Here is a 72,089-nt window from a genome sequence, read left to right as displayed (position 1 = left end):
TGGTGAGATATATTCCATACTGGGCATGCATATTCAGCAGCAGAGTAGCAAAGCACAAGGGCAGATATCTTCACTGCGTCTGGTTGTGATCCCCAGGTTGTGCATGTAAGCTTTAGTTTGATATTATTTCTAGCACCCACTTTTTGCTTGATAGTCAAGCAATGCTTCTTATAAGTCAGAGCATTGTCCAGGGTAATTCTCAGGTATTTGGGTGGGCTGCAATGCTCCTGTAGGATTCCTTCCCAGGTCATCTGCAGAGCTCAAGATGCTTGTCTGTTCTCAAGATGAAAAGCACACATCTGCATTTTAGATGGATCAGGAATCAGTTGGTCTTCCCTGTAGTAGGCAGTAAGAGCCCCTAAAGCTTCGGAGAGCTTCTGTTCAACCATTTCCAAGTTACTTACTTGAGCGGTGATGGCACGATCATCAGCATAGATGAAACTCTCTGTCCCTTCTGTTTGTGTAAATGTTAAACATTGATGGAGCAAGTACACTTCGCTGAAGCAGGCCATTCTTCTGGTTTTACCATCTGCTTCTCTGGCCCTGGAAGTAGCAGCCAGTAATGAGAAGACCAAGGGATTGACATCTCCGACCCATCCTCTTTTTGGATATGAGCTAGCACGCTAATGCCTTAAATCAAGAAACAACTTCCTAAGATCTACAAAGATACTTACAGGAACTTCTCAGCAAACAAGAGTCCAAAAATGGCAGGTTAAAACCTGGAATTTCAATCAGTGGCTGACGCCAGATGAGAAACTTTTTCCTGGGCACACAGAAGGCTGGGTGCTTTGGAAGGCACTTAATAGGCTGCATTCTGGCACCACAAGAGGCAAGGCTAATCTTAAGAAATGGGGCTACAAAGAGGTTTCCACAACATGTGACTGCTGAGAAGAACAAACCACAGACCACCTACTACAATGCAGCCTGAGCCCTGCCACATGCACAATGGAGGACCTTCTCACAGCGACACCAGAGGCACTCCAAGTGGCCAGCTTCTGGTCAAAGAAAATTTAGTATAATGCCAAGTTTTTAACTTTGAGGGTTTTTAAAAATACATTATAACTGTATTCCCAGTTTGTTTCTGACACAATAAATAAGTAAATCATGCTTTCCCCAAGTTTGGGACTCAAAGACAGACCTCTGAGGATGCTTGCCATAGATGCAGGCGAAACATCAGGAGAAATGCCTCTAGAACATGGTCCTATAGCCCGAAAAAACCTAGTGATTCCAGCCATGAAAGCCTTCGACAATAGATCTTATTTTCATAAACACTTTTTCCATGGCATAAAATCCACTCCAAGTTATCCCCATTGTTCTCTTCCTTTGCCTTTCTGTTTCGTATGTGTCCTGGGGCAGGGGTTTGTTAGCTTGCTTGCGCTGGTCCCATCACTAATGAAATTACAGTCTTAAAATAATGTCATTCCATGGAAATATTATATGTGTTCATAACATCTTAATGAATGTTCCAATGTGTGCCCCCAAATGATGGCTGCGACAGCATCTCTCCCTCCCTTGCCCCCAGTTGCAGCTTCGACATCCCATTATAGCGGAATGCCATTTTCTCCTTGTTAATGATCAAAGTTTGCATAGCAAGGCATCCTTTTCTCTCTCCCCTGCCCCCAACCCTGCTTAAAAAAGGATCACGAAATAGTGGTCTTCTGGTAATGTTGATTACTTTTGAATTGCTTGTCCTGTGTCGCTTGGTTTTGATTGATGTCATCGTCGGGTTTCAGCATTCATAACATATCAAATACATTTGTTCTACTTTGAACATGAAAGAGGAAGTAAAACACAGATCATTTGAGAAGCCAGGGATGGAGGGTGGTAGCAGCGGTGGTGGCAGATGATTGGGAGGAGGGCAGCGGAAGGAAAAATGATACACGACTGTCTGGCTGCTTGGGAAGCCCATGCAACCATGAGATTGGCCCATGCAACCAAATGAAAGAGGAAAATGTCATCAGGCAGGATCTGGAGATCACTTCACTCCAAGATTTGATACAAAACTCCTTCTCAGAAACCTTCTTAGAGGTTCAGCTTTCCTAGTTCATGGGCATTGGCCTTGAACCCACCTATTTCGCTTGGCTCACGCAAACAGCAAATCAAATATTGTAGGCTTGGCCACTTCGACATACTGATACAAAAGTCCTTCACCAAATGTGTGAGAGGTTGTAGATAGGTATGGCTCAATCCTAGCATCTTGCAGCAGGATTGGGAAGGATGTCTGACCGAAAACCTGAGAAACTACTACCAGCCAATGGAGACAATGCAAAGTGAGATGTATCAAAACTCTTAATGGGTAGAATGCAGCTTATCATCTTCTGCAGGCACAAGATATGATCCAGTTTCATGGTATATAGAATCATAGAATCATAGAATCAAAGAGTTGGAAGAGACCTCATGGGCCATCCAGTCCAACCCCCTGCCAAGAAGTAGGAATATTGCATTCAAATCACCCCTGACAGATGGCCATCCAGCCTCTGTTTAAAAGCTTCCAAAGAAGGAGCCTCCACCACACTCCAGGGCAGAGAGTTCCACTGCTTAACAGCTCTCACAGTCAGGAAGTTCTTCCTCATGTTCAGATGGAATCTCCTCTCTTATAGTTTGAAGCCATTGTTCTGCATCCTAGTCTCCAGGGAAGCAGAAAACAAGCTTGCTCCCTCCTCCCCGTGCCTTCCTCTCACATATTTATACATGGCTATCATATCTTCTCTTAGCCTTCTCTTCTTCAGGCTAAACATGCCCAGCTCTTTAAGCCGCTTGTCATAGGGCTTGTTCTCCAGACCCTTGATCATTTTAGTCGCCCTCCTCTGGACACATTCCAGCTTGTCAATATCTCTCTTCAATTGTGGTGCCCAGAATTGGACACAATATTCCAGGTGTGGTCTAACCAAAGCGGAAAAGAGGGGTAGCATGACTTCCCTGGATCTAGACACTATGCTCCTCTTGATGCAGGCCAAAATCCCATTGGCTTTTTTTGCCGCCACATCACATTGTTGGCTCATGTTTAACTTGTTGTCCCCAAGGACTCCAAGATCTTTTTCACATGTACTGCTCTCAAGCCAGGCATTGTCCCCCATTCTGTATCTTTGCATTTCGTTTTTCCTGCCAAAGTGAAGTATCTTGCATTTGTTCCTCTTGAGCTTCATTTTGTTAGTTTTGGCCCATCTCTCTAATCTGTTAATATCATTTTGAATCCTGCTCCTGTCCTCTGGAGTATTGGCTATCCCTCCCAATTTGGAGTCATCTGCAAACTTGACGATCCTGCCTTCCAGCCCTTCATCTAAGTCATAAATAAATATGTTGAACAGGACCGGGCCCAGGACGGAACCCTGCAGCACTGCACTCATCACTTCTTTCCAGGATGAAGAGAAAGGATTGGTGAGCACTCTCTGGGTTCGTCCACTTAACCAATTACAGATGCACCTCACGGTAGTTTTGCCTAGCCCACATTGGACTAGTTTCCTTGCCAGAAGGTCGTGGGGGACCTTGTCGAAGGCCTTACTGAAATCCAGGTACGCCACATCCATGGCATTCCCAGCATCTACCCAGCCTGTAACTCATTCTTTGCCATAGGGCTCCTTGCCTTCACAAACTACATTTCCCAGAATTCTGTGCTTTCTCAGTCTCTTACTCTTCTTTCTCCCTATTGCTTCCCTCTCCTAATGGTGACAGGCCATTAATTTAAAGAGGAAAGGCAGCCTTTTTGGCTTTGCTGTGCTTCCTTGTGCTAAAAATGAAACAGGCTTTGGGAGACTTCTGAGGTTTACAAAATGCAAACAAAGAGTACTGGGTAAGTTTCAATTCTTAAGTTTTTGGTGCGGGCAATGCCCACGTGTCAGATATTGCATCGTAAGTGCAAATTTAACTAATTTGATCTGACTTGCCATGACTAACAATAATTTTGCACAGCCCTGATGTTTACCACTATTCTTACTATCATCATCATCTCAGGTCTTCCTGCCCAGGATCTTATTGGCGACTTAGCCTCGTATAAACCCCAGTTGACCAGTGGAAGAACTTTTTGATTGTAGCTACTCTCTTCTTGTGTAGCATCTTTCTCTTACCTGCACAATGGCATCTGGATAACTCCTGGGAGCAGGTCAGTCCACTGACATTGTCTAGCTATTATGTGTCTGAGCTCATGTGCCTGAATATTGTATGGATGCTTGTTCATGGTTGGAGAAGATGGAGCATCTTTTACCTGTGGATCACCATCATAAGAACACTGGCCAAACTTTCCACTCCACCAGCAGCCTGATAGGATCATGTCATTATTTATTTATTTTTATTTATTTATTTCGGGGTTCTTTTACTCCGCCCTTCTCACCCCGAAGGGGACTCAGGACGGCTTACAGGAGCAAAGGCATAATTTGATGCCTGCAGCACAGAACAATCAAAACACAGAATTACATCAATTCAACAACGGTTCATGCATTATACCAATAAAATCAATAAAACCAATAAAACCAATACAAACCCAATTCCTCCTCTTACATGGTCAGCGTTCGCTAACTCATAGTTCTAGTTTTCAGTTCCACTTCATCAGTCCTGTTGGTCTTACTCGCCTGATTGTCTTATTTAATTGCCAGATTGCCCAAAGGCCTGGTCCCATAACCACGTCTTCACCCTCCTCCTGAAGGAGAGGAGGGATGATGATACCCTGATTTCCCCCGGGAGTGAGTTCCACAGGTGGGGGGCCACCACTGAGAAAGCCCTGCTCCTCGTCCCCACCAGCCTCACTTGTGACAGTGGTGGGGTCGAGAGCAGGGCCTCGCCAGATGATCTCAGACTCTGGGGTGGGACGTAGAGGGAGATGCGTTCGGACAGGTACGCTGGACCGGAACCGTATAGGGTTTCGTAGGTCAAAACCAGCACCGGAACTGAACCGGCAGCCAGTGGAGCTGACATTTTATTGCACATTTGGTGTTCATCCAGTTGTACAATATTCAATACTGAGATTGCACAGTATCATCACTGTTTCATATCTCCACATTAAGAGGTTTGGACCATGCAACCCTAATGTGGGATCTCAAATTATCTGAAATAATAACTAGGGGAGTAAAATGTCCCCTCCTTGAGAATGAGCTTGGAAAGAAAAAATGCTACCATGGCCACCCGTCCCATAAAGGGACATCAATTGCCGAGCCTTCCTTTAAAATATACACAGATGTAAGGATTTATCCTCCTTTGCAGGAGTCTTAGAAAAGTGGCCAGACCCAAGATATGAATCCTGACAGCTGCTTCATGCAGACAACATTATTGATGGGGAATTTGGGGGCAGAGATATGCATTTAATTCACTCCTGGAGTAGTTCTCCAAGAGACCCCATCGCACCGTGTGAGCAATGACCGAGCTAGCCTTTAGTATGCAGCAGGCATGACTCGGAGGCTTAAAGGGATCACAGGAGATATTGAAAATGGGTGGCAAGGATCCAGATTGCTAATCATACCCTAGCAGATCCGGTCAGCAATGTGCTTGGATTCCTAATAAACCACCAGAAATTGGCAAAAGATGCATCTTTTTTTCCCCCAGTTCATGCGAAAGAATTCCATGATCTTTCCATGAGCGAAGACAACGGGGGGAGATGTGCACGGAGGGGGAGACTTGTACATGTGGGCCAAGTGGAAAGGACAAGACCCTCTCAAATGTTGACACCGAGGGTTCCAGAAAGACCCGAGGTTTTAAGGAAGTAACAAGGATGTGGAATGAATTTTAACCGGATAGTTGACAAGCAACCGTGGTCTCCTAATTATAATTTTTATGAAGACAGTGGTGAAGCCAAGGTTTCTGAAAGAGGAGGGGGAAAAGAGAAATCTATTTGCAGGAGGAGGAAAAAAATATTATGCTTTTCATTTTGATAGGGGAAGTAATTATTGCGAGGAGACCCACAAAGATCTGGAAGCCTGTCACCCTTCCTTTAATAAGTCCTTGTGGCAGCTAAGTGGGGATCAGCAATATACTTTATCAGGTCTGCATTCAAGTAGCACTAAATATATGCAGGTAGGAATTAAATAGTATCTGAGTTTAATTAAAATGATATATGGGGGGGAAAAAACCCTGCGAAGAATGGCTGGGAGACGTCTCGGCCGCGTTTTAACCGGTAACCTCAGACCCTAATTAGAAATGCTTTTCGTATCTCTTCCATGCAAGGGCTTAATTTGAGGCGAGGCTGTGAGTGAGGGCTTGGGGAACAGTGTTAATTCTGCATTCGATCTGGGTTTGTATGGAAGCAGGCAACCGTTGATTGACCAAGCCACGGCACGGATCCCATGACCTTGCTGGGATTTTCATGTGAGGTGTTAATTGAGAGGGTGGGTTAATCTTTTGGCATCATTGTCCCTAAGCAATGGGCAAAGTTTGCGCTCTCTCTGTTTCCTTACTCCACTGAGCATTTGATCTCGCCTTCCTAATTCTCCAACTAGGACAGCCCTACAGGAGCGGGGAGGGAGAGAGAGAGAATGAGGAAAAGAAAAGGGGAGGAGAGCATTGCACCCATGGATTTATGCCTTGGCAGGAGGAGGCATCCCTGTGTGATCTTGCTTCTCGGAGACAGAGCTAATCGCCAACCTATTAGATGCAATTTATTCAGATGGCTTGCCCCTGCTTTCTTGAAAGCTCAAATCAGGTTATGCATTCTCTTTCCTATATTGGGAAAGGAGATGAAGAGAGAAGTGAGGAAATGATGGGAGGTATTTTCTAAAAGGACTCAAAACTCTATTTACAGTTTGGGGAGGCCGGGATTAAAATATTAAAACTAGAAGGCCCCAATGCTCTGATGGACATGCAACAGCTAATTGAGGACCCATGATACTTTAGAAAATGTCACTTGTGAATGTGAACAATGGATTGCAGACAGAAGGAAGAAAAACATGATATACATTTTAGTTAGAATCTTCTTGGTGTGGTGTCTTATGTGAAAGGAATGGCTTAGGGCAGTGTTTCTCAACCTTCCTAATGCCGCGACCCCTTGATACATTTCCTCATGTGGTGGTGACCCCCAACCATAACATTATTTTGCTACTTCATAATTGTAATTTTGCTCCTGTCACTAATTGTAATGCTGAGCCTGGAACCCCAGGTTTCGGCGGTGACCAGGGGAGCATTTGCACAGCTAAAGCTTGTCCGCCAGCTGCGCCCGTACCTTGGGAAGTCTGACTTGGCCACGGTAGTCCACGCTCTGGTTACATCCCGTTTAGACTACTGCAACGCTCTCTATGTGGGGTTGCCTTTGAAGACAGCTCGGAAGCTCCAACTAGTCCAACGCTCGGCAGCCATGATTTTAACAGGAGCGGAGCGCAGGGAGCATACAACCCTCCTGTTGCGCCAACTCCACTGGCTACCGATCTGCTACCAGGCTGAATTCAAAGTGCTGGCGTTGACCTTTAAAGCCCTAAACGGTTCTGGCCCAAGCTACCTATCTGACAGCATCTCTGCCTATGAACCCACCAGGACTTTGAGATCTTCCAGGGAGACCCTGCTCTCGATCCCGCCTGCTTCTCAAGCTCGGCTGGCGGGGACGAGAGATAGGGCCTTCTCGGTGGTGGCTCCTCGGCTGTGGAACGCCCTTCCTACAGACATTAGACTAGTACCATCTCTAATGGTATTCCGCAAAAAGGTGAAGACCTGGATGTTTGTGCAGGCGTTTGAGTAATTTAGTGCAATCTGGTAATGGAATATAGGAATGGAACAATGGACGACGAACCTGGACTACACTTGGATGATGAGAAGATTGGGTACGGTTGTTTTTCATAATAATTGTGCATTGTAATTGCTTATTGGTAATTTATGGATAATGTGTTAAGTCAATTGTTATATGTTGCATGGAACCACTGCTGTTTCTACTGTTTTTACTGTTTGTGAACTGCTGTGAGTTGCCTTCGGGCTTGAGATACAGCGGTATATAAGCAAAGTAAATAATAATAAATAATAATAATAATAATGCGATTATCTGATATGCAGGATGTATTTCCATTCACTGGACCAAATTTGGCACAAATACCCAATATGCCCAAATCTGAATACTGGTGGGACTGGTGGGGATTGATTTTGTTATTTGGGAGTTGTAGTTGCTGAGATTTAAACCGCATTGAGTTGCCTAATTGGGCTGAAAAATGCGGTATAGAAATAAAGCAAATAAATAAATAAATAATAGTTCACACACAATCAAAGAGCATTCTGAACTCCAGCCACGACGGAAGTGAACCAAACTTGGCAGACAAAACTACCATGGCCAACAGAAAACACGAGAAGGGTTTGGTGGGCATTGACCTTGAGGTTGGGAGTTGTAGTTCACCTACATCCAGAGAGCACTGTGGAATCAAACAATGATGGATCTGGACCAAACTTGACCTGAATACTCAATATGCCCAAATGTGAACTCTTGTGGAGTTTGGGGGAAAATAGACCTTGACATTTGGAAGTTGTAGTTGCTGGGATTTATAGTTCACCTACAATCAAAGAGCATTCAGAACCCTACCAATGATTGCATTGGGCCAAACTTCCCACACAGAACCTCCATGACCTACAGAAAATACTGTGTTTTCTGATGGTCTTTGGCGACCCCTCTGACACCCCCTTGCGACCCCTCCAGGGGTCCCGACCCCCAGGTTGAGAAACACTGGCTTAGGGAACTAGACATTAGGCTTGTGCAATCCTGGTAAACCTTGACCCACTTTGGTGTCCTAGCTTTCAGTGGGGGGCCCGATCTATTTTTTGGGACCCTTTTGAAATCAGGAGGACATATATCTGTTTTCACTCTGGGATGATGAAAGATCAATTTTCTATCAGCCCATTATTTTTTTAGGAGGGGGGGGGCTTCTCTTTGCATCATTTTAGGCATTTAAGATCTAATCTAGAGGAGAGGCACTCGGGTGCAGGCAGGCACATGTGCTTTTTGGGCCTCCAGGCCACACATGCACTCCAAGGCAAGTAGGCTGCTCACGAAAAACAGTTGAGGAGCCGGGATTGTCTCCCGCTTGCTTTTGTGTCAAGCTAATTTTCGTACTGGGAGGGGGATTCCTGTTACGTGCTCCTGAAGGCAACAAAAGTAATGAAACAATGGTTGTAATGAAGAAGAACGGATCCGCACACAACTCTACTAGACATTTTTAGTAGGGCTGGGCAACCACGGAAAAATTTGTTTCTAAACTCGATTCGTTTTTAGGGGGTTTTTGCGTTTCGATTTTTAAAAGAATTCCGAAATTTTTCTTTAAAAAAGTTCAAAATTTACAAAATTTCGGAAATTATGAAACAATTACGAAACAATTTCGAATCGATTCATTAATGGCGGACGCGACCGCGCAATACGCTAAAAAAACCTCCAAATGGGACAGGGGGAACTTCTGAAGCTTCCCTCTCCCTCTGTTGTTGACTGTTGGTGTGATAATTATATATATATATATTCACTGATAAAACAAACAGCAACTATAAAACTTGCACCAGACATGCGGAAATAATAACGAAACGATTTCAAAACGATTTCGAAACAATTACGAAACAATTACGAAACGAATTGAAAAATTCGTTTCGATTTTTAGTTGCTCCTGAATGGTTCAATATCGCTTCGTTATACAAAAAATAACGAATTAATAACAAATTACGAAATTAACAAACGAAACCTCCCAGCCCTAATGTTTCGTTTGGAAATAAGAAGAATGTGACATGACATGACAGCCATCTTTAAATACTTACTTGAAGGGAAGTCATACAGGAAATGGAGCAAGTTTGTTTTTTCTTGCTTCATAAAGTAGACCACAAACCAGTTGAAATTACACCAGAAGAGATCCAACATAAACATAGGGAAGAATTTCATTACTGTAAGAGCTCTTTTAACAATGAAATACATGGCCTTGGAGGATGGTGGACTCTCCTTCTTAGAAAGTCTTTAGACAGAGTCTTTAGAAAGGATTTAGAAGGCCATTTTCAGAAGCCCTTCCATGGCTGGATTAGATGATCCTTCCAGTCACTTCCAGTCTCATCATTCTATGACTCTACAGTTCTTTGATTCTACATTTCTAAATGGAATTGGTTGGGCACTGTCATCCTTATTTCCTTATTGAGTGACTGTCAACATCTCTGAGTTTTGTTTCATACTAAATTGTACATTCACAAATTTCTACTCATTGGATTTTCCCTAAAATTCAAAACATATTGGTGGAGGCTGGCTATTGTGCGAGTGGGCTAATAGACCTGTTTCAATTTTTAGTTTGGGCTTTAAAGAGTTAAGTGCTGAAGCTATACTTTCCTAAAAGGTTTCCAGCACCTTGGAGAGTACCTCTAGAGTTTGTTCTACAATAGCACTCTGCTCCCCAGAAAGCCCAAATACCTTAATTTTCCTGCACCTTCTCTCTCAAAATGGCAACACAAGTGGTATTTGAGAGGCATTACAGAAGAAAACTCAGTTACATCATGTTTGGATTATTATGGCACACTCGATGTGGGGTTTATTTGGAAACTTTTTGGAAACTTTACTGAGTCCAGATTACTGTGTCTAGACTGCAAAGGCTTCACTGGCTACCAGTTCACTATTGAGGATAAAACCCAAAATGATGGTTATGAACATCAATTCCATGCATGGTTCAGATTTGAAAGTGTTAAGACCTTTGTAGGAGGATTTTCTCTCACTTTTACCACCAGGTCATGCAGATTTACTTGAAGAGAAAGTTACTCTTCCCAGACTATGGGTCTTTCTCCTATGGGATACTCAGTTGGAACATTCTCTACTATTTCTTTCTTCTATTCCTTTGTGATTTTCTTAATTCTCCTCATTCTTCTCCCTTTTTTGAGTTGTTGTTGTTCATTCATTCAGTCATCTCCGACTCTTCATGACCTCATGGACCAGCCCACGCCAGAGCTCCCTGTCAGCCGTCACCACCCCCAGCTCCTTCAAGGTCAGTCCAGTCACTTCAAGGATGCCATCCATCCATCTTGCCCTTGGTCGGCCCCTCTTCCTTTTACCTTCCATTTTCCCCAGCATCATTGTCTTCTCTAGGCTTTGCTGTCTCCTCATGATGTGGCCAAAGTACTTCAACTTTGTCTCTAGTCTCCTTCCCTCCAGTGAGCAGTCGGGCTTTATTTCCTGGAGGATGGACTGGTTGGATCTTCTTGCAGTCCAAGGCACTCTCAGAACTTTCCTCCAGCACCACAGTTCAAAAGCATCGATCTTCCTTCGCTCAGCCTTCCCTAAGGTCCAGCTCTCACATCCATAGGTTACTACAGGGAATACCATGGCTTTGACTATGCGGATCTTCATTGCCAGTGTGATGCCTCTACTCTTTACTATTTTATCGAGATTGGACATTGCTCTCCTCCCAAGAAGGAAGCATCTTCTGATTTCCTGGCCACAGTCTGCATCTGCGGTAATCTTTGCACCTAGAAATACAAAGTCTATCACGGCCTCTACATTTTCTCCCTCTATTTTCCAGTTGTCAATCATTCTTGTTGGTATAATCTTGGTTTTTTTTATGTTTAGCTGCAATCCGGCTTTTGCGCTTTCTTTTTTGAGTAGTTAATTTCATATAACTAGTGCTGGAAGGGACTAAAAAGGTTAGCTAGGCTAATTTCCTGCCATACAGGAATATACAACTAAAGCATTCCTCAAAGTTGTGTTGAAAGATCTCCAAAGATGTCCACCAGCCTCCAAGGCAATGTGTTCCACTGACATCATCTTGTTTTGATTTCGTAGATTTTAAATATATCCTTACAATAAAAATCAATGTAATAAATAGAATAACTCCCCTCTATCATTACTACCATTAAAACCAAAAAGAAACCAATAAGATGTCCTCTGTGTTGAAGCTATCACTAGGCTCAAGATTCACACACAAATAAAGCAGAAACAGGAGATGACTTCTTGAGATGTTAGAGATGGGAATGATCCCATTTTGCATTTCTGTTTATTGACCAGACTTTTTGGGTGTGTGTTTTGCCAGTGAGCACTGGTGGGTCCCATATTGGTGGGTCCATGGAGTTTGACTTGAATTTTGCTCAGAGCTTTGAATTTTTAGTCACATTTCAGACTAAAATTGCACTAACAGTAGCTGCCCATGACTTTTGCCCCACCAGACCAGAAATTATTGGCAACGTGGTGAGCTGAATACATGCTGAGATCCTATACTTGGGTTGTAAAGCATCAATGGCCACAGATACACCTTAGCATTCGTTAAATGGCAACCATGTGTTCAGTTGCAGTGTTGCACTAGTGAATGCAATAGAACGTGCGTCAGCATGCACATTTACATACATATGCATCTTCATGGGCATCTACATGCAAAATTCCACTTCCACAAATTTGAATAGAATGTAGACCTTCCTGGCAGCAGTAAATTGCCCAGTCACCACCATTTGTGAAATTATACACATGCACAGTGGATTAAACTGCTAAGCTGCAGAACTTGCTGACCAGAAGGTTGGTGTGGGTGGAGTGAGCTCCTATCATTAGCCCCAGCTTCAGCCAACCTTTGTTATTGTTGTTTATTTGTTCAGTTGCTTCCAACTCTTTGTGACCTCATGGACCAGCCCATGCCAGAGCCTTCTTGTTGGCCATTGCCCCTTCAACTCTTTTTGCCAACCTAACAGTTCAAAAACATGCAGATCAATATGTACCACTTTGGTGGGAAGGTAACTGTGCTCCATGCAGTCATGCCAGCGGCCATATGACCTTAGAGCAGTGGTTCTCAACCTGGGGGTCAGGACCCCTGGAGGGGTCGCGAGGGTGTTTTAGAGGGATCGCCAAAGACCATCAGAAAACACAACATTTTCTGTTGGTCATGGGGGTTCTGTGTGGGAAGTTTCACCCACTTCTATCATTGGTGTGGTTCATGATTCCCTTGATTATAGGTGAACTATAAATCCCAGCAACTACAACTCCCAAATGTCAAGGACTGTTTTCACCAAACTCCATCTGTGTTCACATTTGGGCATATTGAGTATTCATGCCAAGTTTGGTCCAGATACATCATTCTTTGAAGCCACAGTGCTCTCTGGATGTAGGTGAACTACAACTCCCAAACTCAAGGTCAATGCCTGCTAAACCAGTGTTTTCCGATGGTCCTGGGAGTTCCATGTGCCAAATTTGGTTCAGTTCCATTGTTGGTGGAGTTCAGAATGCTCTTGGATTGTAGGTGAACTATAAATCCCAGCAACTACAACTCCCAAATGACAAAATTAATCCCCCCCCCCAACCCCACCAGTATCCAAATTTGGTCCAGTGATGAAAATACATCCTGCATATCAGATATTTACATAATAACAGTAGCAAAGTTGCAGATATGAAGTAGCAATAACAATAATTTTTTGCTTGGGGGTCACCACAACATGAGGAACTGTATTAAGGGGTCGCAGCATTAAGAAGGTTGAGAACACTGCCTTAGAGGCATCTACAGACAACGCTGGCTTTTTGGCTTAGAAATTGAGATGTGCACCAACCCCCAGAGTTGGACTCAACTAGATTTAATACTAAGGGGAAATCTTTAATTTTAGATCATCAATAAGAGTTCAGGTTAATTGTTATGTGCTTTGCACCTGTTGACTTGGTGAATTTGGAGGTTAGAGGAGGAAGAGGAGGAGGAATAAAAAGAAGATGGAAAGAGGGAGATCCAGCAGGATCGAGTTTGAATTTCATAAGTATCTAGTTAAAGAAACAACACCATTGCTCATTCTCCTTGAAAAAAAATAGAGTTTGCATCTTTCTTAAAAGAAGCAAACATTTCGATCCAGTCTGGAAGGTTCCTCCGACAGCCCATGTGAAATGTAGGAAAAACCAGGCTCTAGCGTTCTTTTTCTTTTGATCAATAATGAATGACTCTCCTTTCTCCTCCTCCTCCTCATCTGCTGCTTTACAAGCTTGTCATTTCCAATGCGAGGAAGGAGAAGAAAAATACTTAAAACAAAAACTTCAGGCAGCATTAACGTAGACTGGATGACCTTAAACACAACTCCCAAGTGTGCAGAATAGTAGTTAAAAGTAGCCAAAGTAGAGCTTAGAGAGGAAAATGCCGTGCGAGAAGAGTGGTGTATCTATTCTTTGTGGGGAGGGGGACAAAAAAGCACAAAAGGAAGGCAAAGCAGAAACACTAGCTGTCCTTGACATGCAAGAAGGCTTTCTCCTATCTGTTTCATTGCAGTATCCGTGGATGAGCTTCATCACATTGCTTCCAAAGTGAAGCACTCCTAACCTGTCCTTTGGCTCCCAAGGCACCCCATATTTGGGAGTCATTTCCAAAATAAAAAAAGGAGGCATGGATGGTAGCTGCGACTCAGATAAGTATGTATAGGGTTCTCCTTCTCTCCCTTTCTTTCTCTTGCAGAGCAGATGGGATAATATGCCTGCTTCCAGCCTGCTGGTGGGCACACAGTGGGAAGTGGCAATGTGTCTGCGGAGACCTGATCCAGAGCCAACATGGAGAAGGATAAATGTACGTGTGTGAGACCTCCAGATAGGACCTTGCTCCAACAGGGCCATGTTTAGACTTGTGAGGTCACCTTGAGGGCCACTGGGACACCCCAGGGAGGCTCAGTGGGGCCAAAAACAGTGGGCCATGGCTGACTGTGAAGCATCTGGTGCGCCACAGTCAGCCCCATATCAAAAACCATTTTCTGTCATGAGGAACCTAATGAAGCCAATGCAGGTTTCATCCTTGAAACAGATTTGTGAAAACGAGCTGAAATAATGTGTGTCACAAGGGCTCCAATTTGTGTCTACATATGGGGTGGGGTTATTGGATGGGTCATTGTACTGAACATGCCAGCAGCTTGGAGTCCATCTTGAGAAGATAGGGGAAGAGAAGGAAAGAAAGGAATGCATGAATGAACACATCAACAAACAGACTTGCAAAGGGCTCTAATTGTCTCCAGCTGGTTCACATTGGAGTATTAGAAATAGTAATACTGAACTAAGTCTTAAGTATTACAAATATGTCCTCATTCATCTGTGCAGCAGCCATGTGAGAAAGACTTGTTTTAAGCCATGTCTAAATGGACAAAAGGAAGTGGACTCACTGCTCCACTACTGTAGGGAGTCCAGATAACACAGCGAGATTCAGAACAGAATAAGTGCATCCAAGTATTGATGCAGGTCAAGGGAACACGGATTCATCCTCGAAGCTCAGGAGTGACCCTAGAGTTCAAGAAATGTGGATAACATCTCCAACAGACCCACCACTGTGTTGTTTCCAGCAAGAGTTCCCTACCAGAGATGTCCTGGAGATGTTGCGTTCCTTATGATGTTGCACCACAGCACCCAATCATATGACCAAAAATGTGACATCACTGGCAAGTTTCTGACAAGAAGCTCCTTGCTGATGATGCAGCAGAGTTGGCCTCAATGTGCTCTTGGTCCAGCCAACCATGTGGATGGACAAAACGTTCTGGGAATGCTCCTGGGATGCATCTGAGCCGTGCCATAATACTGTAATCTGGATTAATCTGGTTTTGAAAGAATGTGCATGTTATATTCCAGGGCAACATGAGTTCCACCCTTCCATTGCCTCATATTGTAACCTTCCTCATCAATGTGGGATAAATATGTCTGCATCATCTGATCATAGGAATGCTTCAGAAAGGCTCTTCTATGTGTACTGATAGTTTCGGAGTCCATTTTTTTTGCAAGGAAGAGCTTTGTACACATGTACAGTGGCACAGAGATGGCAAGGGCTATCCAATCCAACAATTTGCCATGCAGGGATCTATCATCCAAGTCGATTCCAAACAGAGAAACATAAGAAAAAATAAGGACCTTAAAACTGGGGTTGCCACTCTAGGAGTAGAACAGGTTTGGAAATTTTAAGGGCACAATTTGAGACCTGAAATCTCATACGGACAGCTTTGGTAACATCTCAAAGGCCATTTTGCAATCTGGTGAGTCCCTCTTTCCTTCCACTCAAATTCAGATTACAATGCAGGATTTCTAGTTTACACACCTTCCAAGGTGTTGAGAGTTATCTGATCTTTTTACTTATTTCCTTGAATGTTGGTGAGACTTAGTTTCCCTTTCCACACTGTGTGAGAATAAAATAAAAACTAGGTAAGAGGCTTCTATGGTTATTGGAAAACGTAAACTAACATAAATGGAATCAAATTTACCTTATCATGGTAGAAGACCCCATGAGGTCAGGATTAAAAAGATCGTGGGTGGCATGCTTGTTTACCGCACATCTCAGTGACTTCTGGTTTAGCCTTGCCTTTAAGGAAGAACCAAAGGGACTCCCTGAGAACACGAACAAAACTCCTTTAGTTCTTGTGGGCTTTTTCGGGCTATATGGCCATGTTCTAGAGGCATTTCTCCTGACGTTTCGGCTCCATCTATGGCAAGCATCCTCAGAGGTGAGGTCTGCTGGAACTGGGAAAAAAGGGTTTATATATCTGTGGAATGACCAGGGTGAGACAAAGGGCTTTTGTAAGTTGGGCTAGGTGTGAATCTTTCAACTGACCACCTTGATTAGCATACAATGGGCTGACTGTGCCTGGAGCAAACTCTTCTTGAAAGGTGATTAGATGTCCCTGCCTGTTTTTCTCTCTGCTGTTTTTGCTGTTGCAATTTTAGAATATTTTTTTAATACTGGTAGCCAGATTTTGTTCATTTTCATGGTTTCTTCCTTTCTGTTGAAATTGTCAACATGTTTGTGGATTTCAATGGCTTCTCTGTGTAGTCTGACATGGTGGTTGTGAGAGTGGTCCAGCATTTTTGTGTTCTCAAATAATCACCTTTCTAATCACCTTTCAAGAAGAGTTTGCTCCAGGCACAGTCAGCCCATTGTATGCTAATCAAGGTGGTCAGTTGAAAGATTCACACCTAGCCCAACTTACAAAAGCCCTTTGTCTTACCCTGGTCATTCCACAGATATATAAACCCCTTTTTTCCCAGTTGCAGCAGACCTCACCTCTGAGGATGCTTGCCATAGATGCAGGCGAAACGTCAGGAGAAATGCCTCTAGAACATGGCCATGTAGCCCGAAAAAACCCAGAAGAACTGAGTGATTCCAGCCATGAAAGCCTTCGACAATACACAAAACTCCTTTACCTTTAGGATCTAAATTAACATTGCATTTCTTTCTGATTCTGCTTTAGGATGAATAAGTAAATCTCACCTTGAGTAGAAGAACTGGGGGAAGGGGAGGAGAGAGAGAAAACAAAGGAAGATACAGCATCCAGAGCTAAATTTCTGGGGAACAGCCTCCTTTTTGCCTCCATCCTTCAGCTTAAATTCCAGACAGAGATCTCAAATTAGTTTTACTTTGGCTTCTTGGAGCAGAGAGGAAAACGAAAGAGGGGAAAATAAAGGTTTGGTGGGTGGATAAACGCAGTCACAGTCTGCACAAATGGGATTAAGGAGAAGAGCCAAGAGTGGAAGGGAAAATGAGGATATGACAGAGGCCACGGCGGGTTCAAGCAAAATTTGGCCTGCTTAAGGCAGGAGGAATCAGATTGGTGACAGGTGCCATCTTGTGGGTCATTCTGCCGCTCTGCCTCCTGCCACTTTTTATAACAAGGAGAGATAAAGGAGGGCTGGATTTGCGGGTCTCGGGATTGGGGAAAAGTAATTCAAAGAGATGGAAGCAAGCTTGGCTCCAGGGTTTCTATGATACTGTAAACATCAAGGCGCGCCATGTCGGAGTGCTGTATGGTACTTAAGGACTTAAGAGGAAGCGGGGCCTGGAACTCATGTCTCCCATGCACCATTGTAAATACTACAAATGATAATCAAATTATTTGTGGACTTTATAGTAATGCAAATAAAATATTCATGCAGCAGAGAGGCTAGGAAAGGTTACAGTGCGACATACTGTTAATTAAAAATATAGCGGCCCCAAGAGCAGGCGGAGGGAAATGTCTCATGTGCCTCTCCCCAGTTCCTTGGCTTTGAGATCTTATCACTTGTGCGCATGTATGAGTGTGCATGCGCATGTGCAAAATCTGGTTAGTTGGTACCTTAGAACAGTGCGCGTGTCAGATCCGAACAGTGTTATTTTAGTACACAGATCAAAACTGCAATCCAGGCATATTCTATGGGGATAAACATCAAAATGGGATTAAATATAGTGCATTCTCTTGTTATAAGGAATGGGAAAATTTTACAGTGTGGGTCCTTGAAGTGGGCTTTTATTGGCCCAAAGTCTCTAGAATATCAGATGTTCCACTGAAACAAAGCAAATGAACAAAATGTATATAGGTTGTTGTAGGTTTTTCCGGGCTGTATGTATATATATAATGCAATGGTTTGAATAAGCACATACACCTTTTTTTGCATTGTCACGCAGGAATATAATAGGTCAGCCTTGCACTCCAATCAATCACTCTCATGTCAGTTTGATTCATGTCCATAATTTAGCCCTCCCATTTTTAATCCTTTTCTGTGCATTAAAAAAGTTACAAGTTCATATACAAGCAACGAGCAACATATAAAACTGGGTACTGTGAGTTTTCCGGGCTGTATGTCCATGTTCCGGAAGCATTCTCCCCTGATGTTTTACCCGCATCTATGGCAGACCTCACAACCTCTGAAGATGCCTGCCATAGATGTGGGTGAAACATCAGAAGAGAATGCTTCTGGAAACATGCCCATACTGACTGGAAAACTCACAACAACCCAGTGATTCCAGCCATGAAAGACTTTGACAACATATAACACTGTTTAGTAGGCTTGGGTGGTTTCGTTCGTTAATTTCGTAATTCGTTATTAATTCGTATTTAAATTAGCTTACGATCCAATATTGAGCCATGCAGGAATTGTGTGAGGAGTAATAAAGATTCGAAATAATTTTTTCAATTTATTTCGTAATTATTTCGTAATTATTTCGTAATTATTTCGTAATTATTTCGAAATTATTTCGTAATTATTTTGTAATTATTTCGTAATTATTTTCGCATGTCTGGTGCAAGTTTTATAGTTGTTGTTTGTTTTATCACACCAACAGTCAACAACAGAGGGAGAGAGAAGCTTCAGAAGTTCCCCCTGTCCCATTTGGAGGTTTTTTTAGCATATTGCGCAATCTCGTCCGCCATTAACGAATCGATTCGTAATTTTACGAAATTTTGTAAATTTCGAAATTTTTTAAAGGAAAATTTCGGAATTATTAAAAAAAACGAAACGCAAGGGCCCCCTAAAAACAAAATGAGTTTAGAACCAATTTTTTCCGTGGTTACCCAAGCCTTAGCTAGATCTTCACACTCAAGGAAAATAAACCCATTTTTTTTTTAAAAAACAGAAAAATCCAAAATTGTGTTTTGGATGTTTATAAATACTACTAGGCTGACGTTTTATATAGGAATAGGAAAGCTATACAAAATGTTCAAAGGCCTTGCAATTTGGTGCTTCAGGCAAAGATAGATGTCAGTAAGCAGTGATGATGTGGCAAGGAAATATTATTAGTGTGAAAAAGGAAATATATAAGGTGCGTCTTTCCCATTTGGAAAGAAAACTCACAGCAACCCAGTGATTCTGGTCATGAAAGCCTTTGACAACATATAAAACTGTTTAGCTAGATCTCTGCACTTAAGGAAAATAAATCATTTTTTAAAAAAATCAGAAAAATGCAAAACTGTGTGTTGGATGTTTGGAAATACTACTACGCTGAAGTTTTATAAAGGAATAGAAAAAGTATACAAAATATTCAATGGCCTTGCAATTTGGTGCTTCGGTCAAAGATAGATGTCAGTAATCATTGATGATGTGGCAAGAAAATATTATTAGTGTGCAAAAGGAAATATATATGGTGCATCTTTCCCATTTGCATTACCAATGGCAATACAAACAGTGGGTCATTTTTTTCTTGACCCTTGTCTCGATTATGTGACAACGTTATTATTCTTTAAATAACAAACCCAGTGAGGCATCCTTGATGTCATCTTTGAAAATGGCAAAACTTTTGGGTATGTGCTTTGAGCTTTCCCTTGGCAACTCACAAAATGGGAACCCACGCAAAAAAAAAGGGAAAGAAAATAAAAGAAGGAAAAGCATATTCATGGGCAAACTTTACAGTTTGCTGTGACATTTTAATCCAAGACAATTTCATATATGGAAAAGAGACCCTTGCTTATGAAAACAAATTAATGTTCGAGATGATATCCCTTTTCTTCTCCTTCTCCTTCGTCTTCTTTTGCATTTGTGACATCTCCATCAGCTTGGCCTCTCCCTCCTCCTGTTCCGCCTGTCTCTGTGCCTCCCACAACGCTGCACAAAAGGAGGTATTAACAGAATAACAGTAGTTGTTGTGTGTTCACTTATGAACAAGCCCTGTGATCTCATCCCAAGGTTTTATACAAGCTTGAACCATCTGGCTCGGCGCTGGAGAAAAGCATGCCGGCTATTCCCTAGAATTTCAGTGTCAGGGCAAAGGGGCCCGACGTGTCTTCGCTTCATGCCAATCTCGCCTCCCTCTCCTCTCTCTTTTTTCATTTCTCTCTCTCCAGAAAGAGAGGAGTCAAACCCTGAAAAACATACCAGAAATTTTCAAGCACAATCCCAACATTTCCTCAATTTTCCTTCCATTGCTATCTCTTTCTTTCTTCTTCTCTCTTCCTCCCTTCTCCAAACTCCCTCTCTCTTTCAATCAAATAAAGCCCCCGTTTTCTCTCTCTCTATCTCTCCCTCTCTCATTGCAAAGAAGGAGAGGGTTTTGAAGGTGCTGGATTGAAAGGGGGGGGGGGCGAAAGGGAGAAAGTTGGCAATGTAATTCAAACAAAAGAAGCTTGAAATCTATAAGCACAGCAACTGGGAGACTACTAGCAATAGAATTCTAATTAGTATTCTCCTATTTTTCTTTTAGACAGTTGAGGAATGCCCCCTATTGACTCCAGAAGGCAGGCTGGTTAAAAGAGAGAGAGAGAGGGAAGGAAGGAAGGAGGGAAGGGGGGAGCATATGCATGTGTGTGGGGAGAAGGAAAGGAGAGGGGGAGGCCTCGCCAGCAAACACTGCAGATTGCAAATTATATCGCAAACCTTGCCAAGTCCCTACTCTGGGTATCAGATTTTTAATGACACCCTGGATAAAAGAGAAAAGAGAGAGGCAGGGAGAGGCTTCATGGGTGGGGTAGGGAGGGGAAACCCCTCTTGGGGGAGAAAAAGAGGGAAAATGAGGGGGAGGAAGCAAATGCGGTGATAAGCCTTTGCTAAAAACCCAAATGGTCAAAACCGCACGCACATCCATGCCCACCATTGTGAAATATTCATGGGGGCGAAACTGGAGTTGAAGATGTGAAGATGTACATTTGTTGCCTGGTCAATTTGGCAACCCCTGCTGCATATTAATGAACGAGATGATCTCATGTGAAAGCTGCAAGGTAAACCCCCATGCGCCCCCTCCCAAAACCCTCCATTCATCCCATCTTCTCTCACCTCCCCCAGTCCTGCTGCCTCTCCAACGGTGGAGCCTTTGATTTTCCTGAAGATGAGGCCAAAACATCAGAGAGGAGGCCACAGAATGACACGTTAAGGAGGTAGCATCTCCTTTTGATCTTGACCTGGTGCTCACCAATATTTTGGTCAGGAATTCGAGGACATTCTTTTTTAAAAAAAGAAGAAGCAAGAATAGTCAGTTTCTTTGCATAATCTCTTTGGTATATGTATGTCAGTGGAATTCTTTGATAGCTCTCGTCCACTTCTCTTTCTGCCTTGACTCATATTCCAAGTAGGATCCCATGCACAATGAGATGAGCTGGAAGCAACAATGGAGGCCATGTCTACAAAGAACTACATTATTCCAGCAAGTCAATGGGGCATTTCACCATTATATCACCTGAAGCAAGAGGATCACCTCCCACCTTTATGGATTCCTGACACACGAGAATATACCCGCACAGATGAATATAACATAAAATGTATTGTCGAAGGCTTTCATGGCCGGAATCCATGGGTTGTTGTAGGTTTTTCCGGGCTATATGGCCATGTTCTGGAGGCAATTTTTCTCCTGACGTTTCGCCTGCATCTATGGCAAGCATCCTCATTACCTCTGAGGATGCTTGCCATAGATGCAGGCGAAACGTCAGGAGAAAAATTGCCTCCAGAACATGGCCATATAGCCCGGAAAAACCTACAACAACCCATAACATAAAATGTTAACAGCAGAAGAGTTTGTGTTTCTTTTTTATTCCTTTAGAAAAGCCCTCCCAGATCAGAAAAAATAATCCTCAAAGTCTGGCAGCTTGGTTTCCATACTGTCAAATGGCTAATTTCTTAGGCCAAAGTTTTGCTGGTGCCTTATGCCACACTAGTTCTGGATTATGATGTTGATGGTACTTTTTAAACACTCCTGTAATGAATGGTCTGCTCACATAAATAATTATCCATTTGCCCCAAACATGATGGTCCAGCAACATCTCACTCTCAGAAGACTTAGTTTTTCCTAGCTCTGAGCAGGTTCTCTGAAATTTCCAAATTGCATCTAAGGTTGAGTCTGAATTTATGTTTTTATATGTGCTTGTGTTTTATTTTATTGTATTTTACGTTGTGTTCATTTTTACGTTATTTTTAAACACCTTGTGCCATTTGTAACTTGCACCAAATCCCTTCAAGGAGACAGTGGCAGGATATAAGAATTAAGTTGTTGTTGTTGTTGTTGTTGTTGTTATTATTAAAGAACGCTAAACAAATTTATATGGTATAATCTTATATAATATAAGAGAAAGCATTACCTATATATTAGAGTTGTGTGAAGAATTCATTTCTCCCATTTCCTTTGTTCCTTTTATTTCTTTCAGTATTTCAGGAGCACATAACGGGAAGGCACCTCCCAGTACGAAAATCAGCTCAACACAAAAACAAGCAGGAGCAAGTCCTGATTCCTGGCCTGCTTTTTTGGCATCACAATTTAATCTTTTTTTTATTAATCCCCCAGCAAACAAAAACTAAAGCCTCCTTCCTTGAAAACTACTCTCCTCTTCCAGGAAGTTAACACTCTTTCTTACCTGGAAGTGGGAAGCCCCCTTAAAATGCCTGGAGAGTTCTTGGCTGCCTGGCATGGTGTAGCCCGGGAAAGAAAGTGCTCATGCTTTCAGCTGAGCACCTCTGAGAACTTGTCTCCTTGCCTTGAAAAGAGTGTGTGTGTGTGTGGCATGCAGGTCGAGATAGTGCACGTGCCTGCAAGTGCCTGTAGCCAAGTGCCTCCTCTAGAGTAAGAAGAAACAGAACTTGCCTTCTTGCCTTGGAAAGAGTGTGTGTGTGTGGCATGCATGCTCAGAAAGCGCATGCCTGCCAGTGCCTGCATCTGAGCGACTCCTCTAGAGTAGAAATAGCAGGTTAGAAGAAGCTTCCTTAAAGCACATGCTGGGAAGAGGAGCCTGGGTGGAAACCCTCCCCCCACCTCCACAATGGTTCAATAGAAAACAGATCTTTTGGCACCCCAGAGCAAAAACAGATTTCTGCCCTCCCAATTTTGAGAGGCTCCCAAAAAATGGATTGGTGCTCCCACCAAAAGCAGGGATGCAGAACGGGTCAAGGTTTACCCCAAATGCACAACCCTTTAATACATGTATCCACGGTATTCACAGTTTAATGTATTTCAAACATGATATTTCTCCTAAGCCTTTTCTAGGTCCTCCAGTACAACTCCATTCTCAGATGTTCTTACTATCAAGAGGGTTGACTGTTCTTTGAGGTTTCACATATCCATGCAATATTTCCCATGTATCCCATGAAAATGAGGGGGGTCCTTCATGTTATAGGAATGTAAGTTCACTCATTTCATTTTGTAGAGTTATTCTAGTATTTTTCTTCCCATTGTATGGCAACATCACCGAAAATTGTCATTTTCTGAAGATATGTGAATTAGGTGAGATGGACAAATTGACAATGTGGATTAAGGAGAAATCCTTGACTAAATTCAAGAAAGACTGGGACATATTTATTGCTTTTATACAGCAAAGATGGGGATAATCTTCAATTATTAGTTTTTGATATAGAAGAGTGTTATTAAAGGTAGAAAGATAGTAATAAAATAATACTTAAAGGGATCAACAAATAAGAAGTTAAAATCAACAGGCAATGATTGGGAGGCTTGTAGTTCGGTTTAGTTGATGTTTATTAAGAATACATAGAAAATTTTATGTTGTAGACAAAGGTGTGTTAGTTACTTTTGTATATAATGAACATTTGTTTTTATGGTAGTTTTAATTTAATTTTGTGTCATAGTTTAGAAGTAAGTTTATCTGTATGTTTGAATAAAACCATTTATGAAAAAGTAAAGTAATTTGACATTTTAGTTTATTTGCATATGAAAACTAAATTTGTAATTTTTCACATTGTTTAAATCCATGTTTATTTGGTTTTAATAGCATATTTTATGTTTTCTGTGCAGAAAGTCAGATTATTCTGCACAAAACTTACACACTTTTCTGTAGAGAAAATAGCATATTCTACACAATACATAACTATACTGACAGATGATGACAACTACTAAATAACAACAATAGCAAGAACAATAGGACTTTCTTCCCCTTGTTGGAGACCTTTACAGTTCCCCTGAATCTATCCTAATGGATTTTAGGATCATGTTTCAGATTGCAGATAGGGATTGCTCTTCTTTGATTTGTAAGGGCTTTGTTACACGTGAAACCAGCAATTGACACTCTGCAACAAAAGACTGGTTCAAGATTGGGAAAGGCATACGGCAAGGCTGCATCCTCTCACCCAACCTTTTTAACTTGTATGCAGAACACATCATGCGATGTGCGGGGCTTGATGAATGCAAAACTGGGGTGAAAATTGTTGAAAGAAACATTAACAACCTCAGATATGCAGATGACACCACTCTGATGGCCGAAAGCGAGGAGGAGCTGAGGAGCCTTCTAATCAAGGTGAAAGAAGAAAGCGCAAAAGCTGGGTTGCAGCTAAACATAAAAAAAAACACCAAAATTATGGCAACAAGAATGATTGACAACTGGGAAATAGAGGGAGAAAATGTGGAGGCCGTGACAGACTTCGTATTTCTCGGTGCAAAGATTACTGCAGATGCAGACTGTGGCCAGGAAATCAGAAGACGCTTACTTCTTGGGAGGAGAGCAATGTCCAATCTCGATAAAATAGTAAAGAGTAGAGACATCACACTGGCAACAAAGATTCGCATAGTCAAACCCATGGTATTCCCTGTAGTAACCTACGGATGTGAGAGCTGGACCTTAGGGAAGGCCGAGCAAAGGAAGATCGATGCTTTTGAGCTGTGGTGTTGGAGGAAAGTTCTGAGAGTGCCTTGGACTGCGAGAAGATCCAACCAGTCCATCCTCCAGGAAATAAAGCCTGACTGCTCACTGGAGGGAAGGATACTAGAGACAAAGTTGAAGTACTTTGGCCACATCATGAAGAGACAGCAAAGCCTAGAGAAGACAATTATGCTGGGGAAAGTGGAAGGCAAAAGGAAGAAGGGTCGACCAAGGGCAAGATGGATGGATGGCATCCTTGAAGTGACTGGACTGACCTTGAAGGAGCTGGGGGTGGTGACGGCCGACAGGGAGCTCTGGCGTGGGCTGGTCCACGAGGTCACGAAGAGTTGGAGATGACTGAACGAATGAACAACAACAAAACAAAAGTATATAAGAAAAGCAGAAGATCTGCAGCGAACTGCATCCATTATTATGAAAAATTATTGTATTAGTGTCATGTATCATCAAGATTCTGGTTGAGTATGTTCATGCTATGCACTTGGCAAGTCCATTATTTATTAAATAGAGCCTTATTTCTTTGTTATAATGATTGACACATCAACAAATAAGCAGAAAAACCTAAAAACATAAATATATCTACATATTTTATTTTAAATGTGTAGCAGGATAAAGGGAGCACTTTAGAGCGCTCTTTGGAAAACGTTCAAAATTTGATAATGGATACTAGTGTGGGGCTATTTAACAAAATCTGCAGTGATTTTATAATTTTTTGGCTATCACAAAATACAAGTTGCATCATATATGAATTCATACAGTCACTCAAAATATCTATGCTTTGCCATTTCTTCAATAGACCAAGGTGTCTAACAATTCAGAATCAAGACTATGGAAACTATACCAAAAGGAGTTGTGATAAAAACCAGAAAAAGATGTGATTCAACAAGGCTTTTAAAACTCTTGTACCCAGAAATAGACCCTCTATCTGAGGAACACAATTGACATCTAAGCCCCACATTATATAATAATAATAATAATAATAATAATAATAATAATAATTTGTTGTGTCAGGAGTGACCTGAGAAACTGCAAGTCGCTTCTGGGGTGAGAGAATTGGCCATCTGCAAGGACGTTGCCCAGGGGACGCCCGGATGATTTGATGTTTTATCATCCTTGTGGGAGGCTTCTCTCATGTCCCCGCATGAGGAGCTGGAGCTGATAGAGGGAGCTCACCCGCCTCTCCCTGGATTTGAATCTGCGACCTGTCGGTCTTCAGTCCTGCCAGCACAGGGGTTTATTTATACCCCGCCACCATCTCCCCAAAGGGACTCAGGGTGGCTTACATGAGGCCAAGCCCGTCAAATGCAAATACAACAATACATCAACAAACAAGCAAGCAAATAAAACAATATAAATAATACAATTGAACATATAAGTAATAATAAGCAATAACACACACACACACACAAACATTATGGCAGGGCCAGATGTAGATTAAAAATTTAAAAACCCTGAGTGTACAGAGTAAGGTATGTCTAGGCATGGGGGTTTTAAGAGTGATATGGGGGGATCAATCCAACAGATAGATAAAGTGCTTCAGAGGATGTATAGAAGGAAATTGGTCAGATCAGGCATTATTTCCTTCATTCATATACTAGATGCCCATAGTTTCCACCTTGAGCATATAACCATATCCATAATTTGCAACTAAGTCATCCAGTAGGCTTGACTACTGTAAAGCCCTCTACCTTGGCCTTCCTTTGTCAGTGATCCGGAAACTGAAGCTGGTGCAAAGTGCGGCGGCTCGTCTTCTCGCTGGGGTGCCGGCGAAGCGTCATATCACCCCAATTCTACAACAGCTGCACTGACTTCCGATTGAGTACCAGATTACTTTCAAGGTGCTGGTACTAACCTTTAAGGCTTTATATGATCTGGGGCCAGCGTACCTGAGGACCTGCTTATCCCCCTACCAACCCCAGAGATTACTTCGGTCCGAGGACTAAAATTTGCTTGAAGTCCCTGACATCCGGACTTATCATCTGTCTTCTACTAGGCAGAGAGCCTTCTTGATTGTGGCCCCTTATTTATGGAATGCCTTGCCAGTTGAAACCCGAACCATCCGAGAGCTACTTGCTTTTCGGAAAGCCTGTAAGACCTTTCTTTTCCGTCAAGCTTTTGATGGGTGAATAACTCGGGACTATGTCGGTTCTCATTTTTATTGTATTTTAAAGTTGGTTGTATTGTTTTAATCTACTGCTGTAAACCGCTCCAAGCCAAATTGGGAGTGGCGGTATACAAGTCAAACAAACAAACAAACAAATAAAATTGCATCTACTCAGACCTACCAAAAAGGGTTCCAAACTCATGGAATTACTAGCATCACATGAAGTTAAAAGGACACATCAACAAGGAAAGCCTTATACTCAGGAGGACTAATCAATTACAGAACAAAGCAAAGACAAGACATGGTAGGACCTCACTACACAGATGCTTCATCAATGAACTAATATATATACCACCTATTAAAAGACCCTTGGTCTGTACTTAGTTATAGACAGATTCCCAATCTCAAACACTTACAGGAAAACACACAACACAAGCAAGGAAGCAGTTACAAGACCTTGCCACAAACTGAGATGTCAACTCTGGCTACACATTTACATCACAAGACCAAATCACGTCATCCACAGCATTGGACATGTTTTCACTTGCTCATTCTCTATTGTGATATATGCCATCCTCTGTCAACAACATCCTTCAGCACTCTTCATTGGGCAAACCGGACAGTCTCTATGTCAGAGGATAAACTGATATAAATCTGATCCAAGGAAAACCACAGTGTGATTCCGATTTGGCCCAGCAGCATTGTCTACAGCAATTTTGGTCAGGCGGTATCTGACCATTGTCCGTAGAAACCATGGCTTGTTGACAATTGATGGTACGGCTTCATCCATGAGAGAATGTGTTTTGATGAAATTTAGTGTGTCATCTGGAAATTCATTGGAGGATGTATACTTTTCAACTAATGTAGAACCAGCACAACAATCCTTGAACAACAACAAAAAAACTACCAAGGAAGAATGGCAAGAGAAACTACAGAACCAAGATATATCCACAAACTCCAATCCATAGACAGTCAGTTGAACAGAGACAATTCACTGATTCCACAAACATGGAAGTGACCGCCCTTTGTTGGCACTGAGACCATTGTGTTTTATCCAAGGCAAACTAGTAAATCCATAGACAAGATGGCAAAGTTCATCCCGGAATTCCCATATCACACATCCAGTTATTATTCTACCCTAGATTTAATGGGACCCTTGCATGTAAGCCTGACAACTAGGTTGGCTACATCTATTTAATTCTTCCCTCCTACTGAGATCTCCTCATTCATTCTTGGCTTCATTCATCCATAAACAAAATATTTTAACCCACACACATTTTTCCCGCCTGCTTATGCTCCTTTTTATAGGTACTCCCAACCATTTGTGGAGATCATATGAGAAGATAAGCTGGAATGATGAGCAATTGTAGCATCCAAAGGTATAAAGGAGTTCAAATGACCACAAATGTTGCATTATGTTGTCAAATTGACCAGTACTTTTTCTGTCATCGAAACATTAGAATGAGCAGCTTTAGACAATAAAATTGTTTCAATTATAACACATTAAGCCATCCTCACGGGGAAAGGAAGTTGCTGGAGTCAAAGGGGAAAGGATTCTGAAGAGGGCAACTTCTCCATTGATGGAAGGTGATATCATTATTATTATATCATCATCTTCATCATCTTCACCATCATCGCTGGGGACCTTCTTCAAATACCACTCTTGCGAAATTCTTTGTCTCTATGACAAAGAAAATTACAATGATTTCATGAGCTAAAGAGTGGGCGTATAATGGCCAAGTCCTGGGTGGTGGCTGTTAAATAGAATTATATCCAGTTGAATGCGTATAAATGTGCAATTCCATTGCAGTGTGGGTTAAATCTGAATCTACTGCATCCTTCCAATGCAAACAATATGCTATGGAAAGGAAAGGGTCTTTTCTGGTGTAGCACCCCAGCTTGGAATATACCTTCCCCTTTGAGGCCCAACTGGTGCCATCTCAGTGCCTTTAAAAATATGTGTTGAATGGTTTGATATGTTAGTAGTCAATACTTATTTATTTATTTATTATTTATTTATTTACTTAACTTCTATACCGCTGTTCTCAGCCCAGAGGCGACTCACAGCGGTTCACAACACACAAGAAACAGCAAAATTCAATGCACCAATATAAAAAAAGTTAACAACCTAATCTAATACACAATTAGTACACAATTACTATTAGTAAAGAGTAGAGACATCAGATCGCCTAGTCAAAGCCATGGTATTCCCTGTAGTAACCTACAGATGTGAGAGCTGGACCTTAGGGAAGGCTGAGCGAAGGAAGATCGATGCTTTTGAGCTGTGGTGTTGGAGGAAAGTTCTGAGAGTGCCTTGGACTGCGAGAAGATCCAACCAGTCCATCCTCCAGGAAATAAAGCCCGACTGCTCATTGGAGGGAAGGATATTAGAGACAAAGTTGAAGTACTTTGGCCACATCATGAGGAGACAGGAAAGCCTAGAGAAGACAATTATGCAGGGGAAAGTGGAAGGCAAAAGGAAGAGGGGCCGACCAAGGGCAAGATGGATGGATGGCATCCTTGAAGTGACTGGACTGACCTTGAAGGAGCTGGGGGTGGTGATGGCCGACAGGGAGCTCTGGCGTGGGCTGCTCCATGAGGTCACGAAGAGTCGGAGACGACTGAACGAATGAACAACAACAACACACAATTACTATAATAACCATTCACTGACGTCTCATCACTAAAAAACATGATCCAGATTCGTCATCCATTGTTCCATTCCTATGTCATTACCATTCATTGCACTAATTATTCGAACGCCTGCACAAATAACCAGGTCTTTACTTTTTTGCAGAATACCATTAGAGATGGTTCTAATCTAATGTCTGTGGAAAGGGCGTTCCACAGCCAGGGAGCCACCACTGAGAAGGCCCTATCTCTTGTCCCCGCCAGCCGTGCCTGTGAGGCAGGCGGGATCGAGAGCAGGGCCTCCCCGGAAGATCTCAAAGTCCTGGTGGGTTCATAGGCAGAGATGCGGTTGGATAGGTAGCTTGGGCCGGAACCGTTTAGGGCTTTAAAGGTCAACGGCAGCACTTTGAATTGAGCCCGCTAGCAAATCGGTAGCTAGTGGAGTTGGCGCAACAGGGGGGTTGTATGCTCCCTGCGTTCCGCTCCTGTTAGAATCATGGCTGCCGAGCCTTGGACTAGTTGAAGCTTCTGAGCCGTCTTCAGAGGCAACCCCACTTAGAGAACGTTGCAGTAATCTAGGCGGGATGTAACCAGAGCGTGGACTATCATGGCCAAGTCACCATAGAGATGTTTATACTTCAGTCAATAATGTAAATATGTCCTTGGGCATAATTTCTTTAACAGAACATTTATTTAGAGGTATACATAACCTAGAAAGACTAGGGATAGGTTTCAACAGCACAATAAGAAGAGTGGTTTGACATTTCAACCAACTAAAACAGAGCAGAGCAAGATCGCAGAAGCCCGCTCACTGCTCTCCCACTAGACGAAGACTTACGCCTCTGTCTCTCCTGACTGAAAATGTAGCACCAATTTTGTTCCTTGTTGTGTAGTTGGCCTCTGATATTTTGCAACATTAGTCAAGATGAGAGGAGAACACACTTTGGTGCGCATGTGCATTTCTTGATGCAGGTTGTAAAAAGCCATATGTAGACTTGCACACATGCACTTGTAGACATGCTTGTAACACAGGCATTATTTCACAGTCAGGGCAATGCACTTGATGGTAACCGCCAGCTTGATAGGGGTGTATTCAAAAGAGCGCATAGAGCGCGCATGGATGAGAGGGACTGGGGGGAGGTGAGCCATTTCACTGAATGTGAAAATCAAGACACAGCAGTGGTCTTTCCTTTTGTCTTCCACTTGCTCTTCAAGATGTGAGAGGCTCCGGTGGGTGGGAGACCTGCCCGCCAGCCCCCACAGTTCCAGGGGTAAACCCACTGGTTCGTCTTTACAATTACCTTTTTTCTTAAGATGCCAATTAACCCTTTCAGTGCTCCAGAGCCTACTGTGAGGAGGCAGGAGCGGGGTACTCATTTATCCTTCTGTATCGAATGTCATCATAACCAATTATAAGGGACGGCAGGTGGGGTACCTCTGCGGAGTCACCCCTATTGAGGAAAATGCTTGCATGCTCTGACAATGGCTCATATACAGCATTGAGGTGATACTGAGAAAGAGAACAGAACAATTCTCTTGGAGGATGTTGCTTCTAGGCCTGGGTAACAACGCAAAAATTTGTTTCTAAAATCGATTTGTAATTGGGGTTTTTTTTGTTTAAAATAATTACAAAATTTTCCAAAAAAAAGTTCGGTATTTACGAAATTTCGTAAATATTTACAAAACATTTTGTAAAGATGGCACCCTTTTTTTTCCAATATTTTTTAAATATTTTTTAAATTTAATTATTAATTTAGTAGAATAGGGAGGAGAAATTAAAATAATTATTAAGGAGGGAAGGCAGGCACTCACTCTGGCGGGCCCTCTCGCTCGCCGCTCGCTCGCCGCTCGCGAGCCCCTCTGGCTCGCCGCTCGCGAGCCCCTCTCGCTCGCCCTCTAGCTCGCTTGCTCAGCCGGCGCCGAGAGAGGAGAGCTCCCAGCAAGCATCGGCAGGCGGCCATCTTACGTATTTCCGAAATGGACAGAAATACAAAAATTTTTGGCGCCTGCCGTTTCGATATTTAAAAACACTTCCAGGTTAAAAAAAAAGTTTTGTAATCGTTTTGTAATTCAAAAATTAACGAATTTTTTAACGAATTACGAATTAACGAAACGAATTGACCAGCCCTAGTTGCTTCAAGTCTGTCTGTATCACTTTCACATTAACCTTCAACTTTACAAATAATTTACTTCCAAATTCTTGCAATACCATGAGAAGGAGAAGTTGGATTCTGGGATGCGTAAATGATTATCTAGCATGGTCTATTTTTAATAAAGTTTTAATATATTTTAAAAAACATATTACATATCATTTGTCAGCACTCATACAGATTCAGTCATTAAAAACTCAAGTCAGATTCATTTTTAGAGCATTGATTTAATGACTAATTTTGGTCAGTAAACTCTATGACAGTGCTTCTCAATGCCGTGACCCCTTAATACAGTCCCTCATGTTGTGGTGACCCCCAACCATAATATTGTTTTCATTGCTACTTCATAAGAGTCATTTTACTACTGTCATAAATCATAATGTAAATATCTGATATGCAGGATGCATTTTCATTCACTGGACCAAACTGGGCACAAATACCCAATACACCCAAATGTGAATGCTAGTGGCGTTGGGGGAGGATTGATTTTGTAATTTGAGAGTTGTAGTTGCTGGGATTTATAGTTCACTTATAATCAAAGAGCATTCTGAACTCCACCAGTGATGGATTTGAACCAAACTTGGCTCCCATGACCAATGGAAAACTCTGGAAGGGTTTGATGGGCATTGACGTTGAGTTTGGGAGTTGTAGTTCACCTATATCCAGAGAGTACTGTGGACTCATGCAATGATGGATCTGGACCAAACTTGGCACGAATACTCAATATGCCCAAATGTCAACACTTGTGGAGTTTGGGGAAAATAGATCTTGACATTTGGGAGTTGTAGTTGCTGGGATTTATAGTTCATTACAATCAAAGAACATTCTAAACTCCACGAACGATAGAATTGGCTCAAACTTCCCACATGGAATCCCCATGACCATCAGAAAATACTGTGTTTTCTTATAGTCTTTGGCGACCCCTCTGACACCCTCTCGCGACCCCCTCAGGGGTCCCGACCCCCAGGTTGAGAAACACTGCTCTATGACATATATTTGTGTAGCATGACTTTGTAATACAACAGAAAATGCATTACATATGTTTTACTGATTTGTGCTTATAAGAGTCCAGTTGAAATGAAGTGATTTGTATGAAATACATATAATAGTTATCTTCAGACAACTCACTGGCATTAGAATTCAAATCCTGGTTGTTGTTGTTCATTTGTTCAGTCGTTTCCGACTCTTTGTGACCTCATGGACCAGCCTGCGCCAGAGCTCCCTGTTGGCTGTCACCTCCCCCAGCTCCTTCAGAGTCAAGCCACTCACTTCAAGGATGCCATCCATCCATCTTGCCCTTGGTCAGCCCCTCTTCCTTTTTACTTCCATTTTCCACAGCATAATTGTCTTCTCTAAGCTTTCCTGTCTCCACATAATGCGGCCAAAGTACTTCAACTTTGTCCGTAGGTGACTATGGGGAATACCATTGCTTTAACTATGCGGATCTTCGTTGCCAGTGTGATGTCTCTGTTGTTCATTCGTTCAGTCGTCTCCGACTCTTCGTGACCTTATGGACCAGCCCACGCCAGAGCTCCCTGTCGGCCGTCACCACTCCCAGCTCCTTCAAGGTCAGTCCAGTCACTTAAAGGATGCTATCCATCCATCTTGCCCTTGGTCGGCCCCTCTTCCTTTTACCTTTCACCTTCCCCAGCATAATTGTCTTTTCCAGGCTTTGCTGTCTCCTCATGATGTGGCCAAAGTACTTCAACTTTGTCTCTAGTATCCTTCCCTCCAGTGAGCAGCCGGGCTTTATTTCCTGGAGGATGGACTGGTTGGATCTTCTCGCAGTCCAAGGCACTCTCAGCACTTTCCTCCAACACCACAGCTCAAAAGCATCTCTCTTCCTTTGCTCAGCCTTCCCTAAGGTCCAGCTCTCACATCCGTAGGTGACTACAGGGAATACCATGGCTTTGACTAGGCGGATCTTTGTTGCCAGTGTGATGTCTCTACTCTTCACAATTTTGTCAAGATTGGACATTGCTCTCCTCCCAAGAAGTCAGCCTCAAATCCTGGTATCCTTCCATAATTGCCCATGGTGACTAATTTGTACTCCTTTCCCATTTGAAATTCAGTGGTATGTAGGAAATATATAAAAACTAGGCTTAGAAAGGTGGCTAACTGGCATTGAAATCCAAATTCTGATATCTTTCCAGAATTCCTGAAAATGAAGCAGGCTAACCAGACAGCCATACTCTTTCTGTGACATCAGTGCATTTAAGTCAATACATAACATCATCAATATCAGTAAGACCATTATTGCCTTTCTGGGCTTGCATTCAATAGCCACCTACCAAATCAGCTGTGCAGTTTCCTCATGACCACAGATTAAGCCCATCATTGTTTCCCCCCCCCCCTTCTTTTGTCATTTTTCTATCACTTACTTTCAAGTCTATCAAATTATTCTATTGCTGTCACCAGCTACCTGGAATCAATGTAGTCCTCTGATTTACCTGGCAATCTTTTGGGGCAATCATAACAAATTGACCAAGTCAATGCTTTATTTCAAAGAAAGCCATAGATCTTGGAAGGTCCTTGGCCTTAAGCTCTGATGACATTTCCTCAGCAAAGTCAGAGAATATCCTTGATTCATCACTTGTTGAAGCTGGAACCTCAAAACCAGGTCCTGGCCTTACAAAGATGACAGACAGCCCAAAGGGCAGGCTTGATCAGACTATTCAGAGGCTCTCCTACGCACAGATTACTTGAGTATGTACTGCCACAATGCTCTTGAGTATGTTCTTTCACAAATGTTGAGCCTGATATAATTTGTAATGACCATGTAGTTGTCATGGAAGCCATGCAAATCTGTACTGTTCCAGACAAGCAGCCTCCATATGAATAACAAAGACAGCCTCCTCTGTCCCCACAAGACCATCAAGATTTGGATTTTCATAAAATGCTGGAGATGGTCTCCATTCCAGACCAGAAAGGAGTGTTGGGAAATGAGGTAGGTTATGAAGTTATAAAGTTAAAAACACTTTAAAAACTGGCAGATAGTTAGATATTTTATTTATTATTTATTACGGTTGCTTATACCCTGCCCTTCTCACCCGGGGGGACTCAGGGCAGCTTACACAAACAAGGCACAATTCGATGCCTGTATTACAAAAACATAACATCAAAAACATAACATCAATAACAACAATAATTATAACATTGATATGACAGATGGCCCAAAAGATGATAGACTGGTAATCAGGGAAAGCAGTCACCCAAGGGTCCAATTTGATCTACAGGGGTCAAATGGGCTCTGGCCCAGTTTACCTGTCCGAACGGATTCTCCCCTATGAACCATCAAGGCTACTAAGATCTTCCTGGGGGGGGGGGGGTTTCTCTCGGTCCCACCACCTTCACAATCACGGCTGGTGGGGACGAGAGACAGGGCCTTCTCTGTGATGGCTCCCCGGCTTTGGAACTCCCTCCCACTAGAGGTTAGATCTGCCCCCTCCCTCCTGTCATTCAGGAAATCGCTAAAAACATGGCTCTGGAATGCGGCATTCGAAGACTGAACCTAGAACCTTCCCTGTGATGAACTATGATGAACTGTGACTATGAATATGATTATGACCATGACTGGATTGACGATTTGGCTTAGGAAACTGTAATGATGTAATGATGATGTTTTTATTGTACTGAGTTGTACTATTTTAATATGTAATGATTTGTATTTGCTGTTTTTATATGATTGTATTTGATATGCACTGTAAACCGACCTGAGTCCCTCGTCGAGGTTGAGAAGGCCGGTATAGAAATCCTCTAAATAAATAAATAAATAAATAAATATAAGGAAATCCATTTTTCTTTCAAAGGTCTACACCCAAAGCTCCCACTCATAACTACCCAAGCATCAAGGCAAGCTGAAGGGCTCTGGGCCATGACTTGGACTTTTGTTCTGATTGCCTTTTTTGATTCCTGCTTCCAGACTCCTGGCCCATTTGATAGCAACCAAGATCTCAGCTCCAACAAATGCCCTGGATATCAAAGAAACACCGTCATTTGGACCCTGGCATAATGAAAACAATATTTGATCACTATAAGGCTTCGTTCTACACTGAGAATGGGAGAAAAATAAATTAGAGGCAGATTCCATGAGCCAGATTCTTCCTGCCTTACATGGACCAGATCACTTCATAGACTATGGACAACTTCATTTTTACTTTTTAAGTCATTGTTTCCACCACAAACTAGTCTTTAGTCTTCTAGTAAGACAATGAACAGAGGAGGTTGAGATATGTATTGTCGAAGGCTTTCATGGCCGGAATCACTCAGTTCTTGTGGGTTTTTTCGGGCTATATGGCCATGTTCTAGAGGCATTTCTCCTGACGTATTCTCCTCCCTCCATAGATGCAGGCGAAACGTCAGGAGAAATGCCTCTAGAACATGGCCATATAGCCCAAAAAAACCCACAATAACTGAGGTTGAGATATCTCATCAGCTGCTTTCAGGAGCTCATGGTAAGAGGACCAGACTTTCAGTGGGGCAGATCCAGATGGGATGGGGCTAGCTCAGAACCTTTGGTTCTCCAGGTGATTTGAACTTCAACTCCCAGAAATCCCAAACAGTTTACCAGCTGTTAGGAGTTGTGGAAGCTAAAGTCCAAAAAACCTAGAGAACCAAAGATTGAGAAGCACTGAGTTAGCTGAGTTAGCTGGAGCTTCTTCACATAAAACCTAGATGACCAGAATGTGTATATCCCAAAGCAGAACATGTATCATGCTTCAGAGCACATAAGAAATGTCTGTGAATATCAAAAAGGCACTTACAAAAATGATTTTAGAGGAAGAAAGTGGCCTACGTGTGTCAAAAGAATGCACTAAACTTACGCCATTGAACTGACTGAGAATATATGGAATTCTTGTAGATGCATTCAAGTATTTGGACATTAAGCAGTCCATGGATGAAAGCAAATGGGGAGGAGGCATTTGATATTTGGAGCTGGATTGACTTGTGAAAAGGTTTGAGGTTCATTTGGTCAATCAATCATGCAATGCACCAGATCTCTCTTCCTTAATACCATCTTATTCTTCCCACCTTAATTAAAATCTGCAGCCATCGATTTGGTCTCTCAAGACCCTTCAGTCTGATTTCAATTTGAAAAGGGTCTTCAAAGGAAAAAAAAAAGAATATGCTTGTACAGAACCAAAACACTGATGCCTTGGGGTGTCAAATGATTAAATGTTTTGAGTCGATTATCAATATCTGCCATACTTTTTAATTGCTTAATTAAACCATTAGAATGTGCATTACTGTTTCTCAATATATTCTGGGGACTACTTAAGAAGGATACTGTTTTCTTGTGATTGTTCAATGCAAATTATTTATTTATCTAAATAGTTGTTGCAGGACCACTTCTAAAGTCCAGCTGTGGCAATGGGTTCTGTGATGGTGAATATTAATGAGCGTGACACAACATGGCAGCTCTCCCATTGGAATACAGGATCATGGCTGTAACAGAAGAAGTAGAGGAATGAATGACAGCTGAGTGTGTACTGAGATGCTGAATGGAAATAGACTCAGCCGAGGAAGTGCATTAGCAGGAGGGATCAGAGGGGGAAAGTTTTGCTATATTTATTTCTAATTTCCCAAGACTCACCACAAGATGAAATACAATGATTCGGAAATTTGCAGGTGATTTTTTTAAAAAAGAGTTACAAATGTATATGTACATACATAATAATCAAACATCCACATGCCTATATGACTTACATATATGGTACAAGTTCAGATTAAGGTACCGACTCAATACCCTGCATCACTTCAGTTTACATTCAAGATTTGCATCATATAGGCTGAGATTTTACAGAATTTGTACAATGTGATATCCAATATGCAAGCGTGGCCCATGATAAAAACTTAAGAATCAAAACTTACCCAATACTAGGTTCTTGTGGGTTTTTTCGAGCTATAGGGCCATGTTCTAGAGGCATTTCTCCTGACATTTCACCTGCATCTATGGCAAGCATCCTCAGAGGTAGGGCTTGCCATAGATGCAGGCGAAACGTCAGGAGAAATGCCTCTAGAACATGGCCCTATAACCCAAAAAACCCACAAGAACCTAGTGATTCCAGCCATGAAAGCCTTCGACAAGACATTACCCAATACTTTTTCATTTGAATTTTGTAAACCTCAGAAGCTTCCCAAAGTCAGTTTCGTGTTTAGTGCAAGGAAGCAAAGCAACACCAAAAATGTTTCCTTTCCTCTTTAATCAATGGCCTTTTGCCATAAGGAAAGGGAAGCAGCAGGGAGAAAGCAGAGTTCTCTGGGAAAGAGACTGCAAGATTCTGGGAAATATGGTTTGGGAAGGTGAGGAGCCCTATGCCAGAGAATGCAAAATGCCCTGCCCTGAAATACATTTTCCAGAATTCTGCTCAGCATCAGAAAGATGCAATCAGCAGAGGGGAGAGATGTTTCCTTCCATCTCAGCAGCCAGCAAGAGTTCCCAAAGAGGAGGACTGGCTGAGATTTCTAGTAAGTAAACCCCTATGCTGGGCTGGAAAGATTTCCTCAATGGAAGCTCTATTGGTTCATATGTTGTTGTTCATTCGTTCAGTCGTCTCCGACTCTTCGTGACCTCATGGACCAGCCCACGCCAGAGCTCACTGTCGGCCGTCACCACCCCCAGCTCCTTCAAGGTCAGTCCAGTCACTTCAAGGATGCCATCCATCCATCTTGCCCTTGGTCGGCCCCTCTTCCTTTTACCTTCCACTTTCCCCAGCATAATTGTCTTCTCTAGGCTTTGCTGTCTCCTCATGATGTGGCCAAAGTACTTCAGCTTTGTCTCTAGTATCCTTCCCTCCAGTGAGCAGTCGGGCTTTATTTCCTGGAGGATGGACTGGTTGGATCTTCTCGCAGTCCAAGGCACTCTCAGCACTTTCCTCCAACACCACAGCTCAAAAGCATCGATCTTCCTTCGCTCAGCCTTCCCTAAGCTCCAGCTCTCACATCCGTAGGTTACTACAGGGAATACCATGGCTTTGATTATGAGGATCTTTGTTGCCAGTGTAATGTCTCATTGGTTCATATGAGAAAGCAATTTTTTTCAAAACTGTTTTTAAAATGCCTGAAATCAGTAGATGTATGAATAGTTGTGGGGGAATGATCCCCTGTTATTTTATGTCATTGTATAGAAAATTTAAGGAGATCACTCTTGTAGTTTTAGTTTTAAAATGTTATTTATAAAAAATTTGAAAATTCTCCAAAAATCCATGGGTAAGGGAAACGTTCCAAAACTTGATGGACTAACAGTGGTAAATGTGTTCTACAATTGTAGCACGTTTCGCTTCAATAGCTGTAAAAATAAGGGCAAAAGGAGCCCCTGAAGTTTCTCCATTTGCACAATTACCATAACGAAAAAATAACAGAGTTGCATTACTCTCGTTATAGTAACAAAATTTTCACTAATGATCCTTCAAAACACTTTAGCAATGAAACACCAGTGCTCCCGAATTTTGTAATGACTTCTGAAAGATTTTTTAATCAATCACACACACCTATTGTGTAGTCACTCTTTTAATATCCTATGTGGACAAAACTAAACCCCAGTCTCTATTTCTGTCCTACACACTTCAATATAATACCTAGAATCCTATTGGGATGGTGTGCGATCCTAAACTGACTGATCATGATGGTTCAATGTTTTGCTTTCTCAGGAAGAGAGGGAACACAGAGCTGCACCACTGGAACCATTGAATAAGCAGAATCAGAAACATGATCATTGTGCAACACAATGAGTCCTAATACACATGTCCCAAGACATGTCTTCCAATGTACAATGTGTCCTGATGCACAATGGGAGCCACAGTTGCATAAGCAGATTATTTTTTTTCAGATCTCCTGGTTCATCAGTAACATCATCTCAATGACACAGCTCTTGAATTTCAAAATTAGGCAACAAGGGGTATGATGCAAAATCTTGGCCTTAATATTTACATTTCCCTTCCCATCTCTGAAATAAGTTGATGTTGTCTAGACTTAAAGCTTGCAGAAACAACCGCCTAACAATGATGCAGCTGATTTCAGCATAGTTTCCCAAAGTATCTGATCACATTATTCTCCCATACAAATGCAAATATGTTCTGATCTCCCAAAAAGGAAGAATCATCCATTACAAAAGAAAACAAAATGGGTTGTTATACACTCCAATTGTTTGTTTCCAACCAGCAATCACTCAGTGCTTGACGGCGAAAAAGAAAATGTTTTGGTCTGAAATATTTTGACCACAATGCATCAGTAATGTGATCACACATCTTTCTTCGACAATTAAGGTGCTGTATTTCCTTTTTCAGTTCATTTCAAAATAGCTACCATGTTCTGAAAGTCTGTGATTGGGTTCATAAAGTTGAGTATCCACAATGCTTCTTTTGTAAGCATGTAAGCATCCCATCGGAAAATAGAAGGAATCTCATCCCTCAAGTAGCAGCCAATAGTTAAAGGACCAAGGCAGTGACATCTCCAGCTCATCCCTTGTTTGGGTATCAGTCAGCACGCCAACAACGTAAATGAAGAAATAGTTTTCTAAGATCTACAGAGACACTCGCTGGAACACCTCAGCAAGCGAGAGTCCAAACGTGGCAGGGTCAAACCCAGAACCTCAATCAGTGGCTGATACCAAATGAGAGACTCCCCCCTGGGCACACAGAAGACTGGGCGACTTGGAAGGCGCTGAACAGACTGCGCTCTGACACCACGAGATGCAGAGCCAACCTTAAGAAATGGGGCTACAAAGTGGAATCCACGACATGTGAGTGGAGAAGAGCAAACCACTGACCACCTGCTGCAATGCAACCTGAGCCCTGCTACATGCACAATGGAGGACCTCCTTGCGGCAACACCAGAGGCACTCCAAGTGGCCAGATACTGGTCAAAAGACATTTAATCAACTACCAAGCTTGCAAATTCTGTGTTTTGTCTGTCTGTCTGTTTGTTTGTTTTTGTTAAAAATGTAATAAAAATGTCTGGTTGCTACTGACACGATAAAAAAAAAATCCGTCAACTGATGGCAAAAGTCTTGGGTTGCTATGTGGAGTGTAAAAAGTAGGGCTGGGTAACAACGGAAAAATTTGTTTCTAAACTCGATTCGTTTCCAGGGGGCGCTAGCGTTTCCAAATTCTAAATACTTCCGAAATGTTGAGATTTCAAAATTTCGTTATTTACGAAATTTCGTTAATTTCGAATTGATTTGTTAATGGCGGATGCAATTGTGCAATATGCTAAAAAAAACTCCAAATGGGACAGGGGGAACTTCTGAAGCTTCCCTCTCCCTCTGTTGTTGACTGTTGGTGTGATAAAACAAACAACAACTATAAAACTTGCACCAGACATACGGAAATAATTACGAAACAATTACGAAACAATTTTGAACCAATTACGAAACAATTACGAAACAATTTCGAAACAATTGTTTCGATTTTTAATTACTCCTCTCACTATTCCTGCATGGCTCAATATTGGATCGTAAGCTAATTTAAATACGAATTAATAACGAATTACGAAATTAACGAACGAAACCGCCCAGCCCTAGTAAATAGCATAGTAATATCTGGAGAATGGCAACAAAGATGGATTCCTTATAGTATTATGATTCCACTTTAAATAGTATTTTCTCATCCTGTGAAAACCTAGAGCTTATAGTTTGATGAGACAGTAGAAACACATGGCATAAAACTCTCAATCCTATCATTCAATAGGACAGAACTACAGCAGTAAAAGTGAATCATTGTGCTATTACCATGTGTTGTGAAAATTCTCCTGGTGCAGGGCATGGAGAGACCAGTCCTTCTGAAGAAAACTTGGGACTTTCTAAGAACTTATCCTTAGAAAGTGATATGTCTTCTGGAAACACTTGAAAAACTCAACTAGCCAGTAAGGCAGATTTGTTTTCTTTTGATCCAAGACAATCAGATAATGAGAAAAATGGTTTTGATATATTGTTAGAAAGAAATTCTTGACAGTTCAACAGTAGAACAGATGGACGTGGGATGTGATGGCCTCTCCTTTTTAAAGAGGATTTGAAGGAGACACTGAGCAACCATGTATCTGTGGATTTCTTCAAAGGTTGAGGGCTAAACTACAAAAACATTGGATTCCTTTCCAACTTTGTGACTCTACCAGTAAGTTTCAAAAAGCACTATTTTTTATGACTTTTGTGTTGATGAGATAAGCTGAAATGGTAAAGAATGGTTCACACTGAACAAGAGGAGAGAACGGGCAGTTACAAACCTAATTGCTGAAAAAGGTACAGCACCAAGGAGAGCTCCAAGGGACTCCTTGGACCAGTAAGAGCTAATGCTTAATTGACACATTTTGTACTTCTGGCCCAAGACCATACTTCATAAAAAATTGACACATTTTGTATTTCTGGCGCCAACTGCGACCGTACCTCGTGAAGGCTGATCTGGTCGGGGTGGTCCATGGCTTGGTCACCTCTAGATTGGACTACTGTAATGTGCTCTATGTGGGGCTGCCCTTGAAAACGGCTCGGAAATTCCAACTGGTCCAACGGGCAGCAGCCAGGATGTTAACTGGGGCTCCTTACAGAGAGAGGTCAACCCTCCTGTTCAAGGAGCTCCACTGGCTGCCGTTTATTTTCCGAGCCCAATTTAAGGTGCAGGTGCTTACCTACAAAGCCCTGAATGGTTTGGGACCATTCTACCTGCCTGACCGCATCTCCGTTTATGAACCCACGTGTTCACTTCGTTCATCCGGAGAGGCCCTGCTCATGATTCCGCCAGCATCGCAGGCGCATTTGGTGGGGATGCGAGACAGGGCCTTTTCTGTGGTGGTCCCCTGACTCTGGAACACCCTCCCCAAAGATCTTAGACAAGCCCCTACATTGGCAGTCTTTAGAAAGAACTTGAAGACCTGGCTGTTCCGATGTGCCTTTCCAGAATAGGAAATCTCCAATACCAAGTCCCAGAAGCACTTTATTAGAACTAAGACTGCCGCACACTGCACACTGCACTTGCCCTATAATATCACCTGTCACATCAGCACTTTTAATCCTGTACCCATTACTCTGGCCCGGCCCAGTTTTATAGTGTCTTGATCTATTGTTTATTGCTTGTTGTTTAATATTGCATTAATTGTTTTTAATTTGCTTTAGGTGTTGTATTGTTATGTTGTGTTTTGAGTCCTTGGCCTTTGTAAGCCGCATTGAGTCCTTCGGGAGATGCTAGCAGGGTGCAAATAAAGATAATAATAATAATAATAATAATAATAATAATAATAATAATAATAAATAATCAAGGTGGCCAATGGCAACATACTCTCTTGCCTTCAACAGACAAGAGTTCTTTCTCTCACCCTGGACATTCCACAGATATATCAACCCCACTTGCCTAGTTTCCAACAGACCTCATAACCTCTGAGGATGCCTGCCATAGATGTGGGCAAAATGTCAGGAGAGAATGCTTCTGAAACATGGCCACACAGCCCAGAAAACTCAAAGCAAACTCAAAAGATTGTCGAAGGCTTTCATGGCTGGAATCACTCAGTTCTTGTGGGTTTTTTCGGGCTATATGGCCATGTTCTAGAGGCATTTCTCCTGACGTTTTGCCTGCATCTATGGCAAGCATCCTCAGAGGTGAGGTCAACCCCACTTGCCTAGTTTCCAACAGATCTCATAACTTCTGAGGATGCTTGCCATAGATGCAGGCGAAACGTCAGGAGAAATGCCTCTAGAACATGGCCATATAGCCTGAAAAAACCCACACGAACTGAGAAACTCAAAAGAATTATATCTTCTTTGCCATAAAATTAACGTACAATGGGTACTCATAGACACAGACATGTATGCATAGCTGATTACAAAACAAATTGACAACAGTTCGCCCACATTTGCCCTGAATACCAGAAGAATGTCGTTAATCATATATTGTGTATGTGTGCCCCCACACTAACAAGTATTACAATAGACCCATAACTTGTCATCACTTTGAGGGACTATTGCACACAGAGAAAACTTCAACGGAAAACAGTGTGAAATGTGTAGGCACTGAATGATATACCACGTCAATGGCAATGAAACTGGTGGAGTTTTCTTTGTATGTGTGTGCCATACGTGCTGTTGTTCTGTCTGATTATCATATATCGATCCCTCCTTCCTCAACTGTGAGAACACCCACATTTGCTTAATTCCACATATCGGTTACTCAATAAAACTATATGAATATTGCCATAGCCTGTGCTACCCAACAGTTATTCAAGATAATGTGTGATGCGCCTTGTTTTTGATGCTCCAACAGTTCTCTGCATTTCCTTTTCACCCTATAATTATATGGATACTATTCAATCTTGCAGAAAGCACCATCTTCAAACTCTCACTTTTCCCATGTACGCTGGGACTCTCCACGGCACATTTTGCCTCACTCCCTTTGTCTGATGGAGTTGTTCTTAACTTTTTAAAAATCCCATTGTCCTCTTTTAGATTTGAATGAAACCCATGGACACACACAAACACATGTATAGAAAACTATGTGATACACACACACACACACACTTGCACAGGAAATTGATTTTCTTCACACAAGCCAGCCTAGGATTATTTTATATATCTATATAAATAAAAATGTAATGTTAGTTTGTGGGATTGACATAACTCAAAAACCACTGGGCAAATTGTTGCCAAATTTGGCCACAAGACACTTACTAACTAGGCTTGGGCGGTTTCGTTCGTTAATTTCGTAATTCGTTATTAATTCATATTTAATTAGCTTACGATCCAATATTGAGCCATGCAGGAATTGTGTGAGGAGTAATAAAGATTCGAAACAATTTTTTCAATTTATTTCGTAATTATTTCGTAATTATTTCGTAATTATTTTCGCATGTCTGGTGCAAGTTTTATAGTTGTTGTTTGTTTTATCACACCAACAGTCAACAACAGAGGGAGAGGGAAGCTTCAGAAGTTCCTCCTGTCCCATTTGGAGGTTTTTCTAGCATATTGTGCAATCTCGTCCGCCATTAACGAATCGATTCGTAATTTTAGGAAATTTTGTAAATTTCGAAATTTTTTAAAGGAAAATTTCGGAATTATTAAAAAAAACGAAATGCAAGGGTCCCCTAAAAATAAAACGAGTTTAGAACCAATTTTTTTCCATGGTTACCCAAGCCTACTGCTAACCCAAGGAGTGACCATCACTAAAAAAATTGATTTTATCATTTGGGAGTTGTAGTTGCTGGGATTTATAGTTCACCTACAATCAAAGAGCTTTCTGAACTCCATCAACGATGGAATTGAACCAAACTTGGCACACAGAACTTCCATGACCAACAGAAAATATTGGAAGGGTTTGGTGGGCATTGACCTTGAGTTTGGAAGTTGTAGTTCACCTATATCCAGAGAGCACTGTGGACTCAAACAATGATGGATCTGGAGCAAACTTGGCACAAGCACTCAATATGCCCAAATATGAACACAGAAGGAGTTTGGGGAAAATAGACCTTGACATTTGGGAGTTGTGGTCACTGGGATTCACAGTTCACCTACAATCAAAGAGCATTTTGAACCCCACGAATGACAGAATTGGGGCAAACTTCCCACAGAGAACTCCCATATTTAAGGCCGTCCAATCCAACTCCCTTCATCAGGGCAAGAAAACTCCCTTCATCAGGGCAAGTCCTCCTGACAAAGAGCCATCCAGCCATAGATAGATAGGTAGATAGATAGACAGATAGATAGATATGATTCATACAAACACAGATATAGTATCATAGATTTGAAAGGGACCCTTAAAGAAGGACAATGATATGTTGGCATGTTCCAGGGTAGGCAAACCAGACAATCTCCACATCAACACTGACAAAGAAACAGCAAGGAATACTGTTTACCCACAAGCAGAAAGAAATTACATATATTAGAAACCAACACTTTCTCGTTACTGCATTTTCCAGATCAACAGACTGAGCCACAGCAACGCATGGCAGGGGACGGCTAGTATACACACACACACACACACACACACACACACACAGACAGACACACACATACATACACACTCTTGCACTGGAAATCGATTTTCTTCACACAAGCCAGCCTAGGATTATTTTATATATCTATATAAATAAAAATGTAATGTTAGTTTGTGGAATTGACATAACTCAAAAACCACTGGGCAAATTGCTGCCAAATTTGGCCACAAGACACCTACTAACCCAAGGAGTGACCATCACTAAAAAAATTGATTTTATCATTTGGGAGTTGTAGTTGCTGGTATTTATAGTTAAACTCCAATCAAAGAGCATTCTGAACTCCACCAATGATGGAATTGAACCAAATATGGCACACAGGACTCCCACGACCAACAGAAAACAATAGAAGGGTTTTGGCGGGCATTGACCTTGAGTTTGGAAGCTGTAGTTCACCTACATCCAGAGAGCACTGTGGACTCAAACAATGATGGGTCTGGACAAAACTTGGCTCAAATATTCCAAATGTCCAAATATGAACACAGATGGAGTTTGGGGAAAATAGACCTTGACATTTGGGAGTTGTAGTTACTGGGATTTATAGTTCACCCACAATCAAAGAGAATTCTGAACTCCACCAATGATAGAATTGGCCAAACTTTCCACACAGAACCCCCATGATCAACAGAAAATGCTGTGTTTTCCAATGTTCTTTGGTGACCCCGCTGACACCCCCCCTGCAACCCCCAGTGGCCCCAACCCCCAGGTTGAGAAACAGTGGTTTATGCAATGTATTGTCGAAGGCTTTCATGGCTGGAATCACTAGGTTCTTGTAGGTTTTTTCAGGCTATAGGGCCATGTTCTAGAGGCATTTCTCCTGACATTTCGCCTGCATCTATGGCAAGCATCCTCAGAGGTAGTGAGGTCTGTTATGCAGTCTTAATAAAAGGGTTGATCTTCTTGAATTTGAATATTTCTGTTTGTTGTTGCATAAATCTTATTAGATGCTGATGCAGCGTTGTAGGTTGAAAATTCCAGCGTTTGGGATTGGGAAAGATGAATTGAGGGATATTTACTCAAGAACATTGGAGACATGGCCTTTTATTTGGCTGGAACTGCTACTGAATCTCATTGTCACATCAAAACAGGAGGGATCGTAATTCTGTTAGTGATGGGCCCGATTTTGATCCGGGGGAGTATTTGGGGGGAAAGGGTGCGCACACCAGAAACAAAGGGATGGAATATAAAATAATAATAACAAGAGCGACCTTTGGTGAACCACCTGAACTATTCGAATAAAAGGATTGGGGACGGGATGGGAAAACACAGGCAGAGATAAAATACAAATTTCACTCTGATCTACGGTGTATTACTTCCCTGTGTCCCTGCCATTATTGAGCGATTTGGAGTTTCATTAGAATTCAGGATTCCTACGCAAAGGGAAGGGGGGAAAACATGATGGCACGGACTTCTCTTTCATGGGGATTGCGGGTTGACCCATCAAAATGAAAAGACTCAGTGTTTTGCTGACAGGTCCCTGAGCAGGTCTGAGTGACAGCTTCATTCCAGCTCTTCTCAGATGAGATTTGAATGGGGGGTGGAGGTGGAGAAGGTAGGAGTGGAGAGACTTTGTTCCAAAAAGAAAGAAAGGAAGAAAGAAAGAAAAGGCCAGTGTCGGCCTTCGTAGTTCATGTCCTTTGCAGCTGAGGTACAGAAATGTGTCAGAAATCAGGTTAAGACTCTGTTGGTTTGCAAATTTATTAATACGTCACTTGTATAAGGACACAGAAGATTGCATTGAATTCTCTGTCTGGGGGTTCTTTGCTGATGGCTGCCCCTTCCACAAAAAAATAACAAGAAAGAAAGGGGGAAAATCCGCCCATAGAATGAATAGTTGTTGAACTATATTGTTACATATTGGCCATAGTTGCATGACTTGTCTCACGATACCCTGGTTAGTTGGGGATCTAGTGATGGCTACAATATGCAGTTTGATCCCAAGTTAGAGAGTATCTTGACTCTATTGTTATAACAGGTAAATCTTCATAAAGTCATTGTAAAGGGGGATAAAAATGTCAAAGAGACATTTGTGATTGTCCTAAACCAGTGGTTCCCAACCTTTCTTTGACCAGGTACCACTTGACCAAAGACCACTTTGACCAGGGACCACTTTAAACAGGGAGCACTTTGACCACGCACCACTTAGACCACGCACCACTTAGACCAGGGACCACTTCACCAGGGACCACTTTGACCAGGGACCACTTTAAACAGGGACCACTTTGACCAGGAACCATTTTGACTAGGGACCACTTTGTCCAGGGACCACTTTGACCAAGGACACAGTTTGACCAGGGGCCACTTTGACCAGGGACCACTTGACCAGGTACCATTTGGATCAGGAACCACTTTGACCAAGGACACAATTTGACCGGGGACCACTTTGACCAGGGACCACTTTGACCAAGGACACAATTTGACCAGGGGCCACTTTGACCAGGGGCCACTTTGACCAGGGACTCTTCAATGTTCTTAAGCTACTGGCCATGGAGCATTATTATTATTATTATTATTATTATTATTATTATTATTAGAGATGTGGTGACTTTGTTCAGAGGACTTACCCATGATTGAGGGAGTGGGTCCCATTCTGAGCCTACGAGCCCACGAGGACCTTGAGATCGTCTGGGGAGGCCCTTCTCTCGATCCCGCCTGCCTCACAGGCACGTTTGGTGGGGACGAGGGAGAGGGCCTTCTCGGTGGTGGCCCCCCGGCTGTGGAACACTCTCCCTGCAGACATCAGACAGGCGCCCTCCCTCATGTCCTTCCGAAAAAGCCTCAAGACATGGCTGTTCGAGAAGGCATTTAATTAAGTGCTATAACAATGTGGTAAAGATGACTGGAATGGAACAAGGAATATGAGATTGGTTATGATTCCACTATGAGACGAAGCGGATTTTTAGTGTAGTTTTTGTAATTGTTATGTAGTTTATATGTTGTTGTAATTGCCTCTTTGTAAATTGTCTTTTATATGTGTGTACACCGCCATGAGTCGCCCTAAAGGGCTGAGAATGGCGGTTAATAAATGCATCAAATAAATAAATAAATAAATAAATAACTGCATATGTTCCCAAAGCAATTCAGTCCTTCCAAACTCCAGAGACATCCCCAAAATTTTCTGCCTGAGTTAAAGTGAAAGAGACAGAGTGCCGAAGAAAGCTTCAATAATGGTAATAATAATAAAAAATACTAATAACTACTGAGAGCAGTAGCCTAACTAACAGAGTATAGGGAAGGGCATATGGCTTTCCCTATTCCCACCCTTTAGTATCTTTGGCCTAAAGGAGCTCCTTGTATCTTCCTTATTGAACAGTCAACTTTGGAAAACCCATCTAAAAGTGAAGCAGCTATTCATTCCAACGCTGACCATGTGAATGGTCTCTAACTGCTGAAGAGTAAGAGTTTTTCCACTGTGCCTAATGGTAAGGCTGACCCAGAGTGTGGCATGCTATAGATGGAAAGAGTGGAGAGCTTTGAACAAGACAAACATGAGACTAAATCATATCATCTTTCTCTCTCCATTGCATTAGTTCAAGGAAGGACTTCCCTCCACCCACCACTGATTCAAATGATTCCCAACAAAACTCTCTTTTTCACAGAAGTGGATGATGGCCTATCCGAAAATTAGCCTTTTCTTACTACTGAAGTCACTGATTCAACACACAGATTTTTCAATTACAGTATGACCCCGAACCCTATATTTTGGCTATTCCTGGACTGGAAGCATCCCAGAGAATAGCACTGAAGGAACTAGAGAGGTTAACAAACACTTCAAAGGGAAATATTTTTGGAGCATGTGTAAGTAAAACCATAGATCTTGAACCCCTTGATAAGGAGGTTCCACCACTATACTGATAAACAAAGGCTATAATTTGATGCTTCCCCGAGTTTCTAGAGCACAGAAGGAATCAATAATTTTGCAGTCTCGATTGGCTGCTCTTAGAGGAGTTGTTGATTTGATTGATTGACTGAAACTACTTCTTTATTCCCTCTCAATTCGCTAGGACTCTAGAGAGAAGGCTCAACAGACAACACATTCTTTGGATACAGATGAAAACAGGTTTTCAAAGTCAGAGCCCAAAAGCATACAATTAAAAGATTTCTCAAAGAACAACATAGCACCAATTCTGTGTGATTTGTTTCTGTACTTATCCAAGACGATATTCAGCCAGTCTGAATTCCAAGGTACCAAAGAGAAATCCCTGTTCTGTGTCTTCAGGATCTTGCCTGTTGAATGGTGAGATCTATGATAGGACTTCTGGTGAAGACCTCAAATTCCCAGGTTTTCAAATATTCTGCCCCAGAATGAGATGGGGTTCTGTCTGTCAGACAAAATGAAACTTGGAAATAATTTTAGTTACTATTACACAAGTGATGTGATGTACTAAGGATCTTGTTATCAATGACTTTTGGTGGCCCTGCAAATGAGAGACTGCCTTGTCACCTTACTACCCAAACCCTGGCTCAGATCTGTGGCTTACTTTATTGAATTCATCAAACTGCAATGCAGTCTTTCTCTTTTCTTATGGTATTCTAACTTAGCAAGCATGATTGTCTTTTCTAAGAGATCTTCTCATGATTTAGATGACAGTTGCAGTTTAATCATCTTGGCTTTTAGGGTTTCATCCAGGCTTGATATGCTCAGAACTCATCTATTTGCCTTTTTAGCAGTTCAAAATGAGTTGATTCTCATCCTATACTTTTTATTCATTATCCAGCTTTTACAATCATACATGACCCTGACCTTGACATTCAGTGATGTCAATATATAGGGATGTTCAAAGATTTTAATCTTTGTGGTTTTCTGTTCAAACTTACACGGCCCACACGACTCTGAGTAATGTCTGGATTGGAACTTCAATTTATTTTTCCACCAGTTTTAGAATGTCTCCAAAGTTGTGATCCAATGTTGTTGTTCATTCGTTCAGTCATCTCCGACTCTTCGTGACATAATGTACCAGCCCACGCCAGAGCTCCCTGTCGGCCATCACCACCCCCAGCTCCTTCAAGGTCAGTCCAGTCACTTCAAGGATGCCATCCATCCATCTTGCCCTTGGTTGGCCCTTCTTCCTTTTGCCTTCCACTTTCCCCAGCATAATTGTCTTCTCTAGGCTTTGCTGTCTCCTCATGATGTGGCCAATGTGATCCAATATCAGCATCAATACTTTGTTCAGAATTATGTTGGTAACATAAATACCTAAATTGGGGTTGTGTGTGTGTGTGATGTCTTGCTTTGTATGTTGCACAATACTCTATTCACTCACTACTTGCACCAAGTTGTAGGACATGTTTTGGTGGATGTCACAGAGAAGACAACCAGCCATTGATCATTACAGCTGGATTTGCCATTGCTGTTGCTATGTATTCCCAAGCCATTTCCAGCTTAAAGCTTTTTTAAAGCAAGGCTTTTTCAGATGAAGTGTATCATTATTGTTCTGTGAGACTGAGAGAGCATGGCTTGCCCATCACCTCTCCGTTGGCTTCCATAGTTAAATGGTAGGCTTGTACAATCCACAAGGATCCATTTTGATCCATGCTTCAAAGAGGCTTCTTACCTGTTTCTACTTTAGAGGAGAGGTGCTCAGCCACAGGTAGGCACCTGCAATTTAAGGAGGATTCTTGTTCTTAAAGTTGTCTACTCTAGATAATAATAATAATAATAATAATAATAATAATAATAATTATTATTATTATTATTATTATTTATACCTCACTACCATCTCCCCAAGGGACTCGGTGTGGCTTACATGAGGCCGAGCCCACAATACATCAATAATAAAACAATAGCAAAATAGTTAAAATACATCTCATAAACAAAAATAAAATAAAATAAAATAAAATAAAAGCCGCACAGTAACACACCAAGTATTTAAAACCTATGGCTGGGCCAAATGTAAAATTAAAATTAAAAAAATAATGCTGGACATGAGCAAGGTAGGATCTAACTGGGATGGGAATTTCGGAGGGGATAGGGCGTGCAAATCAATAAATCCTAAATCAATAATAAAGTGCATTTTGAGGGCATATTGCTGAGAAATTCATAGATGAAAGATGCTGCAGGCTGGCGTGCGTGCTTTCTCTCCCGGGCCTGCACCATGGCAGCAGCCAGCCACGTAGTCTTTCCAAGGCATTTTAAGGAGGCTTCCCACTTCCAGGTAAGGAAAAGTGATGACGTCCTGGAAGAAGAACGGTAACTGGTAGTAGTTTTCAGGAAATGAGGGCTTTTTTGTTTTGTTTTCTGGGGTATTCATTAAAAAATTAAACTGTGATAGCAAAAAAGCAGAGGAGGAGCCAAGATCGGCTTACTCTTGCTTCTATTTTGGGCAGGTTTTTGTACCAGTAGGGCCCTTACCATTACAGGCTCCCAAAATACCAATGGTACAAAAGGAAACTGAGGAAACAAAAGAAACAAATTCCGCACACAAGTCTACTAAGTAGGCATTCAAACCCTGTTTTCCAGAGTCATAGTCCAATGCTACATAGGTTTTTGCATTTTCAGTAAGGGAAGACAAAGAAGAATTCTTTCCAATCTCCTTCTCTAGCTCTTGTAACCCTATCTAGTCACCTCCATTCCAAAACCTGGTGGGCGAGAAATGGGATCGTCCAAAAATGATAAGTCTATATCCTTCTTGTTCGAGCTGGGTTTAGAAAAGGCAGAGGAACGAGAGACCAGATTGCCAATATCCGCTGGATAATGGAGAAAGGCAGGGAGTTTCAGAAAAACATATATTTCTGCTTCATTGACTACTCTAAAGCCTTTGACTGTGTGGATCATCATAAATTGTGGCAAGTTTTTGGTGGGATGGGCATACCAAGCCACCTTGTCTCTCTCCTGAGGAATCTGTACAAGGACCAAGTAGCAACAGTAAGAACTGAACACGGAACAACAGACTGGTTCAAGATTGGGAAAGGCGTACGGCAAGGCTGCACACTCTCACCCAACCTTTTTAACTTGTATGCAGAACACATCATGCGATGTGTGGGGCTTGATGAATGCAAAGCTGGGGTGAAAATTGCTGGAAGAAACATTAACAACCTCAGATATGCAGATGACACCACTCTGATGGCCGAAAGCGAGGAGGAGCTGAGGAGCCTTCTAATCAAGGTGAAAGAAGAAAGCGCAAAAGCTGGGTTGCAGCTAAACATCAAAAAAAATCAAGATTATGGCAACAAGAATGATTGACAACTGGAAAATAGAGGGAGAAAATGTGGAGGCCGTGACAGACTTTGTATTTCTAGGTGCAAAGATTACTGCAGATGCAGACTGTGGCCAGGAAATCAGAAGACGCTTACTTCTTGGGAGGAGAGCAATGTCCAGTCTCGATAAAATAGTAAAGAGTAGAGACATCAGACTGGCAACAAAGATCCGCCTAGTCAAAGCCATGGTATTCCCTGTAGTCACCTACGGATGTGAGAGCTGGACCTTAGGGAAGGCTGAGCGAAGGAATAGAGATGCTTTTGAGCTGTGGTGATGGAGGAAAGTTCTGAGAGTGCCTTGGACTGCGAGAAGATCCAACCAGTCCATCCTCCAGGAAATAAAGCCCAGCTGCTCACTGGAGGGAAGGATACTAGAGACAATGTTGAAGTACTTTGGCCACATCATGAGGAGACAGCAAAGCCTAGAGAAGACAATTATGCTGGGGAAAGTGGAAGGCAAAAGGAAGAGGGGCCGACCAAGGGCAAGATGGATGGATGGCATCCTTGAAGTGACTGGACTGACCTTGAAGGAGCTGGGGGTGGTGACGGCCGACAGGGAGCTCTGGCGTGGGCTGGTCCATGAGGTCACGAAGAGTCGGAGACGACTGACTGAATGAACAACAACAACAACATATCCTTCTCAGGGCTTCAAGACGACATTTGGAGGGAGGAAAGAGGAAGGCGTTCAGATCCATGGGATCAAAATCCTTTCCTCAGCATTTCCCCCAAAGAAAAGCAAACAATGCCATCCTAGAAGTGGCGCAATGTATTTCTTTCCCATGCTAACCACTGAAAAAGAATGTGTGATTACAACAATTCTGCCAAATCATTATCATCTCCTCTTCTTCTCCCTTCTCCCTTTCCTGACAATATGGAGACTGGCAGTGCAAAAGAAAAATCTGTTTCCCTACTTTGGATTTTATTTCTATCACGCCAGCTTTTTTTTTGCTCTGCTAAACAGGAGAAGGATCAAGTTTTAGTCTCTCAATCCTTGGAAGAATGGAGGGAAGAAATGAAAAAGATCAATGCCTGCCTTGCAAGAATGCAACATTTCTGGATATTTTTAGTTCTGAAATGCTTACTCAAGAGCCGTTGGATTTGGTTTCTCCTTTTAGAAAGCCAACCCTTCTACTTATATTGATCGCAGTTATATGAAATTACCCAGGCTATGATATTAGTCCAGGCTATTATTGTGTCCGCAATGACAGAATTCAGTTCTTGTGGGTTTTTTCGGGCTATATGGCCATGTTCTAGAGGCATTTCTCCTGATGTTTCGCCTGCATCTATGGCAAGCATCCTCAGAGGTGAGGTCTGCTGGAACTGGGAAAAAAGGGGTTCATATATCTGTGGAATGACCAGGGTGAGACAAAGGGCTTTTGTAAGTTGGGCTAGGTGTGAGTCTTTCAACTGACCACCTTGATTAGCATACAATGGGCTGACTGTGCCTGGAGCAAACTCTTCTTGAAAGGTGATTAGATGTCCCTGCCTGTTTTTCTCTCTGCTGTTTTTACTGTTGCAATTTTAGAATTTTTTAATACTGGTAGCCAGATTTTGTTCATTTTCATGGTTTCTTCCTTTCTGTTGAAATTGTCCACATGTTTGTGGATTTCAATGGCTTCTCTGTGACAATTTCAACAGAAAGGAAGAAACCATGAAAATGAACAAAATCTGGCTACCAGTATTAAAAAATTCTAAAATTGCAACAGCAAAAACAGCAGAGAGAGAAACAGGCAGGGACATATAATCACCTTTCAAGAAGAGTTTGCTCCAGGCACAGTCAGCCCATTGTATGCTAATCAAGGTGGTCAGTTGAAAGATCCACACCTAGCCCAACTTACAAAAGCCCTTTGTCTCACCCTGGTCATTCCACAAATATATAAACCCCTTTTTTTCCCAGTTCCAGCAGACTTCACCTCTGAGGATGCTTGCCATAGATGCAGGCGAAACATCAGGTGAAATGCCTCTAGAACATGGCCATATAGCCTGAAAAAACCCACAAGAACTGAGTGATTCCAGCCATGAAAACCTTCGACAATACAATGACAGAATTGTTTTGCATGTGGGTTGTTATTGTTTCATGGGAGGTCTCATTCATTTGGAGCAGGGAGATAAGTAGAAGCCTAAAACCGAAAATTTGGATCCGAGTCTGACCTGCCATTGTTGCTTATTGCAGGGTGATTCATAAAGTACTGCAATGTAACTCTTTTTACAAGCTGGCACTCTCCTTTCCCTTTCTTTCTCCGAGTTCAGTGCGGTAATGAATGTGAAGGGTCTGTGTGCAGGAGAGCAAACTTTGTGGGGCATTTCTTTTTCTCCCCACGGTTTTTTTTTTTGGCAAGTTCACACCAGATAGGCATTTTTTCCCCTCTCCTTCTCCTTCGTCTTATATAGCCTGAAAAGGGGATGTTTTCTTTTGTTAATGGCTTATAATCACATGAAAGAGCTCATCACTCCACTTTAGAGCGCTACCACATGGCGTGTATCTTTTATAAATTACAGGCTGCCGTTTTGTGCATTGGGAGAGAGAGAGGTTCGTTCTCTTGCTGTGAGCCATCCTGCCTAATTGTCGTATGCAAATAAAAGCAATTATGAGGCTTTTAGGGTGAAGGGATGACAGCTGAGTTGGCAGTTGGACGCCTCACCCACCTTGTTGCCGTGGCAACAGGGAAAAAGGGGGGGGCAACGGACAAAATGGTGTGCGGACGTGTTTGTGTGTAAAACAGTTATTTTTGGCAAGAGAATGGGAATATATATATATATATATATATATATGAGATCTCACCCCGACGTTATCCCGTCCCACCGATGCGGAGATATGAAATGAATGGCTTTGTTTAAAACATTGTGGAAATTAAACCGCTGTTATTTTCATGGCCCTTGAAATGATCCGTGTCAATTAACTGGCATTTACCCGCATTTTATCTGCTTACTCTGGAAGTTCGTAGTCGATCACAGCTACACACTCAATAATTACGAGATTATAAGTTGCAGCGGTTTTGTATCTCTAGCGAAACGTTCCAGCACGGGGATGTTCCTCTGGGGAACCGACAGATAGATATTTCACAATAAGGAAATCATCAATCACAACATCCATACCTAGAAGCACTATACTGCTAAAATAAGTGTGTGTGATATTTATACACACACATACATATATGTATATATGCATGCACTAGTGTTAACTACGACCAATAATGTGGTGCTAGCATGCAAAATTAAAATGAGTCAGAAATGCATATTTTTCTATGGCAATTTATTTCACAATTACTCTTCTGGAAGCTTTCATGAATTAAATATGAGTTCCATCTCGAAATTAGGTGTTATAAGGCTAAATTACAAGAGGCAGCCAGTAATTGAGGTGGCTGAAACATGGGGTCCAGTGAACTAATCTTTCCCGCCATCACATGGGCTTGACTTGGCCAATCGGGCCTCTCTCCCGGGCCAAAGACAACGACGGCGAGGAGAAAGGATGAAAACAGAGGCAGCTGAGAAAAATTGATTTCTCATCCGAGCCATATTTGATAGCTTTTGAAATCGAAAATTGAAATTAACTAACCTAAGCCCCGTCGTAACAAAAGAGCAAATTAGATATGCAGCCCCGTTTCCTATTGGCGGCAAAAGGGCCGGCCAAGGTAAATTTGTAAATAGAGTTTAAGATGCAATTCTCCCTCTTTCGATCTGACTCTTAGCATGCATATATATATATATATATATATATATATATATATGTAGGTAAAGAGGGAATTCATAAATTATTTATACTATATTGAAAGAAGAACGAGAAGAAGAGGAAGAGGAGGAGGAAGACACTGCCACAGATGGTTGCAGTGCTTAAGAAGGAAATAGTTTAAAGCATCTGGATTGAGTGACCCACGTCCAAAGCCCACTGAGTGTGAAAATGCAAAACAAATCATTTAAAAGAAATTCATGGTTTTGCTGTCTTTTCTAATATATATATTAGGGCTGGGTAACCAAAATTTTGTTTCTAAACTCGATTCGTTTTTTAGGGGGTTTTTGCGTTTCGTTTTTTAAAAGAATTCCGAAATTTTCCTTTAAAAAAGTTCGAAATATACGAAATTTCATAAAATTACGAAACAATTACGAAACGATTTCGAAACAATTACGTATCGATTCATTAATGGCGGACGCAATTGCGCAATATGCTAAAAAACCCTCCAAATGGGACAGGGGGAACTTCTGAAGCTTCCCTCTCCCTCTGTTGTTGACTCTTGGTGTGATAATTTAATTTTTATCACTGATAAAACAAACAACAACCCTAAAACTTGCACCAGACATGTGGAAATATTTATTTATTTATTTATTTATTTATTTACTGTCCTTGCATGCCGCCGTTTCTCAGCCTAACTGGCGACTCAACACGGTTTACAACAAAATAATACAGTGCACGGTATACAATTAAAACCATAAAAACATAATACACAATATTACACGTAAATCACAATCCAATACATCTCCTAACTAAAATCCTGGTCCAATTTCATCATCCATATTATCAATTCGTAATCAACACATTCATTGCACCGAATTAACCAAATGCCTGCTTGAACATCCAAGTTTTTAGTCTTCTTCGGAATACCATCAGCGAGGAGGCTGATCTTACCTCCATGGGAAGGGCGTTCCATTACGTAATTACGAAACAATTACGAAACGATTTCGAAACAATTACGAATCGATTACGAAACAATTACGAAACAATTACGAAATAAATTGAAAAAATTCGTTTTGGTTTTTAATTACACCTGCATGGCTCAATATCGGATTGTAAGCTAATTTAAATACGAATTAATAACAAATTACGAAATTAACGAACGAAACCACCCAACCCTAATATATATATATATATTCTTCATACAAAACAAATGTAACAACCTGAAGTAACAAGAAGACTTCTGCGTGGAATTCGTTTCTTTGGTTTCCTCCATTTTCTTTGGTCGTTTTGATGCTTTGGGAGCTCGTAATGGTAAGGGACGTCTTGGTACGAAAACCTGCCCGACACGAAAGCAAGTGGGAGCCAATCTTGACTCTTGCTGTGCTTTTCAGCATCACAGTTTAATCTTTTTTTTTATTTTATAAATTTTATTAAAGATTTTTTAAGCTTAGTATACATAAAATACGGAGTGGGGAAGGGAAGGAGGAAGAGTATGGGGGAGGGGAAGAAAGAAAAGAAAGAAAAGAAAAAAGAAAAAGGGGAAAGAAAAAGAAAGAAGAAAGAGAAAAAAGGGGGTTAAGGTTAGGGTTAGGGTTAGAGTTAGGTGGGGCGAGGGAAATCTTGGCTTCCCGATCTTCTTTTCCGTGTTAACTTCTATATTGATCAAGTTTGTTTTGATCAATATAGAAGTTAACAGCTTAGGTTTCTAATTATTTATTTCATCTTCTTCTCTCGCATATATCCCTAGTGTGTATTTGGTGTCCAGTTTTTCATAAATTCTTCAAACTTCTGCCAATCAGTTTTCTTTATAGGTCTTCCTGTGCAGTCTTTCAAATTAAAGGTCAATTTATCCATGTTTTTTATTTCCCAGACTTTATTTAGCCATTCTTCTTCAGTCACCGTTTCCTTTAATTTCCATTTCTGGCATATGTTATTCTGGCCACAGTCGTCAGATATGTAAAGAGGATATCTTTGTTTTCTTTAAGCTTTATGTCCTCATTGGTAAGTCCTAGTAGGAAGTATTCTGGCTTCAATGTATTGTCGAAGGCTTTCATGGCTGGAATCACTAAGTTCTTGTGGGTTTTTTCGGGCTATATGACCATGTTCTAGAGGCATTTCTCCTGACGTTTCGCCTGCATCTATGGCAAGCATCCTCAGAGGTGAGGTTTGTTGGAATTGGGAAAAAGGGTTTATATATCTGTCTCACCCTGGTCATTCCACAGATATATAAACCCTTTCCCCCAGTTCCAACAAACCTCACCTCTGAGGATGCTTGCCATAGATGCAGGCGAAACGTCAGGAGAAATGCCTCTACAACATTTATTTATTTATTTATTTACTTTGCTTATATACCGCTGTATCTCAAGCCCGAAGGCGACTCACGGCGGTTCACAAACAGTAAAAACAGTAGAAACAGCAGTGGTTCCATACAACATATAACAATTGACTTAACACATTATCCATAAATTACCAATAAGCAATTACAATGCACAATTATTACAAAAAACAACCGTACCCAATCTTCTCATCATCCAAGCGTAGTCCAGGTTCGTCGTCCATTGTTCCATTCCTATGTTCCATTACCAGATTGCACTAAATTACTCAAACGCCTGCACAAACATGGCCATATAGCCCGAAAAAACCCACAAGAACTATTCTGGCTTCATCTGTATTTTGACTTTTTGGATTTTTTGGCTTGCCTCTTTTATCATTTTCCAGTTGCTTCTGGCTTTGGAGCAGGACCACCATGTATGATAAAAAGTTCCATTTCCAGCATTTGTTATTGATATTGTTGTATTGTTTTAATCCTCCAGCAAACTAAAAGAAAACTCTAATTCCCTGAAAAGTACCATCCTTTTCCAGGAGATTATTGCTTTTCTTTACCTGGAAGTGGGAAGCCTTCTCAAAATATCTTGGAAAGAGTGAGTGGCTGCTGGCATGGTGCAGCCTGGGAGAGAAAGCGCACTCTCCTGCATGCAGCCAAGCACCTTCTCTAGAGTAAGAAACAGGTTAGAAGCCTCCTTAAGGTGTGTGCCGGTCTGCAGCTGAGCATTTCTTCTCTACAGTAGAAACAGCTAAAATTCCTAAAATGATGGGAAGGGGAGCCTGGGAATGGGCCGATAGAAAACGGATCTTTCGGCACTTCAGAGCAAAAACAGATATCTACCCTCTTGTTTTGAGAGGCTCCCAAAAACAAATTGGGGTCCTCATCAAAAGCTGGGACATGAAACAGTCAAGGTTTACCCCGAATGTCCACCACTAGAATCAGTTGACCACCAAGTCTTGCATTCCACTTTTTTGCATTGCCTTTGGATAATGTGTGCTAATAATTTACTCATGAATAGCAAATGCATCTTGCATATATATTCCAATGCAGAAATAAATAATCTAATATATTAAAACATATCAAAATGGTTTTCTGAACATGGCCCCTTTTTTGTATGATACTTTGTGGTATATGCCCAACACCTGGAGTCCTGGCAGCAAATGTTAGATATGAATTTTTAATCTATTAAATTCCCCTCTGCATTTCAGGAGGGCAAAATATAATTCTGGAATGGACCTTCCTCAGATTTGAAGCCTGCTTAGCATATTTGCATGTCATTATGATTGGTTTAAATCAATATGGTCCTGGGAAGGAACACTTGAAGGCTTTGGAGGAAGCATGCCTCTGTCTTTTACTTTGGAGAAGGCGTGTGCCCATGAAAATCTCTTTGACTTTATTTTTGAAAAAGGAACAGTAATATTTCTTAAGATTTTCCCTTCAGTTTTGTGGAATTGAAACGTATTGCTCCATTGAGGGGAACAAATTCCCCAGGAGGCTTCACTAAATTTAAGATGCAAGATTACAAGTGATAATAATCAAATTATAAAAACAATTGCACAGCACACTAGGCAAAATATGCATATAATATAGGTATAATACGGTAGAATCCGTATTATAATATAATATAGGTATATTATATTATATGCATATAATATAGGTATAATACGGTAGGAGCCCCCAGTGTCGCAGTGGGTTAAAGCACTGAGCTGCTGAGCTTGTTGATCGAAAGGTCACAGGTTCGATTCTGGGGAGCGGCATGAGCTTCCGCTGTCAGCCCTAGCTTCTGCCAACCTAGCAGTTCAGAAACATGCAAATGTGAGTAGATCAATAGGTACCGCTCCGGCGGGAAGGTAACGGCGCTCCATGCAGTCATGCCAGCCACATGACCTTGGAGGTGTCTACGGACAACGCTGGCTCTTTGGCTTAGAAATGGAGATGAGCACCACACCCCAGAGTCAGACATGACTGGACTTAATGTCAGGGGACTACCTTTACCTACCTATGGTAGAATCCAACATAGTCCATCCAACCCAAGAGTTCTCATTCCTTAATTTGTATGCATGTAAAAATAAGAAAAAAGACAAAAATGAATAATGTTGTTAACCACTATAGGATTGCTATTGCATCAAGTAAAGCTTGTGTCTCCTGCTGTTCGCTAACTAGAATCCCTATTGTCTACCACCATGATTTAAAAGTCATGCTAAGGAGGGAGTGGGGACATCAAGCAGCCACTTCTTGATAGAAATGGGATCTGTTTATGGGATCTGTAAAATTTGGGATCATGATATGAATAAACATAACAGTTTAAATAATGCACCAGTAAGGCCTTTTCGTGAACCACCATGAGAATTTCGGGGGGGGGGGGGGCTGAAGCTCCTCAAGCCCCCCCCCCCCTCCCTGGCTACATGCCTGTGCTGTGACATACTGTGTTTTTGTTTCAGTAAAATAATAATAATAATTCTGCAATACTGGTTTCAAACTGACCCAATGATCAGTGTAGATGTGTCCTATATTTACACTAGATGGCTTTCTCTGGAAACAGTATCATATATATTGAATCCAAGGCTGCTGATCAAAAGATCAGCACTGCATTGGCCTCAACAAGCAGTCACTTCATCCCCCTTGCCATTGCTTTGCTACCTCTCCCCACTGGTTAAGGAGCTCCATGCAAGTGCTGGCCATCATGCACAGGGTATTTGCATGACCATCAAGGTGTCAATTTCCCTTCTCTTTGCTGATCACATGATTATCCTATTCCAACATCAACAGATGTGACCACAATGGCCAGGCACTTGCACAGAACTCCATGACTAGCAAGGAATAGCAGTGGCAACAAGTGGAAAGAAGCCCCCATTCCCATTGCTGGCCAATATAAGGAAATAATAATAGCGTGGTGTCTGTCTGAACAGTGGATCAGGCCGAATCAGACCTGACAGAATATTCTTGGAGTTTGTAGCAAAGTTGGGTTAAACCTTCAAAACTCAATGTGCATCATGGAGTCAGACAGTGGTGGATTCCTGGTGAGTCCAGGGTTTGGGACAGTGTCAAAAAGCCCTTGGACACATACCAGTTGGTTCAAACTAGAAGGAGAAAACATTCCATTTAAATATGAGGAAGAATTTCTTCATAGTGGAAACAACTGGGAAGGGGAAATTGGACTAGGCGGCCCTTGCAGTCCTTTCCAACTTTTGAGTTCGATGCCTGCTGATTGTGCTCCTTGAAAACAGAAACCAATTATGCTTGGCCCAAATATGCTGCTCCCACCATTTGAATGTATCCCCTCCCTAATGACAGAGTTCCAGACTCAAACCCTTTCTTTTCTTTCACATGAATACATTGCTCATTTGCTTTCCCGCTCTGTGGAAATGCCTTGCAACTAGTGGACTTGGCAATGGCCCATGAAATTGTACTGTTTCCCTGCCTTGGCTAGTTCAGCGGGAACAGATATAAAATCCAGTGACAACTGTAATTGAGGATATTACAGTTAGCCTGTCTGTCATCCTGGTGATCTTGTAAAATCATTTTCTGTTCTAATTTATTACTTTTAGTGTCAATCACACCCCAACAAGCTGAGTAACATCATTAGGCACCAGCTTCAGCTACTCAGCACTTTTAAAATGTGGTTTAAGTACTTGTCTCATTATCTGTAGGACGACAGGAAGTCAAGGTTCAAGGAATTATTTTTCCCCCTCGTTCTTTTTGGGGGGCAGATCCACTATTGAAGCCTGCAGCACAGTTTTTGAAGGAGGAGGGGAAATATGCAATGAATCCTCCACTGGTTTTTGTTCCACTGCTGCTGCTGTTTGAAGCGGGAGACAACGATATATACTCATCAACCGCCTCATAGTATAGTCTTAGCACAGTGGTAGAGGACACATGTCACCGGCACAAACTCCCAGGGTCAACAGCATCACGTTTGCAGTTAAAATTAGTTCTCTCAGAGTTGACAGAAGAAGGTTCCCTCTGAGATTTCCTGGAGAGAGAAAAGATGGGCACCGACCACAAATTTCCATTTCACTCCCAATTTGGTACCGCGGAAAGCAACTCGCTTCGGTTCCAACAACTTGGAGGACATCTAATTGGAACAGGATTCCAAACTTCAGCAGAGAGATGGAAATAAGAAACTTTCGCATACTCCGTTGATTACTACAGGAGGTGACAGTCATTGCCTTCTCTCTCTTTCAGAAATGGGTGATGTTTGCAAGTAAAGAAGTTCTGTAAAAAGGAATCATGCCTGCCACATTGCAGACAGAGAGGTGTAGAGATTTTGGTTGGTGAATCTTTTAAAATTAACATTAAAAACGAAATCGCGAATATATCTCCATTTCTTTTCCAAGATGAGAAAAAGTTGCGGATCTGTCTTAAGGGGGTGAAAGCAATTCAGGTATTCATGGTCCGCCATCTTGAAAAGTAGGCTTGGGTGGTTTCGTTCGTTAATTTCGTAATTCGTTATTAATTCGTATTTAAATTAGCTTACGATCCAATATTGAGTCATGCAGGGCTACTGTGAGGAGTAATTAAAAATCGAAACAATTTTTCCAATTTATTTCGTATTGTTTCATAATTGTTTCATAATTGGTTCAAAATTGTTTCGTAATCGTTTCGTAATTGTTTCGTAATTATTTCCGTATGTCTGGTGCACGTTTTATAGTTGTTGTTTGTTTTATCAGTGATAAAAAATAAATTATCACACCAACAGTCAACAACAGAGGGAGAGGGAAGCTTCAGAAGTCCCCCCTATCCCATTTGTCCCATTTGGAGGGTTTTTTAGCATATTGCGCAATTGCGTCCGCCATTAACGAATCGATTCGTAATTTTACGAAATTTCGTATATTTCGAATTTTTTTAAAGGAAAATATTGGAATTCTTTAAAAAAACGAAACGCAAGGGCTCCCCTAAAAACTAAACGAGTTTAGAACCAAATTTTTCCGTGGTTACCCAAGCCTAGTGCGGAGATTTTGGTTGATGAATCTTTTAAAATTAACATTAAAAATGAAATCGCGAATATATCTCCATTTCTTTCCCAAGATGAGAAAAAGTTGTGGATCTGTCTTAAGGGGGTGAAAGCATTTCAGGTATTCATGGTCTGCCGTCTTGAAAAGGGCATCTAAGATATAGCCCTAAATAAGATATTTACAAGACCTAAATGATTCGGGGTGAGGATAATTCAATTCATAGAATCATAGAATCCTAGTGTTGGAAGAGACTTCACGGGCCATCCAGTCCAACCTCATTCTGCCAAGAAGCAAAAAAAAAAATCACATTCAAAGCAGCCCTGACTGGTGGCCATACAGCCTCTGTTTAAAACACTCCAAAGAAGGAGCCTCCACCACTCTCCGGGGCAGAGAGAGAGTTCCACTGCTGAACAACTCTCTCACACAGTCAGAAAGTTTGCCCAAATGTTCAGGTGAAATCTCCTTTCTTTCCTGTAGTTTGAAGGCATTGCTCTATTGTATCCCAGTCTCCAGGGCAGCAGAAAACAAGTCTGTCCCCTCCTCCCTATGACTTCTCCTCACTTCTTGATCCATGGTCCTCATCATTTCTCCTCTCAGCCTTCTCTTCTGCAGGCTAAACATGCTCAGCTCTTTCAGCTTCTCCTCATAGGGCTTGCTCTCCAAACCCTTGATCATTTGAGTCACACTCCTCTGGACCCATTCCAGCTTGTCAACATCTTCCTTAAATTGTAGTGTCCAGAACTGGACACATTGTGGTTCCAAGTGTGTTCTGATCAAGGCAGAATAGAGGGGGAGCATGACTTCCCTGGATCTAGGCACTAGACTCCTATTGATGTAGGCCAAAATCTCATTGGCTTTTTGTGCTGCTGCATCACATTCCTGGCTCATGTTTAACTTTTGTCCACAATTATTCACTTTTATTTTCTCCTCTTTCTGAATAACATGCCTGGTTAGAAGATTCAGGAAGTTTTTTAAAAAATAAATCCCAATTGTTTCTAAACAGTGATGTCCTCATAGCCCATTGATCTCTCCACCCAGATAGATTTTTTTTATCGTGTCAGGAGCGACTTGAGAAACTGCAAGTTGCTTCTGGTATGAGAGAATTGGTCGTCTGCAAATACATTACCCAGAGGATGCCCGGATGATTTGATGTTTTTATCATCCTTGTGGGAGGTTTCTCTCATGTCCTCGCATGAGGAGCTGGAGCTGATAGAGGGAGCTTATCCGCCTCTCCCCAGATTCGAATCTGCGACCTGTCGGTCTTCAGTCCTGCCGGCACAGGGGTTTAACCCACTGCGCCACTGGGGGCTCCTCACCCAGATAGATGTCTCCAGATAGATAGATACTAGATAGATAGATAGATAGATAGATAGATAGATAGATAGATAGATAGACAAACAGACAGATATATGGAATGGCACTAGTGCTGGAAAGTTGGTTATGCGAATGTGTGGAAAAACGATTGTGGGACCATAACTTGGTGAAGCTGTGCAACTTAAGCATTTAAGAAAGGTGCAACATTGAAGGTGCTCAATGAGATATATATCCAGAATCAGTGATTACATGACTGTAGTGGAATAGCAAGTTTGTGTGATGAAATCCTTACTTTAAAAAAGTGATGTTTATTCCATCCTGGTCTTCTACAAAAAAAATTAACCACATTGAATTGAGCAGGTGTTATTTCCCAGTAGTGGAGCATCATATTGCAGCCTTAGGTAATTAGGAATAGATTTTGTATTGTCTAAGTATAATGACTCCAAAATCTTGACAGCAAAACCCCGCAGAAAACAGGCTGTTATTCAAATATACCGGAGTAGCCTCATTAGAAGGGTGTCCTATGGCCTCTAGACCTTTTCTCCCCGGAGTTAAGACAATGGAACTACTCTAAAGCAAGTGGCTTGAGGCTTGCAAGCTTCGAGTTGTGCACAATATGTCCAGGGAATAGCCCGAGCCGTTACAGCCCTCTCCGCCTCCTACCTGTCACCCGTCTTTGCTAATGGCGAAAGACAATGGGGCCCGTCCCCTCTCCCTGGGTCCATTCCACAAGAGCAGGGCAGGTTTACAACCTGACATTCGAGGAAAGCACCCGGGAGGCAGGCAGGCTAGTGAGACGGTCGCTGCTCAGAAAGGGCGTGATCTGCTAGCTCCGGGCCAGCCTTGGCTCCTTAGCTGCAGCTGGTTGTCACATGCATTTCAGTCGGCGAGCCGACACTTGCCTCGGGTGAACGAGGCTTCTTTTTCAGACAGAAGGGTGGTGATGGTGGGGAGGGGGGAAACCAGCTTGCATGGATGCAATTGTGGAGAATGCCTTGGAAATGGCAAGTCAGGAGATTTGATCCAACGTCTCCGAGTGACCATCTCGCTGCATGTAAAACCAGCCAGCTGCTTGTCTGACGCCTTGGGCTAAGTTGTGCATCCAGTGTCTTAATTGTACACTGTTAAGAGGGAGAGATGGAGATATTTAATATTATTTGGAAGATGTGTGGGAAAAGATGTGTTTTACAAACCTTCAGAAGAAGAATCTCGGATGGATGGAAATATTTGCACTTCATGACTTTTTCTGCAGAAAAATTGCATGTGGTTGATTTGCACTGAATTCTATGTTGGCAATAGCTTTATTTGCACTGGGAATGATACTTTTGTATAAGACATATTATTTTCTGTGCAGAAAAGTAGGTTTCCTATGTTGAAAATGTTTCCTTTGTAAAACAACCACAGGTGAAATTTGTGCATAAAAAGTCCTGAATTGAGAATCCATTTCAAAAAAAATAGTGCGGCTTTCATAGTATTTCTGGCAGTAGCAAGAACATTATAAAAATGATCCATTGTTTCTTTTGAGAGAAAATTACAAATTATATCTCTATTAAGAATACTTACTATTCATTGGACTTTATGAGGAGAAGTTTGGGAAGGAATAAGTAACCTCTAACTGAAAAGTTGGCGTCGGGAGAGCATGCAAAAATCCTTCATTCCAACAAATTGTGTTAATGAATGATTCATTGGGACTTCCAAATTCAGACAGAGTTCTGGAGCACAATACTCCTGTCCTCACAATCATGTTAAAAAACAAAATATGGATTGTCGATGTTGCAATCCCAGGTGACAGCAGGATTGAAGAGAAACAACTGAAAAAGCTGACACAAAATGAGGATTTAAAGATCGAACTGCAAAGACTCTGGTACAAGCCAGTCAAGGTGGTCCCAGTGGTGATTGGCACACTGGGTGCAGTGCCTCAAGACCTTGGCCTGCACTTAAACACAAAAGGAGCTGACAAGATCTGCTAGCTGCAAAAGGCCACCATTATTCGCTGATACATCACACAGTCCTAGACACTTGTGATCCATTACAACAGCCAGCAGAGTGTCTTGTTGTGTTAATAATAATAATAATAATAATAATAATAATAATGGGTTGCTGTAGGTTTTTCCAGGCTATATGGCCATGTTCTGGAGGCAATTTTTCTCCTGATGTTTCGCCTGCATCTATGGCAAGCATCCTCAGAGGTAGTGAGGTCTGTTGGGACTAGGAAAAATGGGTTTATATATCTGTGGAATGACCAGGGTGAGACAAAGGACTTTTGTCTGCTGGGGCTAGCTGTGAATGTTTCAGCTGATCACCTTGATTAGCATTCAATGGCTTGGAAGTGCCCGGGGGGAATCCCTTGTTGAGAGTGATTTTATATGCCTGTTTGTTTCCCCTCTGTTGTTTTGCTGTTGTGATTTTTGAGTCCTTTAATACTGGTAGCCAGATTTTGTTCAATAATAATAATAATTATTATTATTATTATTATTAAGTCAATAATTATTTTGTTCAATAATAATAATAAGTCTTCACATGTATAGTTACATAGAAAGAGTGTTGTACAAGCCTTGTATTGAACAGCAACAGTGAGTGATTGGACTCAGTTAGAAGATTTACAACTGAATACACAACTTTATGCACCTCTTAGCAATATCTTTCACTCTCACCACAAAGGGGGAATTTCCTCTTTGAGAATCTGTATTTTTTTCTAGCAGTACTTATACCAAAAGGTCAGTGGAATGTAGTAAGATGATTGTTGTTGAACTAGGATTCTGGGAAACCAACCCAGTCATGAAACCCTATTGGAGTATCTTGGGCAAGTTACACTGAATAAAAAACCCTCTTCAGAACACCACTCCGCTGTTACGCCAGCTCCACTGGCTGCCAATTAGCTTCCGAGCACAATTCAAAGTGCTGGTGTTGACCTATAAAGCCCTAAACAACTCTGGCCCTGTTTACTTCTCCGAATGTATTCTCCCCTACGAACCATCAAGATTATTAAGATCATCTGGAGAGGCCCTGCTCTCGGTCCCACCGGCCTCGCAAGCGCGCCTGGTGGCGACGAGGGACAGGGCCTTCTCAGTGGTGGCCCCGCGACTCTGGAACTCTCTCCCTCTGGAGGCCAGAACCGCCCGATCCATCCTAACATTTAGGAAACGGGTGAAGACGTGGCTGTGGAGTCAGGCCTTCGATGAATGAGACAACACCATAGGACCCTGGATGGAAGTTGATGTAGATCCATCTTAATAGGATAACTGACCACTGTAGTTTTATATATAGTGTTTTTAAAGTTGTTTTTGTAATTGTGATATATGATATTTTAATGAGTGTATATGTTTTTTATGGCTGGAAACCGGGCTGAGTCCCTCAATGAGGTTGAGAAGCTCGGTATAGAAAACTGTGAAATAAATAATAAATAAACATATAATGCCAAGAAAAATTGCTGCATAGTCCATATTACAAGCCAAAACCTACTTGCAGGCACAGAACAATAACATATTTATCCAGGATTCATATTCTCAGGCATTTCGGTGGGAATAATTCTCCAAACTAAAATAATTCTCTAGGTAGGAATAAAACACAGCCTTGTGCAAAAGGCTTCTTGGATTCTTTTCATCTTCCTTCCTTTTTCTTAACGGTGTTTTGCAATCCACAGTCCATGAGATTGCCAAAAGCTACTTTGTCTCAAAATGCGGCATCAAGATCATACACATGCGGTTTATGAAGGCTCATCAACTACTTTACTAGCTACCACCAAACATATTGCTTCAGGCTAAAAAAGAAAGATTAAGCATTAGATTTCTTGTGATCACTGACAGGTGCTATTATTGCTTTTTGCAGTGTTGTGATTTCAGTTACACTTTTAAAACATTCCAAGGTTTTTGCTCCTTATTCATCAGTTACACATTTGATGTATCAATTGAATGCTAACTTTTCACCAATGTTACATCATGTGATGTAGTTTAAATATGTTTTTAAAATGAAATTTTTCAGTTGTATTGCATGGACAAACAATTATGCTTTTTATAGGATGTTATGAGAATTTGACTAGTCCTTGCAGCCTTTTGAAATACAGGTTGAGCATCTTTTATCTGCAATTCCAAAATCCAAATTATTCCAAAATCATAGATAAGAGATAGTAATACCTTTGTTTTGTGTATTGAAATGATTAAAATCTATATAAATAAAAATGTAATCTTCGTTTGTGGGATTAACATAACTCAAAACCCACTGGACGAATTGCCGCCAAATTTGGCCACAAGACACCTACTAACCCAAGGAGTGACCATTGCTCAAAAATTTGATTTTGTCATTTGGGAGTTGTAGTTGCTGGGATTTATAGTTCACCTACAATCAAAGAGCATTCTGAACCCCACCAATGATGGAACTGAACCAAACTTGGCACACAGGACTGCCATGACCAACAGAAAATACTAGAAGAGTTTGGTGGGCATTGACACTGAGTTTGGGAGTTGTAGTACACCTACATCCAGAGAGCACTGTGGACTCAAAATATGATGGATTTGGACCAAACTTGGCATGGATACTCAATATGCCCAAATGCAAACACTGGTAGAGTTTCAGGGAAAATAGATCTTGACATTTGGGAGTTGTAGTTACTGGAATTTATAGTTCACCTACAATCAAAGAGCATTCTGAACTTCACCAATGTTGGAACTGAACCAAACGTGGCACACAGGACTGCCATGACCAACAGAAAATACTAGAAGAGTTTGTTGGGCATTGACACTGAGTTTGGGAGTTGTAGTAGACCTACATCCAGAGAACACTGTGGACTCAAACTCTGATGGATTTGGAACAAACTTGGCACGGATACTCAATATGCCCAAATGCAAACACTGGTAGAGTTTCAGGGGAAATAGATCTTGACATTTGGGAGTTGTAGTTACTGGGATTTATAGTTCACCTACAATCAAAGAGAATTCCGAACTCCACCAATGACAGAATTGGGCCAGACTTCCCACACAGAACCCCCATGACCAACAGAAAATACTTAATGTCAGGTGAAAATCTTTACCTTTACCTATCCTTATGCGAGATTCAGGACCTTGGAAAGCTCCCTAAACATTCAGAGTAAGACCCAGAATAGATTAAAGAACACATCCCCTTACCAACATATCTTGTGTTGCAGTCTGTGTTGGCATCAGACTTCAATAAATACTGTTTCTAAACTATTTTTGCTTAAAAAAACCAATTCCTACTGACCATTTACATGAATAGAATAGTAGATGAGAAAGCAATACTTTTCCACTCCAATTTGGCACTATTTTCAGCCAGCCTGGGTACAACTGTGTGTAATGGCATGATGTCAAGCTTTATAATACAACTTGGGCTGTCTTCCACCAATAGGTTATGATATGCCAACTCCTTTTTATTCCTTTTTTCCAAGTCTATTTTTTTTCAAAGTAGAAAAGTGAAGGGGAAAGAATCTATGAACAGCGCAAATCTTTGATAAGAAAGCACATCAAGCACATGGCAAGGAACCAAGTCATTGGTTCTTCTTGCTACCACACCTCATTTTATGAGACTTATCAAGGTTTCACAGCTGGAATTGGCTTGTGGTATCGGTTGTATTTCTCAATATGGGTAAAATTGGGATAAAAGAAAATAGCAGTATTGTGCTATCATTAAAGGGGACATTTGAATAATGAAATTAATAAAGCAGTTGGCTGGACTGAGTTTCTGACTCTTTGATCTGAGTTACTGTTGGAAGGAAATGCTGGGTTTATTTCCTGCTTTCTTTCTTCTCCAGGTTTATAAATTTCAAAACCGTAGTTATAGTATGAGGAAGATCATGGTAAGGGGACAATTCCTTGGGAAAAAATAGCCTCCATAGACAGAGGAGAAAGCGAGAAAGAGAGACGGAGAAGTTGGCCAGAATGCCTACCTATTGGACGGATCTGTAGAGCTTAAATTGCACTTCAGTGCAAAAGTTGGAATGAGGTGGATAAAAAGCTCAAATAAAGAAGAGTTTTTCTGTTCTTCTACATTTATATGTCTGCTAGTTACATTTTATGCATCACTTTTTCTACAATGAGCTCAAGGCAACCCATTTCTCATCAGTACAACTCTATAAGTTGTAGAAGAGAAGGCTGAGAGGAGACATGATGGCCATGTATAAATATGTGAGAGGAAGTCATAGGGAGGAGGGAGCAAGAATCATAGAATCAAAGAGTTGGAAGAGACCTGATGGGCCACCCAGTCCAACCCCCTGCCAAGAAGCTGCCTGGGAGAATATGATGCGGAACAATGGCTTCAAACTACAAGAAAGGAAATTCCATCTGAACATTAGGAAGAACTTCTTGACTGTGAGAGCTGTTCAGAAGTGGAACTCTCTGCCTCATGGAGGCTTCTTCTTATTGGAGTCTCCTTCTTTGGAAGCTTTTAAACAGAGGCTGGATGGCCACCTGTCAGGGATGCTCTGAATGCAATTTTCCTGCTTCTTGGCAGGGGGTTGGACTGGATTGCCCATGAGGTCTCTTCCAACTCTATGATTCTATAAGGACAGCAAAAAGCTCCAAAAAAAGAGACAGGCTGGTCAAGGGTCAACAACTTAGAAGAGTAAACTTAAACTTCCATGGCTCAATGCTATGCAGTCTTGGAAGTTCAACTTAGTTTTTCA

This window comes from Anolis sagrei, chromosome 9, assembly GCF_037176765.1.
Source record: "Anolis sagrei isolate rAnoSag1 chromosome 9, rAnoSag1.mat, whole genome shotgun sequence".
Taxonomy (NCBI): Eukaryota; Metazoa; Chordata; class Lepidosauria; order Squamata; family Dactyloidae; genus Anolis; species Anolis sagrei.
Note: the sequence above shows the minus strand (reverse complement) of the source record.